The following is a 72089-nucleotide window of genomic DNA, read 5'->3' on the forward strand; positions in this document are numbered from 1 at the left end:
TGGTTTTATTAAAGTTAAACTAAGTACTACTATGTTAAACTATGTTAAGTTGTTTAATTTTAGTTAAACTAAGTTAAGTTGTAAACAATTAATCCTTCTAAAGTTTAGGGACCTTAGTGTATTTTGGGGAACTTTAAAAGATAAAAACAACAAAAAGGGGCAATGCCCAGAATCGAACCCGGGTGTTTTCTGTCACTTAACAGCATATCAACCGCACCACCACTTGATTCATATCTGACTTACATCATTTCCTTTGTATTTATCTAAGCGAAAGTTTCGCTGATTGCTTCAAAGTAACCGCCAAACAGCTCATTGACCACCCTTTCTTTTTTTAAGTTTTTGCTGATTTTTCGTAAATGACAGCAAATGAAAGTTTCCTTTTGACTGTGATCGCTAACCATTTGGAGATTACAGCCTAACTACGCGTGTTTCCATTTCTTTGTCAATCAAGAATCATGATTTGATCTTTTTTTCGCGTTTCCGATTTTACCGTCAATCAAGAACTTACCCTTGATCACGTCTCCATGCATTCACGTCTAAGAAACCTTCCGTAACCCGGCGACCCATGAGCCTATAAAACCGAGACCATTCATCACAATTGAAAACACTTCCTGGTACAACTAATATAACCATCGATTGCTACCATCATCTCATTTCATCAAACCCCTTTCACATACATCCCCATATCTATTACATCACCCTTGTACTGTCAAAGGAACTCTCGTCGGAACTAACCGGAGAAACCCTCTCCACCGGTCACTCTCTCCGCAACACGTTTCGAGCATCCTTGTATCTTCACTGGAGAAAGCCGACATCACTGGAAGTTTACGGCGGAACTCGTAGACGACGCCGAAACCAAGCGGAGTTTACGACGGAACTAGACGCGACTTAGTTCGGTATACATTCCTCCTTTCTTTTGTTTTTCGTTTAATATCCTCATCATATGTGCCAAACTCAAACCTTATATTACATCTGAATATGAAGGTATACATAAACAGTGTTACTACTATATGTTTTCTGTTATGAGGAAGATGAACCGGTTGAACAATTAATTGAATTAAAAACAATTCAATTCTTTTAAGGTATAGTTCTTTACTTTTAATATCTAATCGTTTGTTTTAATTAAATGCTTTTAAATTCAATTTAAATAACTAATAAGTTATTTTGAACTCCTTTTCTTTTCTTTTATTCAATATAGTTAACAGTTTTAAATCTTTCGTTTATCAACAGTTATGGTTATACATTTTTTTTATTAATTCATTTCCTTTTATAAAGAAATAAAAGAAAAACCTTAAACAATTATTAAAAACATGAATAATTAACCATTTATTTAATTTCTTTTATAATTTTAAAAGGTTAGTAGTGTAATAAATTATAATATCAAATTAATTAATTTGCAAGCCTTCAATATTAGAAATCTAATATTAACGACTCGTTATGTGTAAATTCTAAATATTTAGGGTAATCGCTTACGATCTTTCTCTTGGATTCTAAATCCTACTCGTACGTTCTTACAAGAAATCGCAACGCAATCAATGTGAGTATACTTGATCCCATTTTTATTTTATCACTTTTGGGTGCAACATGTATTCTATACAAAAACACGCAACGTTTGAAACTTGTTATATGCACACTCTATCCATTTTTAAACATGGAACAACTTGATGCTTGTTAATCTCGTATGTTATGTAAGCTTTCGTGTCTATATGCTCATTAAACTTCTAAACTTCTGAGACTTATTAAACTTCTGAGACTTATTAAACTTCTGAGACTTATTAAATCTCCTATGCTATAGGAGTACGCACCGCCCTTGAGTGAGTCTTGGGGTGTTTGCGTTGGAAACTTCTGAGACTTATTAAACTTCTGAGACTTATTAAATCTCCTTTGCTATAGGAGTACGCACCGCCCTTGAGTGAGTCTTGGGGTGTTTGCGTTGGAAACTTCTGAGACTTATTAAACTTCTGAGACTTATTAAATCTCCTATGCTATAGGAGTACGCACCGCCCTTGAGTGAGTCTTGGGGCGTGTGCGTTGGAAACTTGGGTTGGACATATAGTGACACTGTTTCAGCATATTAGTAACTTGTATTATGTTGTTCATGTTGGATATGAGTATTTAAACTTTTTATTCTACTTTATGCTATGTATCAAACCTGTATACTCGCCAACTTTTTGTTGATGTTATTTTAATACATGTTGCAGGTTGATTAGTACAAGACCAAGAAACAAGCTAGGAAGGCTTTAGATACCCATTTTAGCAATTAGACAATGTTTGAATCTATGTTTAAAATGATTCTTTAGATACCCATTTTACTATTTGAAACAGTGTATTATTCTTTAGTTTTTATAAAATGATTTAATTCATATTGTCACATTTAGTGTTATGTTGTTTTGAGCTATTTGTTCGTCTCATCCCGATGTTTCCGCCATCGGTTGGGGTGTGACAGATTGGTATCAGAGCCATCACTATAGGGAATTAGGTAGGATTGCCTTACTTTTGCCTAGCCTATAGTAGGAGTACTCTGATACCAGATTGGTATCAGAGCCATAACTATAGGGAATTTGGAATGCCTTGCCTAGTCTATAGTTTAGGAGCTTTTTCACTATGTGTTGCTTAAAACAACTTCCCTTCTATCTTCTTTGCTTCCCCCTATTCTTTTGGACTCTTAATATACATGCCTTTCCTAAGGCTAACACAATACACTTGGAGGCTTTGAAGACACTCTTACAACACAATCGAAAAGACTCATCAAAATAGGGGTGATTCCCACACTTGGTGATGATTTTCACTCAGTTATACTTTGATTTTTGCACGAAATCTACCCCCAAGTTAGGAGTGATATCCAAACCTTGAAGGGAGTTTTCCATTTCATGCTCTAGTTGACCCTTATCTTTTGATAAGTACCAACCACGTTAGAGTACGATGTTATCAAGTTAGAGGTGATACTCGCATCTTGTTAAATAGTCCCACTCCTCGATTTTCGCTCTCGCCAAAGTTTCGATTTCCCAATCAATTAAGGACGTGTAGTAACTGGAATGACAAATATCGTTAGTCGCTCCTCGATGAGAGTATTTCTCTATTAGGCCAAAGCACGTTTCCTTAATTCGAAAAGGACTTCGATTCACTTTGGAAGTGTCATATGTTACGTTCCGTGACAATCCATATTTTACGTTAAATCTCTTTTATGTTATCTCAATTATTATGTGTTTTACATTTTACGATATATCATTTCAATTTAATACATGCATACTAATATGTTATACTGGATTCGTGATTACTGGGTTATTCTTATGTGATGAACTTGTCTTTTAACCCACACCTTAACATGTATAGCACTATGCGTAGTGCTATAGGAGTAGTGCCCGCCCGTATTCTAGTGATCATGTTAATTTAACAACATTACACCCTCTTCGTTGCGACGATGTTGGGTAGTCAACATTGCGGTACACGATGGGTTGACATGTTTATTCACATGCCAGTGATACGTTACTTTGGTTAACAAAGTATGTCATGCGGATTGTTCTAAATTTTATGCTAATACTCATATTCCCAAGTTTATCATCAAGATAGGAGTGATTTCCTTACCTTGACGATTAGCTTCGCTCAATTTTCAACTTCACCAATGAGCTAGGGGTGATTTCCTTACCTCAGAGGTAGTTGCCAACTCTTTTTCGTTATCAATGAAACTTTATATTTGATCGTTACTTTCATTTCAAGTTTAGAGACACGTTACACACTATCTTCGCAATCTAAAACAAATAATAATCTCATGTGCACAAAGTAAATTTACGATGCTTTCATTATCTATGTTACACTACGTGAAATCATGATTATGCTATGTGAAACTAATTAAGCCTTTTATATGCTATGTAAAACTATTTGCTTTGTGACGCATCCACGAAAACAATTTCTCTTAGACAAAATAATATAATCAAATTAGATTTCGAGGACGAATTCTTCTAAAGTAGGGGAGACTGTAACATCCGCCAAAAACGGATATCCAAATTCCGACCCGTTTTGAAATTAGGATCTTAACTTTTAAACCTCATAACTTTTTTTTCGCGAAATAAATAATCGTTAAAAAGTTTATTATTTAATCTAATTAATTAGGTTATTTAATTATTTATTTTTTTAATTAATTTTACAATTAAAAATTCTTATTCTTTTTATTTTAGTTAAGTTATAAAGTTGGTTTTATTAAAGTTAAACTAAGTACTACTATGTTAAACTATGTTAAGTTGTTTAATTTTAGTTAAACTAAGTTAAGTTGTAAACAATTAATCCTTCTAAAGTTTAGGGACCTTAGTGTATTTTGGGGAACTTTAAAAGATAAAAACAACAAAAAGGGGCAATGCCCAGAATCGAACCCGGGTGTTTTCTGTCACTTAACAGCATATCAACCGCACCACCACTTGATTCATATCTGACTTACATCATTTCCTTTGTATTTATCTAAGCGAAAGTTTCGCTGATTGCTTCAAAGTAACCGCCAAACAGCTCATTGACCACCCTTTCTTTTTTTAAGTTTTTGCTGATTTTTCGTAAATGACAGCAAATGAAAGTTTCCTTTTGACTGTGATCGCTAACCATTTGGAGATTACAGCCTAACTACGCGTGTTTCCATTTCTTTGTCAATCAAGAATCATGATTTGATCTTTTTTTCGCGTTTCCGATTTTACCGTCAATCAAGAACTTACCCTTGATCACGTCTCCATGCATTCACGTCTAAGAAACCTTCCGTAACCCGGCGACCCATGAGCCTATAAAACCGAGACCATTCATCACAATTGAAAACACTTCCTGGTACAACTAATATAACCATCGATTGCTACCATCATCTCATTTCATCAAACCCCTTTCACATACATCCCCATATCTATTACATCACCCTTGTACTGTCAAAGGAACTCTCGTCGGAACTAACCGGAGAAACCCTCTCCACCGGTCACTCTCTCCGCAACACGTTTCGAGCATCCTTGTATCTTCACTGGAGAAAGCCGACATCACTGGAAGTTTACGGCGGAACTCGTAGACGACGCCGAAACCAAGCGGAGTTTACGACGGAACTAGACGCGACTTAGTTCGGTATACATTCCTCCTTTCTTTTGTTTTTCGTTTAATATCCTCATCATATGTGCCAAACTCAAACCTTATATTACATCTGAATATGAAGGTATACATAAACAGTGTTACTACTATATGTTTTCTGTTATGAGGAAGATGAACCGGTTGAACAATTAATTGAATTAAAAACAATTCAATTCTTTTAAGGTATAGTTCTTTACTTTTAATATCTAATCGTTTGTTTTAATTAAATGCTTTTAAATTCAATTTAAATAACTAATAAGTTATTTTGAACTCCTTTTCTTTTCTTTTATTCAATATAGTTAACAGTTTTAAATCTTTCGTTTATCAACAGTTATGGTTATACATTTTTTTTATTAATTCATTTCCTTTTATAAAGAAATAAAAGAAAAACCTTAAACAATTATTAAAAACATGAATAATTAACCATTTATTTAATTTCTTTTATAATTTTAAAAGGTTAGTAGTGTAATAAATTATAATATCAAATTAATTAATTTGCAAGCCTTCAATATTAGAAATCTAATATTAACGACTCGTTATGTGTAAATTCTAAATATTTAGGGTAATCGCTTACGATCTTTCTCTTGGATTCTAAATCCTACTCGTACGTTCTTACAAGAAATCGCAACGCAATCAATGTGAGTATACTTGATCCCATTTTTATTTTATCACTTTTGGGTGCAACATGTATTCTATACAAAAACACGCAACGTTTGAAACTTGTTATATGCACACTCTATCCATTTTTAAACATGGAACAACTTGATGCTTGTTAATCTCGTATGTTATGTAAGCTTTCGTGTCTATATGCTCATTAAACTTCTGAGACTTATTAAACTTCTGAGACTTATTAAACTTCTGAGACTTATTAAATCTCCTATGCTATAGGAGTACGCACCGCCCTTGAGTGAGTCTTGGGGTGTTTGCGTTGGAAACTTCTGAGACTTATTAAACTTCTGAGACTTATTAAATCTCCTTTGCTATAGGAGTACGCACCGCCCTTGAGTGAGTCTTGGGGTGTTTGCGTTGCAAACTTCTGAGACTTATTAAACTTCTGAGACTTATTAAATCTCCTATGCTATAGGAGTACGCACCGCCCTTGAGTGAGTCTTGGGGCGTGTGCGTTGGAAACTTGGGTTGGACATATAGTGACACTGTTTCAGCATATTAGTAACTTGTATTATGTTGTTCATGTTGGATATGAGTATTTAAACTTTTTATTCTACTTTATGCTATGTATCAAACCTGTATACTCGCCAACTTTTTGTTGATGTTATTTTAATACATGTTGCAGGTTGATTAGTACAAGACCAAGAAACAAGCTAGGAAGGCTTTAGATACCCATTTTAGCAATTAGACAATGTTTGAATCTATGTTTAAAATGATTCTTTAGATACCCATTTTACTATTTGAAACAGTGTATTATTCTTTAGTTTTTATAAAATGATTTAATTCATATTGTCACATTTAGTGTTATGTTGTTTTGAGCTATTTGTTCGTCTCATCCCGATGTTTCCGCCATCGGTTGTGGTGTGACAGATTGGTATCAGAGCCATCACTATAGGGAATTAGGTAGGATTGCCTTACTTTTGCCTAGCCTATAGTAGGAGTACTCTGATACCAGATTGGTATCAGAGCCATAACTATAGGGAATTTGGAATGCCTTGCCTAGTCTATAGTTTAGGAGCTTTTTCACTATGTGTTGCTTAAAACAACTTCCCTTCTATCTTCTTTGCTTCCCCCTATTCTTTTGGACTCTTAATATACATGCCTTTCCTAAGGCTAACACAATACACTTGGAGGCTTTGAAGACACTCTTACAACACAATCGAAAAGACTCATCAAAATAGGGGTGATTCCCACACTTGGTGATGATTTTCACTCAGTTATACTTTGATTTTTGCACGAAATCTACCCCCAAGTTAGGAGTGATATCCAAACCTTGAAGGGAGTTTTCCATTTCATACTCTAGTTGACCCTTATCTTTTGATAAGTACCAACCACGTTAGAGTACGATGTTATCAAGTTAGAGGTGATACTCGCATCTTGTTAAATAGTCCCACTCCTCGATTTTCGCTCTCGCCAAAGTTTCGATTTCCCAATCAATTAAGGACGTGTAGTAACTGGAATGACAAATATCGTTAGTCGCTCCTCGATGAGAGTATTTCTCTATTAGGCCAAAGCACGTTTCCTTAATTCGAAAAGGACTTCGATTCACTTTGGAAGTGTCATATGTTACGTTCCGTGACAATCCATATTTTACGTTAAATCTCTTTTATGTTATCTCAATTATTATGTGTTTTACATTTTACGATATATCATTTCAATTTAATACATGCATACTAATATGTTATACTGGATTCGTGATTACTGGGTTATTCTTATGTGATGAACTTGTCTTTTAACCCACACCTTAACATGTATAGCACTATGCGTAGTGCTATAGGAGTAGTGCCCGCCCGTATTCTAGTGATCATGTTAATTTAACAACATTACACCCTCTTCGTTGCGACGATGTTGGGTAGTCAACATTGCGGTACACGATGGGTTGACATGTTTATTCACATGCCAGTGATACGTTACTTTGGTTAACAAAGTATGTCATGCGGATTGTTCTAAATTTTATGCTAATACTCATATTCCCAAGTTTATCATCAAGATAGGAGTGATTTCCTTACCTTGACGATTAGCTTCGCTCAATTTTCAACTTCACCAATGAGCTAGGGGTGATTTCCTTACCTCAGAGGTAGTTGCCAACTCTTTTTCGTTATCAATGAAACTTTATATTTGATCGTTACTTTCATTTCAAGTTTAGAGACACGTTACACACTATCTTCGCAATCTAAAACAAATAATAATCTCATGTGCACAAAGTAAATTTACGATGCTTTCATTATCTATGTTACACTACGTGAAATCATGATTATGCTATGTGAAACTAATTAAGCCTTTTATATGCTATGTAAAACTATTTGCTTTGTGACGCATCCACGAAAACAATTTCTCTTAGACAAAATAATATAATCAAATTAGATTTCGAGGACGAATTCTTCTAAAGTAGGGGAGACTGTAACATCCGCCAAAAACGGATATCCAAATTCCGACCCGTTTTGAAATTAGGATCTTAACTTTTAAACCTCATAACTTTTTTTTCGCGAAATAAATAATCGTTAAAAAGTTTATTATTTAATCTAATTAATTAGGTTATTTAATTATTTATTTTTTTAATTAATTTTACAATTAAAAATTCTTATTCTTTTTATTTTAGTTAAGTTATAAAGTTGGTTTTATTAAAGTTAAACTAAGTACTACTATGTTAAACTATGTTAAGTTGTTTAATTTTAGTTAAACTAAGTTAAGTTGTAAACAATTAATCCTTCTAAAGTTTAGGGACCTTAGTGTATTTTGGGGAACTTTAAAAGATAAAAACAACAAAAAGGGGCAATGCCCAGAATCGAACCCGGGTGTTTTCTGTCACTTAACAGCATATCAACCGCACCACCACTTGATTCATATCTGACTTACATCATTTCCTTTGTATTTATCTAAGCGAAAGTTTCGCTGATTGCTTCAAAGTAACCGCCAAACAGCTCATTGACCACCCTTTCTTTTTTTAAGTTTTTGCTGATTTTTCGTAAATGACAGCAAATGAAAGTTTCCTTTTGACTGTGATCGCTAACCATTTGGAGATTACAGCCTAACTACGCGTGTTTCCATTTCTTTGTCAATCAAGAATCATGATTTGATCTTTTTTTCGCGTTTCCGATTTTACCGTCAATCAAGAACTTACCCTTGATCACGTCTCCATGCATTCACGTCTAAGAAACCTTCCGTAACCCGGCGACCCATGAGCCTATAAAACCGAGACCATTCATCACAATTGAAAACACTTCCTGGTACAACTAATATAACCATCGATTGCTACCATCATCTCATTTCATCAAACCCCTTTCACATACATCCCCATATCTATTACATCACCCTTGTACTGTCAAAGGAACTCTCGTCGGAACTAACCGGAGAAACCCTCTCCACCGGTCACTCTCTCCGCAACACGTTTCGAGCATCCTTGTATCTTCACTGGAGAAAGCCGACATCACTGGAAGTTTACGGCGGAACTCGTAGACGACGCCGAAACCAAGCGGAGTTTACGACGGAACTAGACGCGACTTAGTTCGGTATACATTCCTCCTTTCTTTTGTTTTTCGTTTAATATCCTCATCATATGTGCCAAACTCAAACCTTATATTACATCTGAATATGAAGGTATACATAAACAGTGTTACTACTATATGTTTTCTGTTATGAGGAAGATGAACCGGTTGAACAATTAATTGAATTAAAAACAATTCAATTCTTTTAAGGTATAGTTCTTTACTTTTAATATCTAATCGTTTGTTTTAATTAAATGCTTTTAAATTCAATTTAAATAACTAATAAGTTATTTTGAACTCCTTTTCTTTTCTTTTATTCAATATAGTTAACAGTTTTAAATCTTTCGTTTATCAACAGTTATGGTTATACATTTTTTTTATTAATTCATTTCCTTTTATAAAGAAATAAAAGAAAAACCTTAAACAATTATTAAAAACATGAATAATTAACCATTTATTTAATTTCTTTTATAATTTTAAAAGGTTAGTAGTGTAATAAATTATAATATCAAATTAATTAATTTGCAAGCCTTCAATATTAGAAATCTAATATTAACGACTCGTTATGTGTAAATTCTAAATATTTAGGGTAATCGCTTACGATCTTTCTCTTGGATTCTAAATCCTACTCGTACGTTCTTACAAGAAATCGCAACGCAATCAATGTGAGTATACTTGATCCCATTTTTATTTTATCACTTTTGGGTGCAACATGTATTCTATACAAAAACACGCAACGTTTGAAACTTGTTATATGCACACTCTATCCATTTTTAAACATGGAACAACTTGATGCTTGTTAATCTCGTATGTTATGTAAGCTTTCGTGTCTATATGCTCATTAAACTTCTAAACTTCTGAGACTTATTAAACTTCTGAGACTTATTAAACTTCTGAGACTTATTAAATCTCCTATGCTATAGGAGTACGCACCGCCCTTGAGTGAGTCTTGGGGTGTTTGCGTTGGAAACTTCTGAGACTTATTAAACTTCTGAGACTTATTAAATCTCCTATGCTATAGGAGTACGCACCGCCCTTGAGTGAGTCTTGGGGTGTTTGCGTTGGAAACTTCTGAGACTTATTAAACTTCTGAGACTTATTAAATCTCCTATGCTATAGGAGTACGCACCGCCCTTGAGTGAGTCTTGGGGCGTGTGCGTTGGAAACTTGGGTTGGACATATAGTGACACTGTTTCAGCATATTAGTAACTTGTATTATGTTGTTCATGTTGGATATGAGTATTTAAACTTTTTATTCTACTTTATGCTATGTATCAAACCTGTATACTCGCCAACTTTTTGTTGATGTTATTTTAATACATGTTGCAGGTTGATTAGTACAAGACCAAGAAACAAGCTAGGAAGGCTTTAGATACCCATTTTAGCAATTAGACAATGTTTGAATCTATGTTTAAAATGATTCTTTAGATACCCATTTTACTATTTGAAACAGTGTATTATTCTTTAGTTTTTATAAAATGATTTAAGTCATATTGTCACATTTAGTGTTATGTTGTTTTGAGCAATTTGTTCGTCTCATCCCGATGTTTCCGCCATCGGTTGGGGTGTGACACGAATAACCGCCGATCCCTATGTGGAAGTGGGAGAGCATAGCTATGGATTTAATAACCAAGCTTCCACACACGTCATCAGGTCATGACAGCATTTGGGTTGTTGTTGATCGTCTGACCAAATCTGCTCACTTTTTGCCTATACGGGAAGACTACAAGGTAGAACGATTAGCCCGAATCTACACCGACGAGATCATTTGTAATCATGGGACGCCTCGGGACATCATCTCTGACCGTGACCCTCGGTTTACCTCGCGATTGTGGGAAACGTTTCAAGCGGCTCTCGGTACTACGCTTAACTTGAGTACCGCATTTCACCCTCAAACCGACGGTCAAACAGAAAGAACGACCCGTACTCTTGAAGACATGCTCCGTTCGTGTGTCATAGATTTTGGTGGTAATTGGGATAAATACCTGCCGTTAGTTGAATTCTCGTATAACAACACTTATCATACCAGCATACAAATGGCACCATTCGAGGCCTTATACGGAAGAAGATGTCGATCACATATTGTATGACACGAGATCGGTCACTCGCAACTAACCAGTCTCGAGCTATTACAAGAAACGACTGACAAAGTCCTCCAAATTCGAGACAACTTGTTGAAAGCTCGAAGTAGACAGAAAAGTTACGCCGATAGACGACGCAAGCCCCTTGAATTTGACGTTGGCGACTACGTACTCCTAAAGGTATCACCATGGAAGGGTGTGGTCAGATTCGGCAAAAAAGGGAAACTAGCGTCTCGATATGTTGGACCTTTTAAGATTCTGGAAAAGATCGGAAAAGTCGCCTACAGACTCGAACTACCGGAGGAACTCAGTAATGTCCACCCGGCGTTCCATGTGTCAAACCTCCTAAAGTGCCTGGCTGAGCATGATTTAATTGTACCTATCAACGACCTCCAAATAAACGAACACTACACTTCGCGGAGAAGCCTGTCGAAATCATGGATCGCCAAACCAAGCAGCTCAGACGCTCGCGCATTCCTATTGTGAAAGTCCGATGGGAAGGCAAACGAGGCGCAGAGTTCACGTGGGAACTCGAAAGCGACATGAAGGCGAAGTACCCGCAGTTGTTTGTTACGGCTTCAGCCTAATTTCGGGACGAAATTCCCTAAACAAAGGGAGGCTGTAACACCCCAGTGTTTCGAAAGTCAAAGTCAAAGTCAAAGTCAAGATTTAAGTCAAAGGAAGAAAAGATTGCTAATGGCAATCTGTCTCTCCTTGCTCAATTCCTGTTTTGACTTCTTTGACATTTTAGTTAGTTGATGCGTGTGTAGTGCGATATATTTTAGATGTATATTTAAGCCCTTTTTACACTTTTAGCCAAGTTTTAAATTTATAAAAACACGATATTTACTAACACTAAACACACATATGGGCAAGTGCACCCATCGTGGACGTAGTATAGTGTTGGTAAGATACCGAGGTCGTCCAAGGACACAAGAGCTTTTAGTACCGGTTTATCCTCAACGTCTAATCAAATCAAAAAGTTAGAAAAATGTTTTTTAAATTAAGAAAGTAAAAACTAACTAAATGCTGAAAATAAAATAAAATAAAAACAGATAGACAAGATGAATCACTTGGATCCGACACGTGTATTAGTATAACCTTTGATTATTTTCACACTTTTGCACTTGTTTAAGAGATTATCTTAGTTATTGTAGTAGGCCCCTCTTTTGAAGGCGACGTTACCCTCAACCCAGTAGTTTGAGTCAGCAAGGATACAATCCTAAAGGGTCGGATTATTGAAAGATAATGAATTAAGTTATTAATGCAAATTGTGGTAGGCCCCGCTTTCGGCGGTGACGTTACCCTCGGCTAAGTAGTCTGAGTCAGCAGGGATACAGTCCTAAATAGCCGGGTTATAGTATTAATAGTAATTAACTTATGAGGGGGTCAAAGAGTTTAGATCCCCGCCATCCAATACCTATGGGCATTGAAGGAGATCCTACTAAATTTGACCCAGGTCCCAAGCAGGACCTCTAAACGCTGAACAAGGGCAAGACCCTTACCAAACCGTTCCCTTAACCCCCGACCAGGTAGCCAACATACCTCCATATAGACCGTGGAGATATGAATGGTGAAAATCTTTTATTTTATATAGACAGTAAAATAACGCCAAGACACCACGGACAAACGATAAGGAAAGATCACCTTCAACATAAGTAACTAGTTATTAAAGTCATTAATACAAAACCAAATAAAAAGTGCAAAAGATTAAAAATAAAAAGTATTATACTAAACACTTGTCTTCACCAAGTGATGTAAGAGACTTAGGCAAACATGGCCTTGATTGTCAAGAACTCTTACGATCAATCTTGGATCCCGAGACGACTCACACACTCTACGATGGACAATGGATGATGGTGGTGGATGATGGTGTTATTGTGGTGGTGGGTGGTGGATGGAGTGTGAGAGAGGTGGTGTGCCAAGGGATGAGATTGAATGAAACCAAGCACTCCTATTTATAGGCTGAACAGAAGGCTGGGCACGGCCCCGTGTCCGCTGGACAAGCCCCCGTGCCCGTCTGACACTCTCTCTCCTCATTAATTGTAATTCGCAATTACAATTAATGCGCCTGCTGTACTTTCACCACGCCCCCGTGCCCGCTGGACACGGCCCCGTGGTGGGCAATGGAAGCTTCTATAGGTTTGTCTTTTATGCTGCTTCTTGGGCACGGCCCCGTGTCCGCTGGACACGGGGCGTGTTCAGTCTTCTGCTTTCTCTTCTTTGCCTTGGAGGATGCCGTTGAGGGTCCGGGCAGTCTACCTTTATTCCTTTTCTTGTATTTATGCTAGAATTAGTTGTCTTTTTGCTTCTTTTGTGAATTTGAGCTCATTTCATCCTGAAAATACAAAAGAAAGACAAAAACACTCTTTTTCCAACATTAGTACTTAAAAAGGGTTAGTTTTATGCCTTAATTGATGTGATTTATATGTTGCATTTTACACACATCAAATACCCCCACACTTGAACTTTTGCTTGTCCTCAAGCAAAACTCTTTAAATGTGGCTTACACTCCCAAATGGAATGGGTAGAAGAGAAAGTTTTTGGCTTGTCCTAGAGTGTCGGGAATCCAAGATCTTTGTAAGATAAATTATTTATTCGGGCATAGCATGCCTTATTAAAATTCCATTTATATACAAGTTCACATACCTCACGGGAGATCACTCAACTCTCGGCCGAAGGTGTAATTTTTTAGTGAATCACTCGAGAGCGGCATGGAACTTACGCCTTCCATAGGCTTGCCAAGCAATCAATCCTCCTCCTTTTTAACTTTTTACCTTTGTAAATATCAAGAGGACTTTTTTGGGTGAAGGGTTAGGCTTGGGTTAAAGGTGGGTGGTTGGGTTAGTGGTTAGTAAAAGGGCGAAAATCGTAAAAAGCGTCGGTTTTCGTGACACACCTTGTTTATAGTGACTTTTTATTTTGAAGTATTTCTACAAACAAGCTTTTATATGGCTTTTGTTTGTTTTTGACTTCATCAAGTTTTTTTTTTTTTTTTTTTAGAGTCACAAAAAATAGCGAGCTTACGAAAAACCGAGCTTGTTACTAAAATAAAGGGTGAAAAATAAAAAGGTTTTTGGTGGGTGAAAAGGTTTTAGGGTAATGAAATGAAAGGTTTAGGCTCAAAGGGGCTAACTAGGGGGATTTTGGGTAGGTGGTAAAAAAAATGAAAAATAATGGTGTAGAAAGAAAAATATTGTTAGTCCTAATGCCTCCATCACTTACTTACTTGGGTTTACTTACTTACTTGGGTTTAAGTTGGTAAGGACCGGGAATGTATCGTCGTGGCAAGTTCTAGAGTTGTAAGAACCAAGCGGCTATTCACACAAGAAACGAAAAATGAGCATTTAGTCTAAAGATGTATATTTGTATGCTCAATAAATGCTCAAAACTCACTTTTGTGGGAATGGGTTTTTAATGTGATCAAGTATATATAATCGAATTTTTAACTAGACTTATTATGCCGTTTCGTAATTTTCTTATGTTGGTTCTTTGTTATCACGACGCTATCGATTGTAAATTTGTAAAAATATAACCTTTTTAGAACTTGTTACTCCCAAATTAAACCAAGACAAGCAAATAGTAAAAAAAAACGAAAAGTTTTTGAAAAAAAATTTGGGGTGTTTAGCGGTTCCAATAGAGTTTTGTGTAAGGCTTATATTTAGGATTTGCAAAATTCAAGGTTTTAGCATCCCCCCCACACTTAAATTACACATTGTCCTCAATGTGTCCCAAAAATAATATTTTCGGTTGATTAGAATGTGTAAAAGTGGGTTAAAAGGCAAAGATTTATGTTACTGGCTTCCTGGACACGGCCCCGTGGTGACCGGGCACGGCCCCGTGGTCAGGTGCCAGTAACAGAAATTAAAGAGTTAAGACAGAAGCCTGGACACGGGGGCGTGTCCGCTGAACACGGCCCGTGTCCAGTTACCTGAACTGGGTGTTTTTCTGCAGGTGGCTCAGCACGGGGCCGTGTTGGTTGGGCACGGCCCGTGTTGAGCCTTCTGTGACGGAGATTTGTGTCGGGTTGCTCTGTTCTTTGTGCATGGGTCCATTTTTCTTGTTCCCTCTTTCATCCATTACCACCATGAGTGTGTTTTATTCTGCAAATTAAAACTAAAAGATTAAACTAACTAAGGATAGTTCCGCGGAATGCCTCCGTGGTGCGCCACGTTTATAAGGGTCCTTGGCTAGACCCAATGCGAGGTTATATGTTTTCTGAGTGGGATGTCTGGCGTCCCATGTTACACCGTCGGAGAGCAGCATCCAAGCTCGAATCAATAACCTTCATGTAATTGACCGGGTCGTCGTCCTCAATTCTCTTCCCAACCCCGAACTTCACTTCATCATCCCCGTACCTCAAGGTGAGTGTCCCGTCATTCATATCTACCACTGCTTGGGCGGTGGCAAGGAAGGGTCTCCCTAGTATAAGGGGGACCTCGGTGTCTTCCTCCATATCGAGTATGACAAAGTCAGCTGGATAAACGAATCTGCTTACCTTTACCAAGACATTCTCGATGACACCTTGTGGGAATTTGACGGGTCGATCAGTGAGTTGTATGCTCATTTTTGTAGGGCTTGTGGTTCCTAAGCCGAATCTTTTAAACATTGATGAGGGCATGAGGTTAATGCTATCCCCAAGGTCGGCTAAGGCATTACGAACGGGTAGGGCTGCAAACGAACCGAACGAACACGAACACGGTCTTGTTCATGTTCGTTTGTTAAGGATTTCATGTGTTCACGAACACTTACCGAACGAGATTTTTTGTTCGTGTTCGTTTGTTAAGGAAATGAACTTGTTCGTGTTCGTTTGTGTTCGTTTGTTAATTTAGGTACCGAACACAAACGAACGTTCATGAACGCACACAGATGCAAACGAACACAAACAAACGTTAATGAACATAAACAAACACAAACGGACATATATTTACTTTCGAAGATGATCATAACAAAAAAAAAAAAACACTAAGTAGATCCACCCAAAATATACCAAGCTAATTATCCAAACTTGAGTAGCTTAATATATAATTTTTATAAACATAACTAACACAAAGTAGTGTCTCAAAACTTCATCTTACACTTCAAGTCTCCATTTAATCCACCAAAATAACCTTGAGATCGTCTATAACCAAAATAAACTTGAATTCGTCCAACCATCATCAAGTAAGCTCAACACATATGACATAAACAAACGATAGAATATAAGTTGGGTAATAAAATTAAATAATATATATATATATGTATATATTCCTATACACAAACGAACACGAACATACAAACGAACATAAACAAACGAACACAAATGAACACAAACGAACGTAAACGAACACGTTACCGAACGTTCACGAACACAAATGAACGAACATGGCCTTTGTTCATGTTCGTTCATTTAACTAAACGAACGAAATTTTTTGTTCGTGTTCGTTCATTTATTAAACGAACGAACACAAACGAACTTCCCGCCGAATGGTTCATGAACTGTTCGCTGAAAGTTCAGTTCGTTTGCAGCCCTACGAACAGGTGATTCCCCTATTGAGCAAGGAATCGTGAAGCTTCCGGGATCGATTTTCTTTTGGGGAAGTTTATTGAGTACGAGGGCAGAGCATTCTTCGCCTAAATTAACTAATTGCAAGTTCTCAATTTTCTTTTTATGTGTAAGGAAGTCCCTCATGAATTTAGAGTACTTGGGCATTTGGGTTAGGACTTCGATAAAAGGAATATTGACATGCAATTGTTTTAGCAGACTTTCGAACTTTGCGAATTGCTCATTGGTCTTTTGACGAATTAACCTACCGGGGTATGGAACTCGAGGAGCCTTGGTAGGCTCTGGTGACGGAGGGGAGTTCTTTTCCTGCAGAGGTGTGGGTATTGTTTCCTCCGTTGGTGGCAGCACTTCTGCAGGCCCTACGGTGCGGTTCCGTAGTGTGATGAGGTGAACTTGCGCTTTTGGGTTCGTTTCGGTATTGCTAGGTAATGCGCCTTGTGGTCTCTCGGAAAAATTTTGAGCTATTTGATTTAATTGTTTTTCTATGTTTTGAATACTAGCTTGTTGATTTCTAAAATTTGATTCTAATTGTAGAAACCTTTCCGAGTTTTTCTTATCAGTGTCGGAGACGAGGCGAGATACAGTATCTTCGAACCTTTCTCGTCCACTTAGTTGTTGAGTGAAATTTTGTGACTCATTTCCTGGTTGCTGAAAGTTTGTTCGTTGGGTTTGTTGGTTACTACTCTTGCCGGGTTCCCTCCAACCAAGGTTTGGGTGGTTTCGCCATCCTTGGTTGTAAGTTCCCGCTGGGGGACCCGACGGCCTAGGTCTATTATCAATGTAGTTTACCATTTCTTGTTGATCGTCTGTTTCTTTCATGCAACTCCAATTTTCATGTGACCCACCACACCCTTCACAAGCCATAACCGAGACTGTTTTTGTCATTTCCAATTTTTTTATTTTTGAAGAAAGGGCCTCGATTTGGGCTTGTAAAGAAGTGCTTTCATCGACCTTATGGGCGCCCGGGGCGATAGACTCATTTCCCCGGGGGGTGTGCCATTGAAAATTGGTTTGAGCAATTTCCTCAATTTGATTATATATTTCGTGTGGGCGTCGATTACCTAAAAGTCCCCCGGAGCTAGAATCAAGTGTCTGCCTAGTGTGTGGCAACAATCCATTATAGAAAGTGGATACTTGTTGCCATATTGCGAGGCCGTGATGGGGACACTTGCGTAATAGCTCCTTGAACCTTTCCCAAGTTTCATATAAGGATTCCCCGTCCTCTTGTGAATATGTATTAATTTCAGTCATTAACTTAGCAGTTTTAGCGGGAGGGAAATACTTATATAGAAATTTTTGGGCTAGTTCATCCCAGGTGTTTACCGATCCAGCTGGGAGGGCGTTGAGCCAAGCTTTCGCTCGGTCTTTTAGTGAGAAGGGAAACATACGGAGGCGGATGGCGTCGTTTGATGCTCCATTGATCCGAAAGGTATCACATATTTCCAAGAAATTAGTTATATGTAGATGGGGATCCTCGTCCGCAAGCCCATGGAAGGTTGCGGAGTTTTGGAGCATTTGTATCAAATGCAGCCGGAGTTCGAAGTTATTAGCTTCGACATTCGGAGCATTGATAGCGGCGCCTAGATTACCTACGGTGGGTCGTAGATAATCCATAAGGGTACGTTGGTCCGCCATTGGAGGTGGATCACCCGAAACCTTCTCTTGGTTTTTGGCTTTCAACCTTTTTCTGAGAAAGCGTTCGGGTTCTTCTAGTGGTTCTTTTATGTCTTTATTGGAACTGGAGCTCATACACTACGTAAGGTTGGCGTCGGGTTCCAAGTCCTGCAATAAAAACAGAAAAGAATGTTGGTCAGAAGGTTCACCACGGCCCCGTGTTGAGCGAACACGGCCCGTGGTCGGAGTTTCAGTGATTGTTTCCCAAATCCCCAGTTACTGGAAGTTGGGCACGGCCCCGTGTTGCACCGGCACGGCCCCGTGGTCAGCCTTCTGTAACTTGGAAAACAAAAACTGCCAGTAACAATGCTGGGCACAGCCCGTGTCCGACCAGGCACGGCCCCGTGCTGAGCTCTGCAGAAGCTGAAAAATTAAGAAAAATCCTAAAAATTAAAAAGAAAAGTAAAAATATGATTAGGCCGTTGATTCCTAACTTTCTTAAAATCCTTGTGTCCCCGGCAGCGGCGCCAAAAACTTGATGCGTGTGTAGTGCGATATATTTTAGATGTATATTTAAGCCCTTTTTACACTTTTAGCCAAGTTTTAAATTTATAAAAACACGATATTTACTAACACTAAACACACATATGGGCAAGTGCACCCATCGTGGACGTAGTATAGTGTTGGTAAGATACCGAGGTCGTCCAAGGACACAAGAGCTTTTAGTACCGGTTTATCCTCAACGTCTAATCAAATCAAAAAGTTAGAAAAATGTTTTTTAAATTAAGAAAGTAAAAACTAACTAAATGCTGAAAATAAAATAAAATAAAAACAGATAGACAAGATGAATCACTTGGATCCGACACGTGTATCAGTATAACCTTTGATTATTTTCGCACTTTTGCACTTGTTTAAGAAATTATCTTAGTTATTGTAGTAGGCCCCTCTTTTGAAGGCAACGTTACCCTCAACCCAGTAGTTTGAGTCAGCAAGGATACAATCCTAAAGGGTCGGATTATTGAAAGATAATGAATTAAGTTATTAATGCAAATTGTGGTAGGCCCCGCTTTCGGCGGTGACGTTACCCTCGGCTAAGTAGTCTGATTCAGCAGGGATACAGTCCTAAATAGCCGGGTTATAGTATTAATAGTAGTTAACTTATGAGGGGGTCAAAGAGTTTGGATCCCCGCCATCCAATACCTATGAGCATTGAAGGAGATCCTACTAAATTTGACCCAGGTCCCAAGCAGGACCTCTAAACGCTGAACAAGGGCAAGACCCTTACCAAACCGTTCCCTTAACCCCCGACCAGGTAGCCAACATACCTCCATATAGACCGTGGAGATATGAATGGTGAAAATCTTTTATTTTATATAGACAGTAAAATAACGCCAAGAACCACGGACAAACGATAAGGAAAGATCACCTTCAACATAAGTAACTAGTTATTAAAGTCATTAATACAAAACCAAATAAAAAGTGCAAAAGATTAAAAATGAAAAGTATTATACTAAACACTTGTCTTCACCAAGTGATGTAAGAGACTTAGGCAAACATGGCCTTGATTGTCAAGAACTCTTACGATCAATCTTGGATCCCGAGACGACTCACACACTCTATGATGGACAATGGATGATGGTGGTGGATGATGGTGTTATGGTGGTGGTGGGTGGTGGATGGAGTGTGAGAGAGGTGGTGTGCCAAGGGATGAGATTGAATGAAACCAAGCACTCCTATTTATAGGCAGAACAGAAGGCTGGGCACGGCCCCGTGTCCGCTGGACACGCCCCCGTGCCCGTCTGACACTCTCTCTCCTCATTAATTGTAATTCGCAATTACAATTAATGCGCCTGCTGTACTTTCACCACGCCCCCGTGCCCGCTGGACACGGCCCCGTGGTGGGCAATGGAAGCTTCTATAGGTTTGTCTTTTATGCTGCTTCTTGGGCACGGCCCCGTGTCCGCTGGACACGGGGCGTGTTCAGTCTTCTGCTTTCTCTTCTTTGCCTTGGAGGATGCCGTTGAGGGTCCGGGCAGTCTACTTTTATTCCTTTTCTTGTATTTATGCTAGAATTAGTTGTCTTTTTGCTTCTTTTGTGAATTTGAGCTCATTTCATCCTGAAAATACAAAAGAAAGACAAAAACACTCTTTTTCCAACATTAGTACTTAAAAAGGGGTTAGTTTTATGCCTTAATTGATGTGATTTATATGTTGCATTTTACACACATCATTAGTCTATGTTGTGTTTTGCGTCAGTTGTATTATGTGGAGTAATTAATTATAATCGTAGTAGTCGGTGCATATTTATCGCTACAAATTGCTTTACAATAGGAAGTAACAATGCGATAAAGTTACCTAAACGCTAGACGAACTAATCTAATCAACATCGCCCTCGCAAACTCGAATTTCACATTTTGGTTATTGTTATATGTGTGTGTGTGCCTTATGTGTTACTTGTGCATGTTTATTTCTATTATGTGTGTGATAATCAATTGAATCGCAATCGAACTCAATCGCAATCGCAGAACGAATACGAAATAAGGATGATTGTATGTTGATTTAGTATGATAATTACTGGAGAAGAGATAGTACGAGATATGAGTGGTTGGGATTAAAAGTAATTTGAATAGGAAACTCTATTGTATTCGCATCACTCGTAATCGAAATCGAAATATCAAAAATCGTCGCACCGGATACTCGAACCAGATGCCTGCCAACCGGACCGCCATCCGACCGTGCTGCCATCCGGTCGAGATGCCATCCGACCGGGCTGTCACCTGGGTGAGATGTCGTCTGACCGACCCACCTTTCCTCTTTTTGAATCCTATAAATACCCATGTCACTTTCATTCTTTCTACTTTTGGCAACTCTCTGACCGAACAGCCCGTGCTCCCCACCTTTTCTTCGATTTCTCTCAAATCAAGTAAGATCTCGTCCTAAATCTTGTACTTCCTTAATCTACACGCACTCCTACACCTTTCTATCTTTTGAATCTTGACTTTTAACCGTGAAATCACTAGATTTGAGGTGTTCTAGGATGATGTCATCATGGTGTTCTTGGGAACTTCATGTTTTGGCTTCAATCCACCAAGAACAACTTAGATCTAACCGATTTCCACACCAATAAACAAAGATCTTGCATAGATCTAAACATATTCATGGTGAAAAAGGATTGGGAGATCGTCTCTAACCTTCTTTCAACTTTTACACTCAAGGCACTCAACACCGATAGAATCGGACCTTGTTCTAGCCTTCTACTCATTCTTGGTGTCGTGCTAGTTCAAGATCTGGATTCTACACACGAGACCACTGATTTCGGGTTAACCAAGAACAACCGCCTTGCACCGGTTGACTGGTCGAACTAGGGTGATTCGTGTATGACCGGACCACTGGGTCAAGATGAGATTCTGTTGGTTAACACGTTGACAAAATGTCTTGATAAAACTACAAACAATCAAGACAGCCAAGTGAAAGACGAACGAAACGACCAGGACGGAAAGCTATCCAACCGGACTACTATCCGAACGGACCGCCATCCGAGCGACTGGCCATCCGAACGGCTTACACCTTGGGTCCCACACTTAACCAAATTTATCTGAAGTTGAGTATTGAACGAATTGCTATCCAACCGGACTACCATCCGACCGGATTCTCTTCAGATCATGAGATACTTGACTTTAACACTTAAACGATTTTCAAACATGTTCAATGCACTAAGGGTGCCACCCGACCGGACTGCTGTCCGATCGAGTGACAACCTGCTGTGAACTTGTTCTCACTGAAGTGTCAACCTGTCGGATTGCCGTCCGATCGGACGACCGTCCGATCGACCGACCTGAAGGGCAGAGATACTTCAATGTTTTCAAATGCTACAACAAAAGCCTCAAAAGTCAAACCATCATACACAAACACATCCTTCTCAAAGGAAGAAACAATTCACTCGAATAGTCATCCGACCGGACTACTATCCGACCGGATCACTGTCCGAATGAATGGTCACTGCACGACCGACTGTCCGATCAGATTACCATCCGACTGAACAGCTATCCGACCCAGAAAACACTTGCATCGTTTTACGCGTCTCTTATCATTATGCTATCAATCTGTTCAGGCTAACCTTACTCTCTAAGCGCTCCCTTCAATCCATCAACCGCTGTGAATATACTCGAACCCTTTTTGCCTTCGCATTTTTGGGTGTTACATACGTTACTTATTCTAAATCACAATCGGACACACTAGTCAATACTTTTAACGCTAACCGATACCGCATGTTATACGTGACTTAATGAATGCTTGTTTGTTATGTTTACACATGGAATGCTGTCTACCTGCCTTAACGACGATAGTACTATAGTTTGGACTCAGCACCCGTTCACACGGGGGTTGTTAAGGACAATTATTTGCATGGATTACAGTGGTGATCATGTATTACGAACTGCCTTAGGCAGTCAACACGCAGTCATTGGTATCGATAGGTTCATGTCGATAACTAACATGCTTCGTTTTCCTCTGTGTACGTGCTGGTTATGCGTAAACTACTTCGAACTCTATATGCTATTATCAAACTTGTATACTCGCCTTTACACTATGTGTATTAACTTTATTTTAACGTATGTGACAGGTGTTTAGGATACTTATCTGCTAGGAAAACGAGGCTAGAATAAGGTGCTAGAGGCCAACAAATAGTTGTCTGTACAATTTGAATCTGAGTTGTCGGAACAGAACTAATTGCCTAGATTTTGTCTGTAATAATTTATTTTCCTTTTGAGACATGGTATGGGACATGTTATTTTAAATTGATTGGTAATGATAATTGTCATGGAAACTTCTGGACAATCTGTTTCGCTCATTGCCATGCCTTGATGTTTCCGCCATCGGTTGGGGTGTGACAGTTATGAAGGATCTTGTGAAGGTAGTGCAAGTGAAGGTGAAAAGGTAGAAGGTGTACAGACCACCCCTAGCAAACGTGTAAAGTCTACATCTAGAAAAAGTGTAAAGGCTAAGAGTAGGAAAGATAGAACTGATAAGGTAGGTTAGTGATCGGAGTGTCGCGCTCCGGTCAAAGATAATATTTATAAGCCCTATTTACCCTTAACAAATAGCTAGTGGTAGCAAGGGGTCGAACCACGAAGAGCATGTGGTTTGTGAATGGATTCGATTGAATTATCAAAAAGTGTCACAAATTATGAAGCTTGCTATGATATTTTGTATTTTTGTTTTGTTGAAAGATGTGAATTTAAACTAATGGAATTGATTTAATTGATTAACGACAAATGATTAACGATTGCGAGAAAAATTGATTACTAAACAATAATAAGAAAAAGGGTTCACACCCGGTTTCGGTAATTGCCAACCTAGGGTTTCTACAAGTTTTTAGATTCAACTCAATTGTATACGATTAGCGGATTTAGTGTACCGTGACTTAGGTGCCAATGACTATCAACGTTTCAAAGAACGGACAAGAATGCACTTTGTAATCAACACACGTAAAACCTAACCAAGACAATGCATAACTACACATAACCATTTCGTAAAGTCATAACTTTTAACATCGTTCGACAATTTACGAATACGAAACAAATGTAAACTATTGTCAAAAGTTTCAAAAATCAATACAAGTTGTCACAAAGTTGAATCAAGAACAATTCAAAACCCTAAATTTAACAACTACCTACACCGGGGTGAAACCAAGGTGATTAGCCGCTCATGGTTGAAGAAACTCGATCACCGGATGATTGGGACCTGACTTGGAACATCTTGAAGCTTGAATGATGGGGAAGTGACAGATGTTGAGGGTTTTGGTGAATGATGATGATAGAGATGATGTATAGTTGATTAGGATTAGTGATGGATTGATGATTGTGAAAGATGGTGATGATTCGGATTATGATTCGGGTGATAGTGATGATGGATGGTGAATTGGTGATGAAAAATTGTTGGTCTTGGCTCCAAGATCACTTTAAAAAACTCCAAGGATGTATAACTCCCGTATAATGATGGCCCCCCATGTTTTGATTCGTCCAAAACCCAAAAAGTCAACAATTTCGTGTTTGCAAGATAGGGGAGCCGTCGCCGACGGCCTGAAGCCCCGTCGGCAACGGTGCATGCTTTTGTTGATATGGCTGACGGCCAAAGTTGCTGTCTACGTACAAAACGGACGACGGAGCTTTACACATACCGTCGGCGACGGCCCATGTGGGCGTCGGCGACGGTGCCTGGAATCCCATCTTTCTGTTTTTTTTTTCATTTCTTGAGTCCGGTTGACCCGTTTCGCGTTCCGATAATTCGTTTTTTGTCCCGGTGACCCGTAAAGCTCCCGAAAAGCTCCTTAAACTCTGCTAGACCTGCAAAACAAGTATCTAATCAAAAGTAGGCTATTCGAAATTAAAACTTGTGTAAAAACATCAAATTAAACAATTACAAGCACCGGTTTTCGACCACGTATCACATCCCCACACTTGTCTTTTGCTTGTCCTCCAGCAAATATGTTTTTCACTTTCACGTGGGTCGAACAAAGAACACACTCCCCATCCCCGAGACTAAGCTTAAGGTCTATTGTCATACAAAAATTCAAATTCTTTACAATTTTCAACATATTTAACGGTAAAGTGAATTCACATATAAAATTGTTATCCAAGATGAACCCGCCCGTGAAACCAACAAGTCATGCACATCCCTCACAATGTTCTCTCCACTCGGCTTGTAAATTGGCTAATATTTATAATGTATTAGCACTTAAACAATTAATCGCTCGAAACCGATTAGAACACGTACCCGGAGAGGCTTGCAACTCAATCATTCTCCACCACTAAACACAAATACTAAGCACAAGTCAAAAGGTCTTTATAAGGGTTGTAACGGGGCTAGGCTAAGGGTAGGAAATAGGAGAATTTAAAGTGGCTAAGGTGATGAAAATTTGATTTTTATTACAAACCACTAAACTAGACAAAACTAAATGTAAACATCAGCTATGAGGCAACAACTTTCGCCCTTTTATTCAACAACTACTAACACATCTTTTTGTTCTTTTCTAAATGGTTTTCACTTCTTTTTCATAACATTTTCTGATTTTTTTTATATGCAAACAATCAAATATAACTATACAAAAACGACTCCTATAATCGAATTTCCATCACACGGGTTTAACAGAAAAAGGTTTAAAGTTATGGGCTATCGGGTGATCAAACGAAAGGATTAGGCTCAAAATTGGCTACTAGGGGATAATTTTTGGTTAAGGATATGAAAATGGTGTAAAAGGAAAAAGGTTTACCTAATGCCTTAATCATTCTCGTGCTTGTATTCGGTCTATGGTCTCAAACGTATCAAAAGTTGCAAGTTCTACAATACATGACTAATGGTCCACTCAAACAAAGAAACATAGGTATGTAATCTATGATATAAAAGTGGCTCAAAACCTCACCTATCTAAAAGGGTATGGTATGTGACATGCATGAAATACTAGTTTCTTAGGCGGATTATTCCCAAATAACCACCCGCTAAATACCCGCCGTGCTATTAATTTGAACTTGACCCTGACAAAAGACCAAATGGGTTGTGGCATCCCTCTTTGACTTAGTTACTTGTGCTTTAAGACCGCTTTTGAAACAAGACATTTTTGAAAATTTTTTGAAATTTTCCCCCATCCCCACACTTGAGGTAAACATTGTCCTCAATGTGTAGTGTTTAAATGAACGGGTCAAAATCGAAAACTTTTACTACTCCCCCATCCCCACACTTGAGGTAAACATTGTCCTCAATGTGTAAGAAGTAGAGTTTTTTTAAGGCATACAAGGGATGTGACACGACTAACTTCCCCAAAATTTCACCCCGGAAAAATAATATACAATTTACAATCCACTTATTTGCTAACTAAAAATAAAAAGTAAAAAGAAACGTATGCACCTGATTTTTTAGCTCATTCCTCATGTGCTCTTCTTCTCTTCAAGAAAACGGTTGTCCCACGAACACAATGCACCTACAAATCTTAACCCTTGTGTAGAAGCATGCTTCTCACAACCATCAAAATTTGTTAGTTACCTAGTTCTACCACTTTTATGAAAATATTACCAAGCCATACGTTATTTCACTTTGATTTATGTGGAAAATAATTTATAACAATAACAAACCTAACTCACTTTCGTAGGAATCACGGTTGCATTAAGCTTATGCAACAAGCCCTTTTAAACCCCCAATAGCTTGGGAGGACGAGTAGGTCTCGTGAGGGTTATATAGGGAACACACCCACAACGTTCATTTAACCAGGCAGAAATAAATAAATAAATAAATAAATAGAACTAAAGTAAACAAAATATACAACAACAACAAGAACACAAAACATACCTTGCCTTTACCGCTGATATCGCTCGTTGGGGTTAACTGGCGGGTTTGGCTGGTATTGATAACCAGTGAGGGCCTCAAACATCTCCCTATAGTTATCGAGTGGACTCTGCTCTCCTTGAGGTGTTGGTTGGTAAGGAATCGGAATGAAGCTGGAGCCTACTGCCTCAAGCCAGTGAGGGGTTGGATCGGATGGGCCTCGTGGATGGGGGAGATTGGGGTAATCGGTCCACCCCGAGTGTTCGGAATAAGGGAGACTGGCTTCATTGTCTTTTTGATGTCGCTCCTGATCATGGAGCACCTTGGCATTATTAATAGCCATTTGGTTAGAAACACATAAAGCTCTCCATCGGCGTTGTTCCAATTCTCTTTGTTCGTTTTGACGCCTTGCCTCATCTTCCTCCCATGCCCGTCTTCGGGCCCTATCTTCCTCTTGCAACTGTAACAAGTGTTCCATTTGTGACTTTGTAGTGCTTGTTGCAATTGTTGTTCCTCCATTTGTTTCTCCATCCTCTCGCGAAAGGATGCTTGGAAAGCCCACTGTTCTTGCGTGTACGCCCCGTACGTCTCTTCCCATCCTTTCCTTCTTACCTCATATTCTCTTCCCTCACCTATACATGCCGAGACGTTATCATAAACCGCTTATTGCCCGTGGTTCCAATTCTGGTACGTCGGCCCCTGTCTTTGATTCACAAAGTCTGCTACATCGGCAGAAATTTCCCGATGTTTCCACCTGTATCTCTGCCTTGGTCCCCGTGGACCGGGAGGCTCCGTCTCATCCTCCATATCAACCATCTCCTCATCTTCATCACCTTCTTCATCATCACCCCGATCAGTGAACCTGTAACTGTTTCCTTGTTCATCCTCAACTGTGTGAAGATGACCAAACACCTTAACCGTTATCCTCCAATGCCGCTTCATGGAGGCGAAGTTAAACTGATCGATGGGTTTAGACACCCACAACGATTCTTAGGGCAATGCGTTTTGCTGCAAAATCATCGCACTGATCAACCTCACGTAAGGGATCATCTTCCGTTTGAACGACTCCCTTGTATCCCACATGTTTATCATCACAATTTGATGCCATGATAGCCTTGGCGTCGCATACAACAACGAATGTAAGACCCGACAGTCGGGTGCCTTCACTGTCTCGCGGTCCCCAAACCGCACCATAACATTCTCCAATGAAATGCCTTGTAATATTTTACCTTCCAAAGACAAATCATTTCTGGATTCCCCTGCACCCCCAGAACCTAGCAATACCGATGCTAGCATTTGATCCAGATCAGCCGTGTTTGCCTTGTTATCCAGAAAATGGTCGTAGTCATAGTAATCATATGCTTCAACCCCAAGCGAATCAAATCTTGCGATGGCATTCGTGTGCTCAAATGACATAATCATTTGATTCTTGCCAATATTGCCGATCAACTGCCACGTAGGAGCCGGCCCATCAGAATGTTCAAACCGTAGAGTAGACAACCATTCACAAACCGCGCCCAAATACACCCGGGTGGTGATATCCTCGCACCAATCGAGTACTCGTTCCCACCCAATCTTTTCAAACCTTTGAACTATGCCGATTTTGCGGAATTCTTCGACATTCAACGTACGCTCACATACTACTCTATCGGGTACGGGCTTTGAAACACCCGTGACCATCTTCATCTTCCACATCTTCGCCTCTAATTTCTTGTTTTGGTACCGGGAAAGAGCCTTTTGTTTTTCGTCTTTCCAAACTGAGGCCGACCGACTATTCTTGGCCTCCTCCCAATCCCAATCTTGTCTATAGAGTTGCCCATCACCTTCTTCTACATTACTTAACTGTTCCCAACGTATTTGAGATTGCCCTGAGCCTGAACCGGCTCCAGAAGATGAACCTTGCCCGGAAGTTTTTGCTTTCTTTCTTCCTCCGAACATAGCTACAATCACAAGACAAGACAACAATTAGCATACCCAAATCTTTAGATAATCTCAAACTTTAAACATAATATGCAATGTTGAATTTCAATCAATAACTAGATGTAAAATCGCCTTTTTAAACTTCCAAAGTCACACATCTTATCATCTATATATCAATTAAACATGTTTATTCACAAAATTTCTCAAAGTTTCATGGTTTCAACAATATTCAACATCACAACTATGCTTAATCATGCAACTAACTAGTGTAATCACATCACTAATACTAGAGCATGTTCAAATCCCACCCAAATCAAGTAATCATTCTTAAATTCATGCTAAAACATCATACATTATGATAAACAATCTACTCTTAAACACTAAGCTTAAAATTTCGAAAGAAATCAACAATTCATATAATAATCATACATAAATTAAATGAAATTCATATCTTTGATGTAGATTGATCAAGAAAAACTAAGAAAAAGTGCAAAGCAAGAAATTTGATGAACACTCTTCAAAAACCCTAGAAATCACGCCCAGAAATCTTGCAAACAAGCAAGAATAAATGAAAACCGTGATGGGGTTTTGTTCCTCTCGAAAAAATACGCAAGATAGGCTCAAGAATCACTGGATTTGGTGGAGATTTGATGAAGTTATGAGAAGAAGAATTTAGGGTTCTAGAGTAAGTTTTTGGGGAAGATGAAGTATAAGAGAGAGAGTAGCAAGCGATTCAGGAAATTATCAAAGTTAAGATGATGTTGGGCTGATTTCGGGTCACTTGTGTGGTTAAAAATTGATTTGAGTCAAGTTTGGATACCCAATAGAGTGTTTAGGTTCGAGTCCTAAGTTCAAACTCAATTCAGCGTCGGCTGAATATAGACGCACCGTCAGCGACGGTTAGGTGGTCCGTCGGCGACGGACTCGGGAAAGTGTGGGTGTAGCCGACCGCTAATCTCGCTGCCTATGGCAAAATTGGGGCGACAGACACTTTTAAGTGACCGTAGGCGACGGTCAGTCTCACAGTCGGTGACGGTTTTCATAAAATCAATTTTTTTTTATTTTTGAATTTTATTTATTTATTTATTTTTATGAAAAATAGGATAAATTTTATGAACTTTTTATAAAGCAACTATATACATTAAAAATTCCTAAAAATTATTAAAACTCTTTTTGTGATTTTGTATAAGTTAAATTTTTAAAATGCGAAAACCGTTAACGGCCCTACCACCCCCCTCCCCCCCAAAAAAAGTCGTGTATTGTCCCTAATACACACAAATAAGTCTAAAAACATACCTTTTGTCTTCAAGATCCATTTGGAATGTCCGGACTTCACACAATCACAAGGGGTTAGTATGAAACGAAAACAATTATATCCAAAGCACTCAAACAATTAAATAATTATACATAACTTTACACAAAATGTTACCGGTCCTTTTCATTCAACCTCATAAACCGGGATGCTTACCACGAAGCTCACCGGCCGATTCCTTGTTTTCATCCACCTTTTCGTTACCATCGAGAAACTGTTTTAGCCGATGAACATTTACCGTTTGCCGTGACCCATCCTTCGGGTCCTCGATTGTAACATCACCCAATTGTCCGACCCGGGTGATCACATAGGGTCCCATCCATTTGCTTCGGAGCTTTCCGGGAAAGAATTTGAGCTTCGAATTGTAGAGCCACACCTTTTTTCCAATCTCGAACTCTTTCTTCCTCAACTTGGCATCATGCGCCTTCTTCATCCCATCTTTGTATTGGACGCGCATTCATATGCAATTTCTCTTAGATCCTCCAACTCGCATAGCTTGAGTTTCTGTTCCTTACCTGCATCATCATATTGAACATTAACCTCTTTAATAGCCCATAATGATTTATGCACAAGTTCGACCGGTAAATGACAATTTTTACCATAAACCAACAGGTAAGGTGTAGTGCCAATGGGTGTCTTATGTGCCGTACGGTAGGCCCATAAAGCATCGTTCAACTTAATTGACCAATCCTTACGGTCCGCCCGCACGGTCTTTTGCAAAATCTCTTTGATTTGCCTATTTGACACCTCAACTTGCCCGCATGTTTGCGGGTGATAGGGGGTAGCAATTCTATGGTCAACACCAAACCGTTTTAAGAGTTTTCCAAACCGAAAGTTTTTAAAATGAGATCCTCCGTCACTTATGATGACACGAGGAATCCCAAACCTTGAAAAAATATTGGTTTGAACGAAATTACAAACTACGGAATGGTCGTTCGTCTTAGTGGCTATTGCTTCGACCCACTTTGATACGTAGTCAACGGCCACCAAGATATACAAATTGCCATAAGAATTGGGGAATGGGCCCATGAAATCAATACCTCACACATTGAAAATGTCGACTACGAGGATTGGTTGCATGGGCATCTCATCCCTTTTTGAAATACCCCCTAATTTCTGGCACTCTACACAATTTTTGGAAAACTCATTTGCATCTTTAAAAATAGTTGGCCAATAAAGACCACTATTCAACACTTTATGACCCGTTTTGTGGCCACTAAAATGGCCACAACACCGAATGTAGATGCTGCAACACGCTTGGAATTTACTCATCGTCTATGCATCTTCTAATCACTTGATCCGCACACTCTTTCCACAAGTGCGGTTCTTCCAACCGGTAATACTTGATTTGAGACATGAAATGTTGCCTCCTCCGTCTATCCCAATGTTCCGGTAAGTCACCTGTAACAAGGTAATTCACAATGTTAGCATACCGTGGTAACTTATCTAATTTCATAATATGTTCATTGGGAAACGACTCATTGATCTCTAAAGCTTTAGGATCCTCTTCAACCATCAACCGGGACAAGTGGTCCGCTACCACATTCTCGGTACCCTTTTTGTCCCGTATCTCCAAATCAAACTCTTGGAGCAACAATACCCATCGAATCAATCTCGGCTTAGCATCCTTTTTCTCCATGAGGTACCTGACAGCAGTGTGATTAGAATAAATAATCACTTTACTACCCCATATATATGACCGAAATTTATCCAATGCATATACCACCGCGAGTAGCTCTTTTTCGGTGGTGGTCACTACAAAAAAATGCCATATAGTGACATACAAAAAGTGCCACAACAAAACAAAAAAGTGCCACTAAATACCTATCTAGGAATGCGCGGCACACAAAAAAAGTGCCACTAGAAGCACTGACGCTAAAGCCTTTTAGTGGCACTTTTTGGATCTGCCACACAAAAGTTTTGTGCTTTTAGCGTCACTTTTTTTTTGCCACGATATAAATAAAGGACTTTAGTGGCACATTTTTATGCCTCTAAAGAGTAATCATATATATCCATATACTAGTTTTAGTGACACAAATTTTGTGTCGTAAAATTGGTTTCAGTTAATTTAATATATTATTTCAGTGGCAAATAATTTTGTCACAAATCACATTTTCGATATAAAATACTAAATAAAAATTCCATAAATGTAAATGTAGAAATCATAATATTATAACTTCAATAATAAGTTCGATCCATAGCATATTCCAAATGTTAACAAAACATTGTGTAACAAGTAACATATCCCAAATTCTTAATGTTTACACGAGAGGCCTAAACCTTCTTTTGGGTAAGGAATTGACTATCATAAAACTTAACTCAAAAGCTTCCCTTCATATATTGATATCTACCATGCCATCATCAACCATATAGACAATCATTAGTATTAGTTCATAAAAAAATCTAAAAGTTCTTTAATTTATAAACACATTATTCTTGATTCAAAACAAAACGTTTATAAGAAAAGATCTGAACATCTAACAATTAGACAAAAACCAACACATTACCTTAACTGCAATGTCAACAAAAAATTTGAAAATAAATTATCCAAACATCTTTCTTGCCCTATAAAATGAAAAGTTTATCAATTTCATACTAAATTTACAACATAAGCATATCCATTTAATATTGCAAAATAGTTAAAGGTAATTACCATCATTATCTCTTCTTGAAAATGCTAAGGTAAATATTTGTTAGAGACCAAAGTACCAATACCAGGGACCCACAACATATAAATATAAGAAATGCTAGTACAAAAATACGTAATCGTAAAAGAAAAGAATGGTTCATTCGTGTAGTTAAATATATGTAAAAATATTAACAAGATATATGAACATACACATTTTGAGGTTGCTAACATCCTTGCTTAGAAAAAGACTAAAAATCTTGCATCACCAAGCAAATACTTCAAGGTAGTCTTAATTTGATGGGTACAAATTCAAAAGACATTTGTAGAAAAAACAATTGTATGCAAATCTTGCACCCTACATATTAGGTTCTCAAAAACAGTACATTTTCGTGAAAGAAGTTAAGGGTGAGAGGGGCACTCCTCTATTAGGGGAGTGACCTCTCTTACACACATCCAATCAGCACGCGCCACGTCAACTCCCCTCTTAAGTCCCCATTTTGCACTCAAATGTTGGCATCACTCCACTCACACAAATTATTTTTTATAAAAAAAGAAGAAAAAAATATGATTGGTGGAAAAAGAGTGGACCCACATTAACAACCAATCACCCCATCACTCTCTCCTCTCTCTCTCATGCGGTAACCTCTCACTGCAAATCCATCCCCTCCATGCGGTGAACCTTGATGGCGGCACCTCTCCCCGCGCGGTAACCACTCCCCGCTTAGACTCCCCGCAAAGCGCCCCCCACACCCTAAGGGTTTTAAGTGATTCTAGAAAATCATTACCATCTAAAGATAACAAGTTCTTAGGCTATCTCCATCCACAACCTGGTGTAATTCAATTGTGCATCCGAAAGAGTCTTACTCGCGTAGTATATGGCAACGGGTTTCTTGTCAACCCGTTTTCCCAACACGGCCCCCACCGCATAATCACTTGCATCGCACATAATTTCAAAGGGTAAAGACCAATTTGACGATTGCAAGATTGGGGCCTCAACTAACTTTTCTTTTAACTTTTTAAATGCGTTTTGACAATTTTCATTAAAATCAAACGGTTGATCTTTTAACAACAAGTTACACAAAGGCTTGGTTATGTCACTAAAACCCTTAATAAACCGTCGATAAAAACCCACATGACCTAAAAATGACCTAACACCTTTAACACTCATGGGATACGGCAAAGTAGATATAACTTGTACCTTTGCACGATCGATCTTTATCCCACGACTTGACACCACGTGTCCCAACACGATTCCCTCTTGAACCATAAAATGGCTCTTTTCCCAACTTAGGACCAAACTAGTTTCGACACATCTTTTTAGTACTTTGTCTAGTTGGTCCAAACAAGCCTCAAATGATGACCCAAAAATTGAGAAATCATTCATAAAGATTTCTAAAGACTTCCCCACCATATCTGAAAAGATACTCATCATACACCTTTGGAAGGTGGCGGGGGCGTTACATTGTCCAAACAGCATTCGCCTAAATGCGAAGGTGCCGTAGGGACAAGTAAACGTTGTCTTTGCTTGATCTTCTGGATGGATGGCAATTTGATTATAACTAGAATAGCCATCTAAGAAGCAATAAAATTGTTGCCCCGATAATTTCTCAACAATTTGATCAATGAACGGTAAAGGAAAATGATCTTTGGAAGTTGCGGTATTCAACTTCCTATAATCAATACAAATTCGCCACCCGGTTACTGGTCGAGTGGCTACCTCGGTTATTCGGATAAATGATACCCGCATCAAGCCATTTCAGCACTTCTTTCTTCACCACCTCCCGCATATTCGGATTCAATCTCCGTTGTGCATCTCGAACGGGAGTCACATTTTCTTCCGTGATGATTTTGTGCATCACCACCGAGGGACTAATACCCTTCAAATCAACAATGGTCCATCCAATCGCCGCCCGATTGGTGACCAAAACACCCATCAATTTTTCTTCTTGCTCCTCGGTTAAGTTTGATGCGATGATAACTGGGAGTGTATTGCCTTCACCCACATAAGCATACTTGAGATGCTTTGGCAATGGCTTCAATTCAACCTCCGGAGGCTCTACTAATGACGGCTTCAATTTAGTGTCAATGCTCAGTGGTAAACTCTCAACTTGGTGCGTCCATGTCGGTTTTCCCTCTCTAACCGCAAGCACCTCCAAACTTTTTACCTCCTCGTCTATGCTCTTATCCATCTCCACCCGTGACCTGTCAAACATATAACAATCCTCCATTGTGTTTTCCCCATCCACGACTGTGTCGCAAATAGGTATACACTTGTCAACAATGTTCGCCATATAGCATTTATCATCAACTGGAGGGTTCATAAGTCCGGAAAAAACATGCAACCTTAACCTTCGGTTTCCAAATGTCATGTCAACCGTTCTTGTTTTGCAATCAATTTGAGAATTTACGGTTGCTAAAAATGGTCGACCCAAAATCACCGTAGGTTGCTTGGGTGGGTCCTTGGCCACATAATCAAGTACCAGAAAGTCCAGCGGATAGTAAAAATCCTCGATTTTCACTATCACATCCGAGACAATTCCACGGGGTAATTTGGGTCAAATCGGCTAACACCACGGTGGTATTTGACGACTGAAGTGGACGAAACTCGTATTGGTCATACAAACTACCCGGTAGAATGCTCACGCTAGCACCAAGATCTAGAAGTGCCCGATTGATTTTAAAACCGCCTACTTGAATTGAAATGATAGGCGGACCCGGATCTTGAAGCTTAGGTGGAAGTGCACCCGAAAGAATCGAACTCACATTTTCGGTTAAATCTAATTTTTTAGGAAATTTATGAGTTCGTTTCTGGGTACACAATTCTTTCAAGTACTTAGCATAAGACGGTACTTGTTTGATTGCATCCAAAAGAGGTAAATTAATTTTTACTTGTTTGAAAATTTCCAACAACTCTTCTTGTTATGGACCTATTTTGTTTACAACCTTCTTCACGGGTCCCTTCAATGCTTCGGGATAAGGGGCGGTATTAGCGTCCACACCCTTTTCCTTAGCCTTAGGGATGGGTATGGTCACAACGGGGGTGTCATTATTCTTTTTCAAATCATTTTTATTTTGACCCATTTGACCATCCTCATTTTCATCCTCACTAGCATCTTCCACCACCCCTTCAACAAACTGGGGTGATGATGTTTTGACACCATTATCTATTACTCGACCACTACGTAAAGTAATTTTATTAATTGGTACCTCACGTGTGTTCCTTGAGCTTGACCCTTGATACTTAGGGTTCACTGCGGTGTCACTTGGAAGCTTTCCCGTGCTTCCTCTCATTTGAGCCATCTCCTCCGCGAGTTGGCCCACTTGCTACTCCAATGCCTTATGGGATTTATCTCGTACCTCAAACTATTTCTTCATCTCTTGATTTGAATGATTGATAGCATTCATGATAACTTAAATTTCGAATTTATCGAGTCATCACCTTGAGAGTTTGAAGCACCACCCCCATTTCCACTTTGGTTGTAACCACGTTGATAATTACCTTCACGATTTTGATACCCTTGGTTACCCCCTTGATTGTAATTCCTTTGGTAGCCCCCTTGGTTACCACCTTGACGGTTGTTATAATAATAACCACCTTGACCACCTTGATTACCCGACTGAAAATTGGGGTTCATTTGATTCGAGGCGTTACCATACCGGAAGTTAGGGTGATTTCTCAAACCTGGATGGTAAGTGTTGGAATTCATGTCGTATTGCTTTTGCTCCCCATACACTTGGTTTACCTCCTCGGTGTAATCACCCGGTCCCGTTGGACATTGATCGGTCCTATGGCCGATATCCCCACAATCCTCACACACTGCGAATTGAACCGCATTCACCTCCTTCTTTTTCATACGAGCCATTTCCCGTTCTAAAGTAAAAATCCGATCCTTAGAATCAAGATCGGGAAGTGACCAGGAAACGAGATGTTTCTTGGCTCTATCGGCCGATTCCTTTTCCTTCGACCGCTTGCTCATTCGCTCGAGAAATTCCCAATCGTCATCTTCATGATTACTCAAGAGAGTCCCGTTGCTCGTTGACTCGAGGCGATTCCATGTCGCATCATCCAACCCACTTACAAAACACTTCACCAATTCCCACTTTTCTATTTGGTGATGTGGGCATTTCCGAATCAATTCTTTGTATCGAGTGAACGCTTCATGCAACGGTTCACTCGATAATTGTCAAAACTACCTTATTTCATCCTGTGCATCATCAGTCTTCGCCATTGAATAGTATTCATCAAGAAATACTGCTTCGCTTTATCCTTTAGCGAAAACTGGAATATTCGAAGTTTGACCTCCTCCAATGCAAAGTTATGCCCCCCGATAGTGTTACAAATGGAGGAAAACTCCGCCAAATGCGTGTACGGTTCATCATTAGACCTCCCATTGAAATGGGGAAGTATATTGATGTAGCGGGGCTTGCAGTCGAGCATTCTCCTTTTACACACTATTGGAGAGTCATTATCGGTAACTACCGGTCGAAAACGGTCATTCACTCCCCGTGGAGGTTGTTGACGACGATGCGGACCATTAATGTCCCTTCTATCACCTCCCCTATCACCTCTTCGATTTCCACCTTGGTTACCCCTTTGGTTACCCCCTCCCACGAAACGAGGAATCCGGTTAGGGTTATCATTGTTGTTGTTGTTGTAAAACCCATCATTCCGGTTCCTTTGGTTATTGTTTCGTGGTTGGCGGTTATTTTCGTAACCGTCATTTCTTCTATCCCCGTACCCACAGTCATCGTTCCCCACAAAGTTGGCGTTTTGATAGCCAAACTCATCATCTTAAAACCCTCTTGCATTGTAGATGTTGCCTTGATTCACATACCCCCAATCTTCGTCATCATTAGCCCGGTCATCATAATATCCCTCATCGTCCGAATTTTCCGTATGAACACTCACATGTTCTGGCGATTGATAACCGGGAACACCATACGGTTCGTCATCGGGGATGGCGTTCCTCAAATCGTCTATGTTAAAGAACGGGTCTTCATTCGCGGGATTGCCACGATCTCGATTGCCTTGACGGTCAGAATTGACATTCTGGTCATCAAGGTTGATGGGTAAGGAATTGTGTCGATGAAGGTTTTGTTGTTGGGGTGTTCTTTGGGTGTTGTTGGGATTTTGGTTTTGGAAAGGTGGTGTGGGTGGTCCGGTGTTGTTATTACCACCCGGTCGCTCTTGAGGTATAGGTAGAACATTTTGGGCTGGATTGAAGTTGCTTCGGTACTAGAATTGGTTCGGGTTTTGGTTTTGGTTTCAGTTGAGGTTTTGGTTTGAGTTTTGGTTTGCCATTGAATCGATTTCAATGGTCGGTGTGAACTGTGGTGTTTGATTAGTTTGATTAGAAGCAAGTGTTGCTTCCAATCGGCTTGCTAAATTCCTTCTTGCAACTCTTTTGATTTCCGGTTCATAGACTAACGGTGAAGTCCTCCCGGAGTTCCGCGTATGCATGCACTACCTGTAACCTGCACAAGTAACACACTCCGCGTAACAAGGAAAAAGACAAAGTACAAGAAAAGAACTATGCAAATTAAACAGTTAATCACAAAAATTCAAACAATAATCCAAACACAAAGCGCACGCACTCCCCGACAACGGCGCCAAAATTTGATCGGAGTGTCGCGCTCCGGTCAAAGATAATATTTATAAGCCCTATTTACCCTTAACAAATAGCTAGTGGTAGCAAGGGGTCGAACCACGAAGAGTATGTGGTTTGTGAATGGATTCGATTGAATTATCAAAAAGTGTCACAAATTATGAAGCTTGCTATGATATTTTGTATTTTTGTTTCGTTGAATGATGTGAATTTAAACTAATGGAATTGATTTAATTGATTAACGACTAATGATTAACGATTGCGAGAAAAATTGATTACTAAACAATAATAAGAAAAAGGGTTCACACCCAGTTTCGGTAATTGCCAACCTAGGGTTTCTACAAGTTTTTAGAATCAACTCAATTGTATCCGATTAGCGGATTTAGTGTACCTTGACTTAGGTGCCAATAACTATCAACGTTTCAAAGAACGGACAAGAATGCACTTTGTAATCAACACAAGTAAAACCTAACCAAGACAATACATAACTACACATAACCATTTCGTAAGGTCATAACTTTTAACATCGTTCGACAATTTACGAATACGAAACAAATGTAAACTATTGTCAAAGGTTTCAAAAATCAATACAAGTTGTCACAAAGTTGAATCAAGAACAATTCAAAACCCTAAATTTAACAACTACCTACACCGGGTGAAGAAACTCGATCACCGGATGATTGGGACATGACTTGGAAAATCTTGAAGCTTGAATGATGGGGAAGTGATGGATGTTGAGGGTTTTGGTGAATGATGATGATAGAGATCATGTATAGGTGATTAGGGTTAGTGATGGATTGATGATTGTGAAAGATGGTGATGATTCGGATTATGATTCGGGTGATAGTGATGATGGATGGTGAATTGGTGATGTTAAATTGTTGGTCTTGGCTCCAAGATCACTTTCAAAAACTCCAAGGATGTGTAACTCCATAATGATGACCCCCATGTTTTGATTCGTCCAAAACCCAAAAAGTCAACAATTTCGCGTTTGCAAGATAGGGGAGCCGTCGCCGACGGCCTGAAGCCCCGTCGGCGACGGTGCATGCTTTTGTTGATATGGCCGACGGCCAAACTTGCTGTCTACGGACAAAACGGACTACGGAGCTTTACACATACCGTCGGCGACGGTCCATGTGGGCGTCGGTGACGGTGTCTGGAATCCCATCTTTCTGTTTTTTTTTTCATTTCTTGAGTCCGGTTGACTCGTTTCGCGGCCCGTTAGTTCGTTTTTCGTCCCGGTGACCCGTAAAGGTCCCGAAAAGCTCCTTAAACTCTGCTAGACCTGCAAAACAAGTATCTAATCAAAAGTAGGCTATTTGAAATTAAAACTTGTGTAAAAACATCAAATTAAACAATTACAAGCACCGCTTTTCGACCACGTATCAGTTAGAAAGAGGATGATGGAGATCCAGACTACATGTTTGATAAAGATAATGTAGTTGAAGATTATAGCGTTGATATAAATGAATATAAGGCTGCAGTAGATGTTGACATTAGTGGACAACATGAACAAGATATTGATATAGATGAAAACAATGACCAGGTTGATTTAGATGGTTTCGAAAGTTTAGCTAGCTCAGATATTGACACAGCTCTTGAAAGAGCTTGTAGGGGTGTTAGGAAAGACAAGAGAAGGTGTAAAACATCAGGTGAATGTCCCTTATACGGTAAAGGGGATATTTAATTTAATTAATTTAATTAATAATATGTTATAATAAATCCATATTGACCATTTTGCCCCTAAGGAAAAGACAAAATAACAAGATTTTATTAGCCAAATATCAGGTGATTTGATTTTTGGACTAAAATGACAATAAAAGTAAAACCACAGGGACCTAGATTTAAAAAGGTTTAAGTTTTGGACTAAAATAGCAAAAGTGACCAAACCTCAGAGACCAAAATTTCAGTTTACTCTTTCTTCTATAAAGTAAATGTTTTCGGCTTTCATATTAGTGGCCCAGATATTCATAGACATTGGCGGACCCATGAAATTTTTCTTGGGTGTGCGAAATATTTTTAACGATTTTAGGCCTCTAGCTATATAAAAAAACTGGTTCATAGCGGGTCGGATCGGGTTGGATCATGTAAAATAAAAGAACATCAAACTAAAATTTATATGGGTCATGTAAAATACAAAAAAACATCAAACTAAAATTTATATAATTATCAAATACACATCAAACGTCATTACAAATATATTTAGAATTGTGTCCTACAGATTTTCATTTTTTGAAATCGATCCAATACATCGTCTAAAGATACTTTCTTAAGCAAGTCTTTCTCTATATAAATCGCCAGAGCCGGCCCTGAAGGAGGGCGGGGAGGACAACCGAACAGGGCCCGTGATTTCCTAGGGCACGTAATTTAAAAAAAAATCCGATATTATATATGTAATTTTTTTAATAGGGTATAACCAAAAGAATATTAACATAGGCCCACTTAAAAAAAAATCATATTATTTAAACTATTTAGCCCATTAGGTTAGTGAGCCCAATACCCAAATATTTTCTAAAAACTAATAAAAAAAGAATTATGGGCGGCAACTCTTTCATCCGGTTCAAAGTTGTATGAAAAACTAGTTTAAATTTTTTATTTAGTTAAGACCTAAGGGCAACCATCACTAGTGCTCTAGTGGTGGTCACGGGTATTTAAAAACCACTTATGGTGGGCCCGGGTGAGTTTTCCCCTCAAGGTCTCAAGTTCGAGTCTTGGTGACAGGGGTTTCTCATTGAGGGGTTTAAATTAGGGATCTATTGTGCGAGGGGACTCTCTAGCGCGGACCCGGTTAAGACAACGTATGCTAGACCTCCCGTCATTCGCGAATAATTCACACCTTTCAAAAAAAAAAAGTTAAGACCTAAGGGCACGTTTTTTCGAGCTCGAACAGGGTACATGAATTCTCAGGGCCGGCCCTGTAAATCGCCCATGGTTCCTATCACATATAAATCGCTCATGATTCCTATCACATATAAATTCACCCTCATGGTTTTTATCACTTATAAATCGCCCCATAAGTTCATAAGACAACAAGAAACACTTAAACAAATTCAAAAATCATGTTCAACCATACTCCATAATTTTCAACCATACTCCATAAAATTGGTGGTGGCGGTGGCAGCGGAGTGGTGGTGGTGGTGGTGGTGGCAGCGGAGTGGTGGTGGTGGCGGTGGCAGCGGAGTGGTGGTGGTGGCGGTGGTGGTGGTGGTGGTGGTGGTGGCAGCGGAGTGGTAGTGGCGGTGGTGGCAGCGGAGTGGTGGTGGTGGCGGTGGTGGTGGCAGCGGAGTGGTGGTGGTGGCAGGGCTAGTGGTGGTGGTGTTACAAATTTACACAATCAGTCCTTTATGTTACAAATTTACACAATCAGTCCTTATTTACTAACCGACTTAACTGGGTTATGATTTTTGGACTGAAATGGCACCTTTCCAGAACGTCGGGGAGGAAAATGGCGCATTTTTAAAAAATGGACTGAAATGGCCAAAATGACCAAACCACAGGGACGAAAATAGCAGTTAACTCTTTTAAATATTGAAAATAAACAACAAAATCATTAAATTCAAGTCTAGAACAAGTGAATAAAAAAAAAGCCATCAAAAAATTTAGAAAGATCAAACCCTTATAATCTCTAGTTCCTTAAGCTTCCTAAAGCTTAAATATTCAGAACTTAGATTAAGAATACGAAATGGTAAGATGAAGTAATTATGTGAACTTACTCTCTAGGTGATATGAAAGTGCGCCTAAACTCTAAACTAATAAACAAAAATCTTTTTTACACGTGTCACTCTCTGGTGCCTCATTCTTTTAATAATAATATTACATCGTGTCACTCTCTGGTGCCTCCTTCTTTTAATAATAATAATACATATTAATTTTTATACACAAAATATAATATAATATTAATTAATATAGTTAGAGATAAACGTATAAATTCAAATTTAATTAATAATTATTTATAACAAATATAAATATATCAAATAATATAATAAGTATATTAATATAGCTAAAGATCAAACGTATAATTTCAAATTTAATTAATAGTAAATTACTTTTTGAGTCCCTATGTTTAGTGGTTTTAACCATTTGAATCCAAAATCAAAAAGTTTAACGCTCCGAGTCTCTAACCGCTCATTCACACCCCCTGTAAAAAATTCAAAAAACTTTTTGTAAGGCCGAGTTCTCTAAGTTTTCACAACTTGTAGAAATTTTCATTTTACCTTAACCATATATATTTGTTAAGATAAAATATATTATTTAGATATAAACAATAATAATTACTAATAAAGTATCAAATCACATGTATAAGTACTTATAGTATATAACTTAGAAGACTAAAATTACAAGCGGGTTATCTAAATAAAGTACCAAATTATCTTTAAAGCGAACACTAAATGGTTTTTAAAAGACATATTTTTTTTTGCTATTAAGTATATAACATTATATTTACTTAAGTCATGTAATACACGTGTTCAATATTTTCTTCCAATTTTAAATTTATGTTAATATCAATATGTTTTCATCTTAAAAAATGGTCCAACTTTCTAATTACATTGAGTTTTAAATATTAAACTTAGTTTCAATCATATTACGCAACTAAAAACATTATCATCATGCTAAATAAAGACATTATATAATATTATAAAATTTTTAATTTGAATATTTAAATGTCGACTACTAATTAAAAAAGTTATTGTAGACGCTCAAATTTATAGTTTAAAAAACTTTAGTCCTATTTTTTAAATGTGTACTTTATTTTTAGTATTATTTTTTTTTAAATGTAATATTTTCTATACAATGATGATATTCGTATCTTGTCTCATGATCCATATATCTAAATATAGTATTTGTATCAAAGACTTTTTTATATCATTAATATACATAGTAGAATTTAATTACAATTCATTTACCATAACCTCATAACTTATAATTATTTTTAAAAATACATACAATTTTATGATCATTATTTTTTTAGCGTTACTTCTTTTTAAGACATATAATAAAATGGATTGTAGTATCTCAAAAGAGAAGTGAAAACTTAGAAAATTATTTTAAATAGCGAAAATATAACTGTTCTTTTGTTTTACTTTTTTATCTAAATAAGTCATTTCATTAACCAGGATTATATACAAGTTTATAATTTACATTTTTTTGTGATTTAACCCGTGTAATACACGGAATTGTAAGCTAGTATATCATTATTATGGAATTAATATATAATTACATATATACTAAATATATCAGTATTTAAGAAAAAAATATAGCTCAATTGGATTTTCCTTTCCTTAGACCGTGGGGTATGGTGGGGCTTGGGATGGGGCATGAGTTGACACGTGGAATGGGAGCCCCCCCACCGCCTAGTGACGTGTCCGCGGGGTATGGCGGGGCTTGGGTTGGGGTAGCCAAACGGTTTGAATTTAAAATTCAAACTTTCAAATGGTCAAAATAGCTCGCTATGACATGGCAGGGTCAGCGAATAGGAGCCAACCAGCTAGCATGTCACCCCCGCCTCACGCCCGACTTGAAATCCAAACCCCAAGGGCCACGCCCCAACCCAAGCTCACCCGGGGTGATGGCTTGGGCGTTTTCCCCCAACCCACGCCCCAACCCTAGCCCCATACCCGATAGTGTTAATTTGGGGTCAATCAGAAAAACAAAACAAATTAGTCATCTACAAAAGTAGTTGTATCAATGGTTCTACTTCTTTTATGTTATGCGCCACATAAAAAAACTTATTTCTATTAGGCATCCTATTAATTTCCATTTAGCCTATTCTTAACTAAATAGACACGAGACCACCTAACTCTTCATAACGTTTTTTAAGATACTGTGAGATTCTCCGAGTGTACTATAAGCATTTTCTTCAAGTGTTATCACTATAGGCATTTGACTAATCGAAGAATTAATTAAAAGACATACTTGACTCACATGTAAGACTTCACTAAGAAAAACCTCTATTTATCTATGTTGACATCGTATAATGTGTAGCCCAAGCAAGACAACAACAATCTCTATTATATAACTGTAAAGCATTAAAAACTTACATAAATAAAACCAAACACGCTCTTACAGTCATAGTCTTATAAAGATGAAGATATTCACCAGGAACAAAATCTCCCAAAAATAAACAATATATAACTGTAAAGCATTTAAACTTTCAATTTCAAGAACAAAAACCGTACCTCACCAACTTTCACGACTATTTCATCAACATTTTGCCCTAATTCCGCTACAAGCGTTTGTTTTGTTTCGCTTCGGACCTCCAAAACAGGTGTTTCCATTGTTTCCATAGAACTTTTGAGTTTTGGTCGACTGTACGGAGACGGTTATGCAGAGACGATTGGATCGGTGGATTTTCTGGCGGACGAAGCTCCGGTGAGTACGTTGTGGTGTGTCGTCGTTGGTTCTGGTGGCTTAGAGAGAGAGAGAGAGAGAGAGAGAGAGAGAGTAAGGGTTCGGAACTGCATGTGACATTGGATTCTCGTCGGAGATGTGGATCTCGTCGGAAAAAAAAGGCAGAGGACGATGATGATGAGATTGTGAAGGAACGGAACTTACCGGACGATGAAATTGACCGTTGAAAGATGCTCCAGATGATTGACGATCCACTAGATTTTTTTTCCGCGACACGATCGGAATTTGGAAGAATTTGGGTATTTAGTTCAGAAGTGGTGCAAATTTGAGGATTTACACTCTGTTCACAAGTCTCATTTAACAGGGGAGGGGAGGGAAAAGGAAAGAAAATATGACCAAATATGACCATATATTCATCCTCCCAAATTGGAGAGATTAGGAGAGAATTTTCTTTCACCTTCCCCTGTTAAATGAGACTCGCGAACATAGTGTTAGGGTTTTAAATGTTTAAATGGAGAAGGTATAGTTTATATATAATATAATATAGTGGGGTATGAAAGTTTAAAAGGTGATGGTAGTGAGGTAGTTAGTTGGGTTATATGTAGGTGTTTATTTTATGGGTTAGGTATATGGTTTATTTATAAATATAAATAGTTCGGTCGCAAATGGGTAGCAAATTCGCAACGCATTTGTAACAAAATTTGTGTTTGTTTTGTTTGTGTGGCTATTGTGTTGCAAATTTGTTTCAAAAGTTAGGATTTTTCGTCAAAAATGCATCGCAAAGGTGTTGAAATTCGCAACGCATTTTTTTGCCAATTTTTTTCTTTTTTTACAATAACTTTGTTTAAGGTCCCTTTTTATTGTTTTGAGAGTGCCATATTTTCTAAAGAACCAAGGCCAATCTTGGAAATTTCTGTAGCTAATTGACCATTTTCTAATAGTGTTGAGATACCAAGTTCTCCCTCTAGAATCATTTTAAAAGATATTGGTGGTGGCAATGAAGTTTAGAACTGGGCCACTCTGGAGGTCACCAGTTCAAAACCAAGCCGAACCGGGTTTTACCGTAGTGGGCGTTCGGGCGAGCGGGTTTTCCCCGGAACTTGGTGGCTTGGGTATGCATCCAACTCTGACCGTTATGGAGGAGAGGATGCATTTGCTCGATTGAGGGTATCCTAGAATACTTATCCGATGATTTATTTAACCGTTAAAAAAACTATAATGCTGAATATTTACGCATGCAAAAACAAATAATTGCACTCCTAAAGAATGTTACAAAATGACGCATGTTGTATGCGTTTAGGCCACTCGGTGTGGGGGGTCGTCCACCCCCCCCCCCAAACACCATTTCTGGGGATCCGGCGTCGTCGTGAGCGGCAAATGGTAAACAGTGAAGATGAGGCACATGTGGACAAATCCAGCCGTTACCTAACAACTAGTGCTGTAAACGAACCAAACGTTCAGCGAACAGTTCGTGAATCGTTCGGCGGGAAGTTCGTTTATGTTCGTTCGTTTAATAAATGAACGAACATGAACAAGAAATTTCGTTCGATTAGTTAAATGAACGAACATGAACAGAGGCCTCGTTCGTTCGATTGTGTTCGTGAACGCTCAGTAAGGTGTTCGTGAGCGTGTTCGTGAACATTCGTTGATTTGCGTTCGTTTATGTTCGTATGTTTGTGTTTCAATTGAAGATCTTTGTACTTTCTTATATTTTATTTGTACTTTTTATATTATTAAACTTTTATTTATTTTATTTCCCTTACAATTAAACTAGTAAATCCATTTTCACATTGTTTATGCATCATTTCCCTTTCATGTCTCATTATTTACATCCACGAATACAATCGACCTCCGTTCCACAATAAGGGATTCAAGTTCGAGTGCTACTCACTGGGACATCTATCTTTATCCTTCGTCGCGTTCGCCAAATTTATTTGTGTTCGTTTGTGTTCGTGAACTGTTCACGAACACGCTCATTTCCTTAATGAACGAACACGAACATAAAATCTCGTTCTGTAACTGTTCATGAACCGTTCGTGAACACATTTATTTCCTTAACGAACGAACACGAACAAGGCCTTGTTCGTGTTCGTTCGGTTCGTTTACAGCCCTACTAACAACTATATTTAATAAAAAAATAAAAAAATTCAAATACCCTCCTCTCTCCTCTCTCAAACGGCTATATTTAAAAAAACAAAAAAAATTTTTTTTACCTATAAATACAGCAAAATCACCGCATTTTTTACACACTTCAATCAATTCTCTCTCTCAACTTTATAAAATTCTTCTACTTTTGCCATGGATCCATACAACCCGAACAATCTGAACCCAAACTCTAACCCAAACCCAAACACGAACCCAAACCAAAATGTTTTCTCGGTACCCGGCTACTATCCTACGATGGAATCGAGTTGGTCATCCTTGCAATTTTCTCTCAACGCTTTCTCGGGTTTCCAACAAACCCCCTAACGCTTTCTCTCAAATGAGCCAACCAATCAATGCAACAAATGCAATCGTTACAACAAATGATGATGCGAAACCCGTTCAACTCGCAATTTCAATCTCAACGAAAACTTTCGCCAACACCGGTAGAATCGTCTCCCCAACCACAACCCGTAGAAGATGACATTGAAGAATGTGTTCCGGAGACGCAACCGCAACCCTCGAAACGGAAAAAAAGGGAAGCAAGTGGCGAAAAAGTGGAGTTCTTAGGATTTTTATTTTTTCAGGTTATTTTTTTTTAAATTATGTAATGTTTGTTTTTAATATTAATGATTTTATTTTATATCTTATTAAATGTTAAAAAAAACTAGATGAATTTAAAAAAAAAATATACGTATAATTTAACTAGGTGGGGTAGGGCTTCAACTATTTCCTTGATTCCATCTTTGAAGGAGCATCCCACAAAGACTATGACGTGCCGCTAATGTGAAGAATTATCATCCAAGTACTACCCTCCTCCCATACCGAGTATAGCCTTCCAATACGAAAAATGTTAGTCATTATCGCGCAACAATAAAAACATAATAGCATACTTACGAGTAAAATGAACAATTAAAATGGTAACACGTGTCATCCTACTACTAGCCTGTCACTTCATATATTTCACAATATTTTGTATTTAATCCGTCCACTATATGAGATTTAAGAGCAACAAGCCCATCTCAATAGGAAAACAATGGAAAATTTTCTTTCCTCGCTCACTTTTCTCCTTACCTTCTTGATGATTTTTATTTCTTTCAAATGGATTTCATCACATTCCAAAATGAAAAAAAAGTTACTTCCTTCTCCATGGAAATTTCCTGTTATTGGAAATCTCCACCAACTAGGCTCAGACCCTCATCGCTCCCTCCAAGGCTTGTCCCGAAAATATGGTCCAATCATGCACCTTCATTTGGGCAGTGTACCTACGCTTGTAGTCTCCTCTGCTGAAGCAGCCCATGAAATCATGAAAACCCATGATTCTTCGTTTGCTAATCGTCCCAATTTAACCATACCAAACATATTATTGTATGGTTGCAAGGACATTGCATTTTCTCCTAGTGGGAAATACTGGAGACAATTGAAAAGCATGGTAGTAAAACATCTTCTTGGTAATGCCCAAGTGACGTCATTCCAGAAGGTAAGAGAAAAGGAGCTAGGTCGTATGCTAGATGCCCTTGGAGAAAGCTGTGGTTCATCTGTTGATATTGGTGCAATGTTTGTGTCACTTACAGAAAACATAATATGTTCCGTGGCACTTGGGAAGACAAGTGATGGGTCAGATCTCAAAAAAATAATACAAACTTTCTTAGACATGTTCACTTTTTTTAGTGTTGGCACTTATGTTCCATGGTTGTCATGGGTTGATCATGTTACTGGTTTAGTGGGACGGGCTAAAGCAGTTGCTAGACAATTTGATGAGTTTCTTGAAGGTGTTATCGAAGAACATGTAATGAAGAAAGGAGCGGCTGAAGCAGTCCCAAACAAAGGAAAAGACTTCGTTGATATTTTACTAAACGTCCAGAAAGATGGAACAACGGACTTTACCTTTCAAAGAGATACTGTTAAAGCTGTAATCTTGGTATGAGTTAATCTTCTTAACCAAGTTTCATCTCATCATATTGTTTTAGTTACTTATGTACCATTCCCTTTTTCTTTTTCTATTTGTATGATGTATACTTTCGTAGGACTGTGTAGCAGATTACTTGAAATCAAATGCATCTAGTTTTTAGATAATAAATAACTTTAAGAGATTAAATTATTTCACATAAGCAAGCTGGATATTTTGGAAACTGTAATGTATTATTTGTTTTGTTATTTTAGTAAGGTTAAGTGAACTTTAAACAATTAATATTGTGTTTGTTACAGGATGTATTTGTTGGCGGAATAGACACTGCAGCATCAAGTCTAGAGTGGGTAATGAGCGAGCTAGTAAGACACCCAGGAGCAATGAAAAAGCTACAACACGAAGTAACCGAAGTAGCTCAAGGAAGACACATAATTGCTGAGGAGGATTTGGAGAAAATGCATTATCTAAAAGCCGTCATACAAGAGAGCTTGCGACTGCATATGCCAGCCCCACTTCTACTTCCACGGATATCCACACAAGATGTGAAACTAATGGGGTATGATATTCCAGCACGTACACAAGTTATTGTCAATGCTTGGGCGATAGGAAGAGATCCTATGTTGTGGGAAGAAGCAGAAGAGTTTAGACCTGAAAGGTTCTTGAAAAATAAAATTGACTACAAAGGCCTTAATTTTGAGTGGCTTCCATTTGGTGCTGGTCGAAGAACATGCCCTGGCATTCAATTTGGAGTAGCTATCATGGAGCTTGCAGTAGCAAATATCGTATACAAGTTTGACGTTGGATTGCCAAATGGAGTCAAACACGAGGACTTGGACATGAGTGAGAAATATGGCGTTATACTCCGTAAGAAGTCCCCCTTAGTACTTACTACAACCGCTCGGTTCTAGTGATTGGTCCTAGTATATATGTATGCTTCCGTGGTACTAAATATATGATTCTAGTGACCGATCAAAGTATGTAAACTTTTATGGTCGTAAATAAATGATTCTCGTGTACTCAGTAACTAGCAGATATATTCATATTGTTAATTATTGTTTCGGCCTATGTAAGGGTAAGATTCTCACTTAAGATTTTTAATTGGTTTTGGTGAGACTTTTCTGCAACGGTAGTCTCAATAATCCTTCGGTAATAACATATATTGGAATGGTGGAAAATTATGCCGTCTAAATTTAAATAATTTTTTGACTAGTCAAACTTTTTAGAGATGATATGTCATCTCTATAAGTTAAACTTTATTTTTTAGTTTTATTATTATTAATCATTAGTAAAATTAAATTAAAAGAAAAATATTTAAAGTTATAGAGATAATATGTCATCTCTATAAATTAAAATGTTTTTTAAAGTTTCCAGTTCAACAAAAAAAAAAAAAGCAAAAAAAAAAAAATATTTTCACCTTATAGAGAGGATATGTCGTCTCTATAAGGTGGCATATCTTAAAATGCACGAAAACCCAATAGAGACGACATGTCATCTCTATAGGGTGATTTATAGAGAGAACCTTTGTTATCTCTATAGGTGTCGTCCCTATAGGGGTTTTTTCTTGTAGTGACCTGGGTGAAGGACTTTATTGGAATTACACAACCATTGTTCAAAATCAAACACACTAAGTCTTTCAGGTGTGAGCATAATTTTGGGTTAGACCGAAACCCCATTAAACCAATATTCACCTCATATATAACTAGTGTTTAACCCCTGCATTGCGAGTGGGGGAGTGGGGGGTCGTAGAATCATACTAAGTGGGTAAGCAAATAACGTCCAAAACAGAGAAAAGCACATAAAACAAAAAGACGAATTCATACCGCCACATGACATAAAACGCAAGCAAAAACAAACACGAACTAATGCCGTGAACCAACATAAAATGTAAATAAACTCAAATTTATAAAGAAAACTTTGATTTAAAGATCCAAAAGGAAGAAAAAAGACAAAACTTTTAGATCTAAAAATGAAATATACAAACCAGAGAGATCTAGACTAAAAATATATACCATACTAAAAGATTAAAAAAAAGAAGAGTTAATTACTGTTTTCGTCCATATGGTTTGTCAAAAATCACTATTTCAGTCCATTACTTTAAAAATTGTGATTTCAGTCTCTGTGGTTTCACTTTCGTAACCATTTCAGTCCCTGCGGTTTCACTTTCGTAACCATTTCAATCCATTATTATGTTAAGTACAGGGACTGAAATAGTTATGAGTGGACTGAAATAGTTACGGAAGTGAAATCACAGGGACTGAAATCGCAAATTTTAAACTAATGAACTGAAATAGTGATTTTTGACAAAGCAGGGACGAAAACAATGATTAACTCAAAAAAGAAAAAAGCCATACGATCGTCCTTGTTGTGTGATAAAAACCAAGATGAAAATTAAAGAAAAGAAACGGCTCTATTGTAAATATGTTAAAAGTGAACGACTTTCGTCTACGCTAGGTAAGAACCTAGATAATTGTTGCTATGTATAATGTATTCTTTGGTTATCCACACATCCTTTTTGAACATATATGGAATCCTATAGAAATTGTATAGGGCAATATGATTTCTCTGGGTCCAGACGTATTGAGTTATACGCTTCTTATAGTATACTTGAAGTACAAACTTTTGAGACCAATGATTAAGGGACTAGAGGAATCATATACAATAATACGGTTTCTCTGGTCCAGGTTTACTGAGCTATACGCTTCCTATAGTCTACTCGAAATAAAACTTTTCAGACCAATGATTAGGGGACCAGTGAAATCATATAAAGCAATACGTTCCCTCAAGGATTTTTTTTTTCCGAGAACAACATATAGTTGTTAGTATCTTTTTAGACTATATTTAAAAAAAATTAATTAGATTGGTTTTTTTTTGTTATAAAATTATATTGGTTTTTTTGTTATAAATTTTATAATAAACATAGTGAAATTAAGCAATCCAAACAAACTAAACATATTCATACATTATAACTTATCAAAACAAACATATCCAAATTAAACAAATATCACAAATACTGAAAATTAAATTGTTCATACATCAAAACATAAAAATTAAATTGTCCGTACAGTACTGCATCATATAAAAATCACATAAACCACTATCATCTTCAACTCTCGTCAGACTCCACGAGCTCCTCCTCCGTAATGTTCGGGCCACGCCTAGTAGAGGGTGACTGGCTGTGTAGCGTATAGAACGTGTCTAGAGCCTATAAAAAATTTAAACAAAATACTCATTACATAACATTAAAAATGTTCATAGAAAATGAAATAAAAACAAAATAACATACTTGCATGGAAAGGTCGGACAAAGGAAAGAGCGACATGGTCTGGCCGGACTGAGGAAAATGAGGCATGGAAAGTTCGTGCTGAGTATAGAACGGGCCAGAAGCCTATAAGAATTTAAACAAAATACCCATTACATAACATTAAATTTCTCGTAGATAAATGAAATAAAAATAAAATAACATACCTGCATGGACGGGATGGGCTGAGTAAAGATCGGCATGGATGTGATGGGTTGGGTAAAGAATGGCATGGACGGGTCGGGCTCTTGCGTATAGAACGTCTCCCGGTCCTCATAAACTCGTTGTGGTGGACGAGGTGGAACCAATATACCCATATACGTATACATTTCACCCTTGTCAGTCATCAGCCAGCCCATGTCATCATGCATCCGGTAGTGCCAGAAGCCGCATATGCTCATCCTGGTTACGCAAAATCCTATCGAGAAGACGGTTGGTTGACCAAGGCAACCTAACCACACGATAAACTCACTGTGGATACTAATGATCCCCTTGTTCATGCTAAGGCATGACCTCAACATTATCATGCCCGCACTCTTACTCAACCTATAATTAAATGGGCTCATAATTAAATGGGCTCTGGTTGGATCTTGGAAACAAACGTTATTAATGTGCGCCTCAAGTTATGTTAGTAATATATATATATATATATATATATATATATATATATATATATATATATATATATATATATATATATAGGAGAAGGATCCGTTAGGAACCACCCTTTATTGCGAGAACCGCGAGAACCAGTGTGAACACAAACAGTAATACCTAAAAAAATCTAAAAAACACCCAATTTTTTTTTTTATTTTTTTACTATTTTTTTTGTAAAATTCGCTATATTTTGTTTACAATAAAAAATAAAAAAATTATCAAAAAAAAAAAAAAAAATCCGAGTCACAACTATCCATGCACATGTGCATTGGTATCATTTCTTTGACAAATTCCGGAATTTATTACAAATATTAGACTATTGCACTTTCATTTACACTACCACGTGTAATACACTACTTTTTACATTAACAATATTAGAAATGCACATGTGCATCTATATGTATCAACATGAAATTAGGTGTTTTGGTACACTAATTTCTTTTTCATCTATCATTCCATCCATAATACACAAACATGCACATGTGCGTTTTTGTCATTTCTTTGACAAATCCGTAATTCATTACAACTATTAGACAATTGCACTTTCATTTATACTACCATGTGTAATACTATACTTTTTACATTACCAATATTAGAAATGCACATGTGCATCTATATGTATCAACATGAAATAAGGTGTTTTGTTACACTACTTTGAATACACTTTCCCTTTCATCTATCATACCATCCATAATACACTACCATTACCTCCTACCATCCATAATACAATACCATTACCTCCTACCATCCATAATACAATACCATTACCAATATTCTCACTTTATTACATATATGTAAACACCATTTATACCATCCAATCAACATATTACATCATAAATTGACAACTATAACCAAACCATCAACCACTAGATATAACTAACCAAAAAACATGTATATGGGCCTACTTCTCCATTCAAAATCACAAAATTTTTGTACCAAAACACGTTATATCATGGTTATACCTAATGATGCACATGTGCATTTTTGAATATTGGTAATGTAAAACGTAATGTATTACGAATGGTATTGAAATTAAAGTGCAATTGTCTATTACTGATAACGTATTACCGAATTTGTCGAAGTAATGATACATATGCACACGTGCATAGATAATTGTTACTCGAAAAAAAAACTTTTTTTTAATGGTAACGAAATATAGCGATTTTTTAAGAAAAATATTAAAAAAAATAAAAAAAAAATTTGAGTGCTTTTTTTGATTTTTTTTAGATTTTATTTTGTGTTCACATTGGTTCTCGCAATAAGGGTGGTTCTCGCATGAACTTTACCCTATATATATAGGAAGGTTCAAATGAAAACCACTTTTATTGTGAAAACTCGAAAACTAACTAAAAAAAGCCTAAAAAACACACCAATTTTTTTTTACAATTTTTTTATTAAAAATCGCTATTTTTTATATATAAAAAAAAAACCGTTTTTCAAAAAAAAAGATTGTAGTACACATGTGTAATAATATACACATGTGCACTACAAATTTTTTTTTTTTTGAAATTTTTTTTATATATAAAATGTTGCGAAAATTGGTATGCAAAACAAAAAAAAAAATTGGGTATGTTTTTTTTTGGCTTTTTTAATTAGTTTTCTGGTTTTCATTTGAACCTTCCCATATATATATATATATATATATATATAGGACAAAGATCCATTAGGAACCACCTTTTATTGCGAGAACCGCGAGAACCAATGTGAACACAACCAAAAATGCCTAAAAATAGCTAAAAAACACACAATTTTTTTTAATATTTTTTATAAGAAAATCGCTACTTTTAGTAGCCAAAAATTTTTTTTTAATTTTTTTTTTGTTTTGGCTACTAAAAGTAGCGATTTTAACATAAAAAATATTAAAAAAAACTTTTTGTTAGTTTTTTTTTATTTTTTTAGATTTTTTTAGGTTTTTTGAGGGTTTAGTTTTTAGCATTTTAGCTTGGGGGGGGGGTGAGGGTTTAGGTTTTTCGGGGGTGGGGGAGGGGGGTTTAGGTTTTTGGAGGGGGGTGAGGGGGGGGGGGGGTAGGTTTTTTTAGGTTTTTTGGGGTTTTAGTTTTTAGTATTTAGCTCGGGGGGGGGGGGTGTTAGGTTTTTTTTTTTTTTTTTGGGGGGGGGGGGGGTATAGTTTTTTTTTTTTTGGGGGGGGGGGAGGTGGGGGTTAGGTTTTTTTTAGGGTTTTTTAGCTATTTTAGGTTGTGTTCACATTGGTTCTCGCGGTTCTCGCAATAAAGGTGGTTCTCGCATGAACCTTACCCTATATATATATATATATATAGGGTAGGGTTCTAGAGTGAACATTAGGTTGAAAGTGAACTGTGTGAACTAATCTGGGCCATTGGATTAGATCATCTAAGGATTTTTAAACAATGACAAGATTGTAATTATAATATTGTAACATCCCTTTAAATTAATTGGCATAAGTGTATTTGCGTATTTTGTAAATTGCATTTATTAAACAATATAATCAAAATCCATAAAATCTCGCTAGTTTCCGTATATACAAGATACACAACAGTTAGTGTATACACATGTGTACAGCCTCGCTAGTATTAGTTTATACAAGATATATAGATTTTAGTTTATACACATGTGTACAGTCTCACTAACTATCAGTTTATACAAGATACACAACTGTTAGTTTATACACATGTGTACAATCTCGCTAACTATCATGTTATATAAGATACACAGCTGTTAGTTTATACACATGTGTACAGTCTTTTATACATCTGTGTATTATATTAAAAAATGGTTATATATGTGTATATTAAAAACATATAGTATATTATGCATGCGTACGAGTAGATTCATATAAAAACTATGAAATTAATGAAAATGAAAAATATTAAATGTATGCAAAAATAAATAACTTCATCACATATTCAAAAAAAAAGTTAATTCCAAAAATAATTACAATTTCAATCTCAGAGAAAATTTTCAATATTTATTGAAAATTATAAAAAGCTAAAAACAATATATTATGATATATATATATATATATATATATATATATAATAAAAGAAAAACAATATTAAAGCTAAAATTAAAACAAAATGTATGGATAAAGAAATGATAGAGAAATAACTAGAAATGAGAGATAAAGAGAGAGTTAAGAGAGGAGAAAATTAAGGTATTTTAATTAAACATACTTGGTTAATGTCAATCTTACACTTTTAATCTAAAAAATGATCAAGGGTTAAGGTTAGTTCACACAGTTTACTCTTAAGAAGTTGTTCACTCTTGAACTTAATCCTATATATATATATATACATATATATATATATATATATATATATATATATATATATATATATATATATATATATATATATATATATATATAGGAGGAATTGGGTAGAAAGTGGGTTTTTCCTAGAAAGTCTAGGAAGCAATAAGAATGTGACACGTGGCATGGAGGGATTTTAACTAAAAGGGCACTTGTGTAATTTGACATTTTATTTTATTTTTGGATTTTATCTCTCATTAACTAACAATGCCTATAATTATGGAAACTGTTTCTCCAAGATTTTTTGTATTTTGCAACCTTCTCCTTCTTCTTCTTCGTCATCATCAAACACTTCTCCATCTCCACCATCTCCGAGTTCATCATCACCATTCAAATATTGTTCGTATCATCTTCGTTTTCTTGACGATGTGTTTTAACAGCAAACAAATTAATACATGCGTGTTTTAGCAGCAAGTAGATTCATACAGTTGTATTTTAGCATTCAGATTCATACAGTTGCGTTTTAACAGTAAGCAGATTCATACAATCGTGTCTTAGCATTTAGATTCATACAGCTGTGTTTTAACAGCAAACAGATTCATACAGTTGTGTTTTAACAGCAAGCAGATTCATACAGTTGTGTTTTAACAACAAGTAGATTCATACAGTTGTGTTTTAGCATTCAGATTCATACAGTTGTGTTTTAACAGCAAGCAGATTCATACAGTTGTGTTTTAGCATTTAGATTCATACAGCTGTGTTTTAACAGCAAACAGATTCATACAGTTGTGTTTTAACAGCAAGCAGATTCATACAGTTGTGTTTTAACAACAAGTAGATTCATACAGTTGTGTTTTAGCATTCAGATTCATACAGTTGTGTTTTAACAGCAAGCAGATTCATACAGTTGTGTTTTAGCATTCAGATTCATACAGTTGTGTTTTAACATCAAGCAGATTCATACAGTTGTGTTTTAGCATTTAGATTCATACAGCTGTGTTTTAACAGCAAACAGATTCATACAGTTGTGTTTTAACAGCAAGCAGATTCATACAGTTGTGGTTTAACAGCAAGTAGATTCATACAGTTGTGTTTTAGCATTCAGATTCATACAGTTGTGTTTTAACAGCAAGCGGATTCATACAGTTGTGTTTTAGCATTCAGATTCATACAGTTGTGTTTTAACAGCAAGCAGATTCATACAGTTGTTTTTCAACAGCAAGCAGATTCATACAGTTGTGTTTTAGCATTCAGATTCATACAATTGTGTTTTAGCATTCAGATTCATACAATTGTGTTTTAACAGCAAGCAGATTCATACGCTGTGTTTTACCATCCATGCTGGTAATGCTGGAGGATTTCTTGACGCTGTGTTTTAACAGCAAGCAGATTAGCAAGCAGATTAATACGATGTGTTTTCTTGATGTGTTTCTTCATGAAGGATAGAAGGAAGAGAGAGAGAGAGAGAGAAAAAAAATCGCATGAAATGTGGGGTGGTTATGGAATGACAATTATTTCCATATTTAAAACAAGCTAAATGACATATCTACCCCTGACTAATTAAATAATCTTATTTTTAAGAAACACATATTACCAAAATGCCACCAAGATGATCTCAACCATTAAACACACCCATTGGATGGCCCAGATCGCTTCCTAGACTTTCTAGGAAAAACACACTTTCCGTAGGATCCCCACTCTATATATAGGAGTAATTGGGTAGAAAGTGGGTTTTTCCTAGAAAGTCTAGGAAGCAATAAGAATGTGACACGTGGCATGGAGGGATTTTAACTAAAAGGGCACTTGTGTAATTTGACATTTTATTTTATTTTTGGATTTTATCTCTCATTAACTAACAATGCCTATAATTATGGAAACTATTTCTCCAAGATTTTTTGTATTTTGCAACCTTCTCCTTCTTCTTCTTCGTCATCATCAAACACTTCTCCATCTCCACCATCTCCGAGTTCATCATCACCATTCAAATACTGTTCGTATCATCTTCGTTTTCTTGACGATGTGTATATATATATATATAGTGTAAAGTTCATTGGGGAACACTAAAAAAGTGGGGAACCGACTCAAACGAACTCCCAATGGACTCATTCCAGCGGTGTTGGAACCGTCTCGTTGAACCCTAACTAGGATCTCTTAAACCTAAACCCTAAATCATAACCCCTAAACCCTAAATATATTAGGGTTTGGCTTTTAGGGTTTAGCTTTAGGGTTTAGCCTTAGGGTTTAGCTTTAGGGTTTAGCCTTAGGGTTTAGCTTTAGGGTTTAGAATTTAGCTTTAGGGTTTAGGGTTTAGCTTTAGGGTTTAGTTATAGGGTTTAGCTTTAGGGTTTAGCTTTTAGGGTTTATAGTTTAGATTTTACGGTTTATCTTAGGTTTTAGCCTTATTTTTTTAGCTTTAGGGTTTAGAGTTTAGGAGTTAGGATTTAGAGTTTAGGGTTAAAAAATCTTAGTTAGGGTTCGACGAGCCGGTTCCAACGCCGATGGAATGAGTCCAATCGGAGTTCGTTTTAGCCGGTTCCCCGCTGTTCCCCACTTTTTTAGTGTTCCCCAATGAACCTTCCCCTATATATATATATATATATATATATATATATATATACACGGGAAGGATGTATAGAAAACCCACTTTAATTTAGAAAACCCGGGAAACTCAAAGCTCGGCATATTTGTAACATGTGTTACACCAAAACTTGTTTATTTTTTTTTAAAATATCTACTCGGCGCTTTTTTGATTTTTTTTTGCCCAAAACCCTTAAAAACATGTATATAACATGTGTAAATTTTTTCAAGAAAAAAAACATCGGGAGCTTTGAGTTTCCCGGGTTTTCTAAATTAAAGTGGGTTTTCTATAGATACTTACATATATATATATATATATATATATATATATAGGATAGGAGTTGGCCAGAAAGTCCAAATTTCCTAAAAAGTGTAAAAAGTCATAAAACACTATAATGTCAACCATAAAACACACCAAAAGCCCACAAATAATATGATGAAGATTACTAAAACATCATGTATATGGGTTTTGTGTTGTGTTTTAGATGTTAAGGCTCTGATTGTGGAATGAAAATATTATTGTGTTTTATGTTGTTTAGCATTGTGTGTTTTATATTCATAGTTCTACGATGGTGTGTTTGAAGTTTTTATGGACTATTAGAGTTTGAATATGGCGTTTTAGTAATATTCATTCTATTATTTGTGAGTTTTAGGTGTGTTTTATGCCTGAAATTATTGTGTTTTATGACTTTTTACACTTTTTAGGAAAACACACTTTCCGTAGGATCTCCACTCTATATGTATATAAGATTAGGTTCAAGAGTGAACTAAGTGAACTAATCTTGGTCCTTGATCATTTTTTAGATTAAAAGAGTAAGTTTGAGATTAGCCAAGTATTTTTAATTAAAATCCCTTAATTTTCTCATTTCTCTCTCTCTCTCTCTCTCATTTATGAATCTATCTATTATACTAAAAGAATACATCTTAACCACATGGCCTATTCTTAGCCAATCATTTTGTTGATTTGGACACCCTCTTAGGCCAGATAATTGTTGATGAGAGCCAAACTCTTTTCCTCTATTTTCCATTCACGCAGCTTCTTAGACACGCTTTTCATCCATATCATTCAACAACCCTAATTTTTCTTTAATCCTCCTGAACATCTCTCCCTAAATCTCTTTCGTTTTCTTTCATGGAGATATCATTTGTGGGTTCTAATCGTGTAATCCGATTTACAGAGCATGGCGATGAAGTTTAAACCAAGGGCTTCATCAGATTGGCTTGACAAATCATACGACGGAGAGACGGTGTGTTGGGGCGATTCCTGCTGCTGAAGAAGACGACGACAGGAGGCACTCCGGCGGCACATTTAGGGTTTTACCGGGAACCCTAACGACGCCATTCTGTGCTCCGACGATGTGGAACTACGGCGGCAGTGATGTTTCGGCAGGGGCTAGGGTTCAATTTCTACGATGGTAAGTCTTCAGTTCCGATATTGGTTACATGTTACTGATTTTGTATACACAGGCAGCACGATTTGTATATGGGTTTGTATCTCATGTGGCCCTCAATTCATTCATGTACTTCTACAGTATTGTGTTTACAATGGTTATGTTTCTACTCTGACATCAGTTGTATCTCAGGTTTGTATCCCTGTAAATGCATGGCATTTTTAATAGAAGGAGGTTTGATTGATAGATGATCTTGAACTATTTGATTTGTCTCCTTCAGCTTCCTGTAAATGATGAGCTGGTTTGGGACAATGGAACTCCGTTTTCTTAACCGTGTATTAATTGTAGAGCCGAAACTGTTGGAAAGGTAATATTTTGGGCGTGCTTTTCAATATATTTTAGTTATCCCTTTGTGTTGACCTCATTGAAGTTATGTTTGATTTCAGTATGAAGCACTTGGTTCGTTATGTGGTAGATTGGGATTTTTGCAATCCTTGGATTGATGGCTACTCTGAATGATAAAGCTTCTAAGATACCATTTGTAAGTACACAACTTTTATACCAAATTTAGAATGATGGAGCTTAAAATGGTTCTTTGCTGTTTCTAACCAACCAATGTAATGTGAGTTTCTTAAGGCTCATAAAGGTTTATCATATTATGACTTTTATCCAGATTGCATCTGTTCTATTGTGTTATGTTCTGACATTGCATCTGAATCATTCAGGCCTTGAAAGAACTAGAGAAAGCGATTGTCTTATCACCGTTGAGTTTGAATTCTAAGGTGGTTAATTACGGCTATTCGTACTTAACACACTAATCTGATTTTCAAATTTAACATGTGGGATGAAGCTTTTTTTGTTTGTAGTTTGGTTGCTAATGTTTTTGTATATTTTTTTTAAAAATAAGCAACATAACCACAAATAGCATATGAAGGTGAGATAGTTTTCAATAGTGATTCTAATTTCCGAACTAATTTTAGCAATTTGCATATCTTGAAAGTTTAAGGCGCGTACTTAGGGCCGCATGCAAAGTGGGTTAAGTAATAAAGGAATGTATAAATCTTTGTGAAGGTACTGGGGAAACTGGGTTGGTCATGCAATTTGGGTAGCAGGTCAGATGGGATAATTATAAACACGGCTTGCCAAAACTTTTCTCTTTTGTTTATTGTAATTGAGGGGGATTATGTTGGAATATACAAGTTTGACTGAACATACCAAACTATTACTCGATCGCAACTTGACTAAACATACAAGCTATAGTTAGCATTCTAAAACGCATAAAGTTGATTTTTAGATTATAAAACAATGTTTGTTTAATATTTTATTTGTTTTATAGGATGCACCTGCAGATTTAGAGTTTGATTTTGACAATGACACCCAAGTCAAAACAAAGATTGAATTGATAAAGGTCGTGGAGAAAGCTTTTGCTAGGGGTTTACCGGTACTTCTAACCCTTATCTATATTAAGTTTTATGCAAAACTCATATGATTTATAAGTAGTTTGATTTAGATTCTTCACCAAATTATTAGAAATGACGATCTTGAGGAAGTACAAGAGTTAGGATCTGGTACATATGGAACTTTTTATAACAGGAAATGGAAAGGTTCATATGTCGCGATCAAAAGAATTAAAGGCAGTTGTTTTGCTGGCAAACCATCTGAGAGAGAGCGTTTTGTATCACCTCATTAATGCACTTTTTCTGGTAATATTTAACTTATTTTTTTGTCACATTTGTAGTAATTAGATGCTAATTTTCCACAATGAGATATCACCCTCGAAAGTTATGTTAAAATTAGCATAATTAAAATACTGGTTCAGTAATATGTTTAAGCTTCAGCTTTTGTGATATCACATACGCTTTCCGTCATGATAGTGTATCACAAGGTGCAAACAATGGTTATTTATAGTTAAGTTTGGTTTTAAAAGGCACACCCGAAAAATGAAGTGACCTAGGCATGCGTGTGGCATGGGGCGACCTGTGCAGTGATATTTTCATATTACATATATTTGATAATTAAGCTATGATACGTAATTATTTGTTTGTAAATAGTGTCTGTTTGATTGTGGATATAGATAGAAATCTAACAAATAGGTTTTTGACACTTTTTTATAGATATAAATCTAACTAATAGCATTTAAAGGTTTATAGGTTTATATGGGTTTCGTAATATATAAAATCTTCTAAATATATAGTAAGAACATAATGATTGTAATAAACTTTAAAACTTGAAAATTTGACAAAAAAAGTGTTTGTGGGTTGGGCTAAGCCTTTTTGTCAGCGGTTTGATTGTGTTATCCCTTAAGAGTAGACTAATCATTTCGACCTGTTAGTTAACATAAATGACGTGTATGCAAATTTATTTTACCAAAGTCAACCTATTACTTAAATTGTCATCATTTTCGCTTGCAGTATAGTTTCATATAGCCCAAATGAACACGCATACAAATATTTCTTACCCATGTCAACTCATTTATTAAAGAGTGATAGTTTTGACCCATTAGTATTTCTTTGTAGAGCTTTTCTACCTCTATCTCTCTGTTAGCATATTCAAATTCTAAACAAACATATCCTAAATTAGTTAACTACTTGCAGCAAGTAGCTTTTAGCAAATTAAACTATTAATGTAGAATTTTTGGACATTGGTTCGTATATATGTTACTACAAATAAATTGGCTTTACATGATAAGAATTTATTTTTTTTCCTATTTTAACTAAAAAGGTTGTCCGAATTATTTATGTTTTTTTAACTATTGTTGTTTGCTTATGTATTTGTGTGTATGTACCTCTTTAAGCTTTTTAGATATGTTTCTTTAGTTAAAGAAGTCATCCTCAGAGGTTAGGAGGTAGTATGCATTTTTGTTACTCAATGGTTGGCTGTTGACCCATCTTTTCTTTATCTTCTTTGTGATCTTTTTTTATTTTCACATTACTCTATGACAAGAGTATCATCAAAGGGACTCAACTTGGAAAGAAAGGTAAAAAATTTTTATACTTGAAAATTTTGTTTAATATCATAGGTTTTGGTTTAGAATCATGGTAAGTGTTGAGTTAATGATTTTTTTCAAAGGTAGCAAAATAGGCAAGTCACGTGTTGAGTGATTTTGAAAATTGGTAATATTTTTGTGCATATTAGGTCAAATTGATCCGAAAACACTTTTCTCAAGTCTTAAATATGGTCATAAAGTTAAGCCATTCTATTATTTTTAAATAAATGAACCAGTGGTTATCTGAGATTGCTTTTATTAATGCTAAACAACTTATGTTTGTGAAGGCAACTCATACATTGGCTAATTAGGAAGAAATTACTTTGGACTTTTAATATTTTTTGGGTTATTGGATTTAATCATCACAACTATTGGCTGTTGGCCGCTGCCACCCTCAACTATCACTTTGACGCCTGTCACCCCCTAACTTAACACTTAGTGTGTTATGTCACCACGTCGTTAACTGATCACTAACTTTTGATGTTATTTTTATACTTTTGGAGGTGTCATAGGGATTTTAGGAAAGTTTTAAGGATCTTTGGACACCCCCAAAAGTATAGTAACAAGCTCAAAATTTAGTGATCAGTTAACGACGTGGTGACAGAACAAAGTAAGTGTTAAGTTGGGGGTGGCGGGCGTTAAAGTGATAGTTGGGGGTGGCAGTGGCTAATAGCCAATAGTTAGGGTGATAAAATCCAATAACCCTATTTTTTTGCTATACTTTTTTGTATTTACATTTATATTTGGTGATTACGGATAGTTATCGCATATGTATAAACGAAGTTACAATACTTATGATTAATGCTTTTTTCCAATGTTTTAAAAATCGATTCAAACCTGCTGGTTGTACTGGGAGAACCGGTTAAATCGTCTGGTTCACCCGCTTGAACCGTCAAATACACCCAGTTAAACCGTTTCTGAGTCAAATCTAGTCCTATAATATATTCTTTTATGTTTTAACGTGTATAAAATCATAATATTTATGTCAACGGTAATAATGAATATATTTTCTTTGACAAACCCGTGAAATTCACAGGTTCTTAAACTATTTATTTATATACAATTAACGGTGATTAGGTTGTTTTAGGGTAGTTGAGGGTATAAATGACATGGTAGTGTGGGTTTTGTGGGAATTTCTTATCCATATTCATATATTTACACTAAAAACAACTATGTTTTCACTCTTATTTTTATATTAAATAATATTTTTTATACCTTTATCATTACTTTTTCTCTTTCTTCCACTCATACCATTTCTAAAAATATTAAAAAATTATAAGGTTTTCTCTCACAGAGATAACAGTAATTTTCTAAAGAGTGATTATAACTTTAATGCATATAGTTGCTTTGTTTTTATTCAGAAAGTTAAATTGTTATTGTATTATTATAATAGTTTTAATAACCTTAATGCATATAGCTGCTTTTTTCTTTCTTGACCCTAACATATAGTATTTATTTTAACATAAATCGTCCCCCACCCCGTCGAGCTCCGGCGACGCCGGCACCCCATCCTGCCCCCCCCCCCAGTCCCGTCCTCGGCGTCGAGTTGTTGCCGTTGGCGACGGTCCGTTTTTGGTGGCCCCCCCTTCATTTTTAATGGTTAAAAAAAATTAATTTACCATTTTCTTCTTCATTTTTTGACCGCCATTGATGCTAATGAAGGTTGCTGACACATTTTTTATTTTTGAATTTTGAAATCAACCTCTGTTTTTTTTTCTTCTTCATTTTTGACCGCCATTAATGAAGCTTTAGGAGATGATGAATCTGGAGAAGATGAGTGAGAGGGAGAGAGAAGATGCTTTGAAATATGTTTTGCTTTTTTGAGGGGAAAAGGCTTGAGGGGAAAAGGCCAAAATGGGTGGTGGAATTAATTAATATTTTATTTTTTTATTTTACTTTTTTGGTTTAGGTTTAGGTTTTTTTTAAATTAAAAATAAAAAATAATACAATTGTTGTTTTTAATGAAAATATTTTGTTAGTTTAATTGTTAAATGTTGAAAAAAAAGTAGAAGATTAAAAAAATAAGAAACATAAAAGTGGAGGGGTAGGATCATCTAGGACCATCCTCCATACCCTCTAGTTTTGTGGGATGTACCATCCTTGGGAGGACTATGACGTGGCGCCTACGCGGCGGATCATCCTCCCTTGGAGGACCATCACCATACCCTCTAGCCTCATATAATATATTATCTTGCCAACGACTTTGAATTTAATAAGTGTTAATGGAGCCTTCATAAAAAAATTAAACATTTACTATTTATTTTAACAATCAATCATATAATATACAATACTTTCTAGAGTTGGTTTGTACTTGAAACAATCCATCTTCTCTCATGGTTAATTGTATGTTACTTTATCAAGTGTGAAAACACGAGATGAAATCAAACTACTAACACTTGACAATAATGGCAAACCTACAGATAAACAACCAATGTGGTTTATAAAGAGATTTTCAACGAATTATGATCGTTGCATATTCATGTATTTCAATTTGTTGTCGTAATCTATTCTATTCGGTTGTTTTTTACCGTGTATAATATGATAATATTTAATGTCAGCAATATTAATGAAGAAATTTTCTTTACCAACACGCGAAATTCGCGGGTTCTTAAACTAGTATCAACTAATTAAATATTAAGTTATCAAAATAAAGTGTAAGTTAAATAGTAATAGTAATTTGTTTATTTTTCTTGTTCGTATAAAATGAAATAAAAATAAATAATTGCCAAGAACCAATTCCACTAACTCACTTATATATAGATCATGAAATTCCATTTTTTTGCAACATTATTGGAGATGATAAAAAAATATATATTTGTTTTAAAAAAATATCCTCTTAGTAAATAAAATGAGAATGATAAAATGTTATACGGAAGGATAATCGGATTCTAGTACTATGGGAAATAAACGTAAATGCAAAAATACCGAATGTTACATGTATACACATATGCATATTACGAATTTACATACATGTGACTTGTTTCGTTTTCATTAATTTCATAATTTTTATACGAATATACTCGTGTGCATGCAATATACTATATGTTGTTACTATACACATATGTAATCATTTCTGAATATAATACATAGATGTATAAAAGTCACTACACATGTATATAAACTAACAGTTTTGTATCTTCTACAAACTGATAGTTAGTGAGACTGTACACATGTGTATAAACTAACAGCTATGCATCTTGTATAAACTAATAGTTAGCGAGACTGTACACATGTGCATAAACTAACATCTGTATATCTTGTATAAACTGATACTAAGTAGACTGTACATATGCCTATACACTAACAACTGTGTATATTGTATAAAAGGAAACCAATGAAATTTTAGGGATTTTGATTATATTATTTAATAAATGCATTTTACAAATGACGAAAATATCATTATGTCAATTATTTAAAGGAAATTTATAACATTAAAATTACAATCTTGCCATTGTTTAATAATCTTTAGATGACGTAATCCAATGGCCCAGATTAGTTCACACAGTTCACTCTCAACCTACTGTTCACTCTAGAACCCTACACTATACACACACACACTAGCCGTTTACCCGCGCGATGCAGCGGGAAACATATCACTTAGGTTGGTTAGTTTAGGGCTATGTACGAGGCGGTTCGGTTTAGAGCCATAACCAAAACCAAATTCGCGATGCAACGTCAGTGATGTGAAGGCTTCTCATTGGGTGGTGGGGTTTTTATTGACTTATCCATGTTAATGTGTACAAAGTGATGAATGTGAAGGCAGAGTTAAAAGAATTGCTCTGACTTCCTTAGTATCTACAAATGTCTCAAAGTTGCAGGCTATCATATCCATATAATCTTCTCAAATCTTAAGAACACCGTACCTACAAAAACCAAAAGTTATTTTAAACTTTAAAGAATTAATCAAATAAGCACATAGTAATGGTAACATACGTGGCTGACAATATCATCCTGTGCCATAACTAAGGGACCATTTGTAGATAAGGTAGTAACTACCACATGTTTATGAGGATATAATAAGTATCTTGAAGCAGCATCAAACATTTCTTTGTCCTGCTCAATATAATATCAGCATATGACCATTTCTAAAAGTTAAAAATTACCTTTTTAACCGTTTAAGTTTATATAAATATATAAAGATGTAAGTAGAATACATGTTCAGGATCTATATCTTTTAAACCGTCGTACATGTGGAGAATCAATGATTTTCCAGCTTTTGTCTAAATCTCCAATGAGTAATAGCTTGAAAAGATAGTCGATACAAGAGTAAGGAAACTATGAATTTTGAAAAACCCCAAAACTAATAAAAAAAACCTGTACACAACAAGAAAAATCGTCCCAAAAACTTGAAACATAAATTACATACAAAATCTGTCACATTACATGACGCTTGAGCATTTGAACATAATTAGAAAGACATATACATGAAAAGAACAATGATGGAAACAAAGGCAACTATTGGCCAAACATGAGGCTTAAAGTCTAGTATTCATAGAAGAAGACAATGTCCCACTCTTCCATGGATGATGATGAAACACTCATCAATGCAACCACAACATATCTCATGCTTGGTCTTAGTCGAGGAAACTTATGTGTGCAAGCTTTTGCTAGATGAGCCATCGACAAAAGTACAAACCATAAGAGTAATTTCTGAAAGTTAAAGACATGAAGTGAAAACTTATGAGGGTCAACTAAAAAAAACATCTTAATTATTTGTTCATGAAAAAAGATTTACCTTATACACTGAATCCAGAGGGTACATATGTAACCATTTCTGAATATAATACACAAATGTATAAAAGTCACTACACATGTATATAAACTAACAGTTTTGTATCTTCTATAAACTGATAGTTAGCGAGACTGTACACATGTGTATAAACTAACAGCTACGCATCTTGTATAAACTAATAGTTAGCGAGACTGTACACATGTGCATAAACTAACATGTGTGTATCTTGTATAAACTGATACTAAGTAGATTGTACATATGCCTATACATTAACAACTGTGAATCTTGTATAAAAGGAAACCAATGAAATTTCAGGGATTTTGATTATAATATTTAATAAATGCATTTTACAAATGACGAAAATATCATTATGTCAATTATTTAAAGGAAATTTATAACATTAAAATTACAATCTTGCCATTGTTTAAAAGTCTTTAGATGATGTAATCCAATGGCCCATATTAGTTCACACAGTTCACTCTCAACCTACTGTTCACTCTAGAACCCTACCTTACACACACACACACACACACACACACACACACACACACACACACACACACACACACACTAGCCGTTTACCCGCGCGATGCGGCGGGAAACATGTGACACCTGTGCCTCTGCGACCATCATACAAATACCAAACCAATGAAATATTGTATTTCATACTTGGGATTTGTATAAGTATGTGTATCTTTTGCACATATCAATTCTTGTTCGATTTCAAGCTTTAAATCGCTTTCTGGAAGGTTATACGCGCACTGATGCGCAAATATAACCAGTTTAATGCAACAAACACTCCGGAATAGTGAAATAGGCTTAACATACCTTAAATAATCTTTACATAACTTAGAAATAAGTTTTGGAAGGTTTGGTGTGGCGAAATCAAGTTTATTCGCTTACAGGGACTAATTTCGACAAACTGCGAAAGTATTCCGATTTGTAATGTAACGAACATTCCGGAACATGACCAAAAGTTAAACATACCCTAAATATCATTTACATAGCTTAGAAATAGGCTTTGAGGGTTTCAGTGTGCTAAAATAAACATTTTGGTCATTCAGGGATTAAAAGCGTCAAAAAGTGCATAAGTTTGCATTTTCGCGCATCTTACGTTCTGAATAAATCCGGACATCCAAAACTTTATGTAATCATTAAAATATTTTATTTTAGTGATTGGAATGATGAAATTCCATTTGTCGCGTAATTTGGATCGTTTTTCGCATTCGTTCGTGTTTCGTCGTAATTAACCGAACAACGCAACCGTACGACCAAACGAACCGACATCCAAGATATTTTTGAGCATGTTTCATGTTCCCTATATTTTAATTCCTTTTAGAGCCTTGAAATGGGATTAACGGGGCTTAAATGTGTCAAAAATGCATCAAAACCATGTTTTGCACATTCAGGGACCAAAATTGACATTCTGCCATAATTATCTTAGGAAGGGACCAAAATGAAAAATCTAAATTCCAGCTTGTTCCAGCTGATCCCCTCATTTACACATGGTTTTAATGAAACTAGGGGCTCCCAAGGTTTCACAAAACCATGGGCACATGTGTACGGTTGAGATCGAAGCTCGTTTTACGATGAACGATCCTAACGGTTTACCGAATCCTATATAAACCCATTCCATCACTTCATTTCAACTCACACTTTGGCTCAATCAGCTCTAAGTTGAAGTTATTACTTCATACCTGAGTTGTTTGAATCAAAACTTCCTAGCTTGGACCCTTTGTAAGTCTCTTTCGTGCTTTTTTATGCGTGTTTAGCACGAAAGTCAAACATCGTTTGACTTTCTGCTTTGAGCACGAGTTGGTCAACACGAAGTTTGTTGAACTTCGCAACGTGAGCATAATCACGATGGTTTTAGTCCCGTGTGACTAAACCTACTGATTACCACGTTGATTAGGCGTAGTGACGAGTCGTAGTTTTGGCCAAAATGCGTATTCATGCGTATTTTATAACCAAACTACTCTTGGGTATCAAAACCCTTTGTTTTGATATCAAAACCTGTTTTCTAACTTAACTAAACTTGTTTTAACATGTTTAGCTCGTCACTTTTAGTATAGTGTTTGTATAGAGTCGTAAGTCAAGCGGTCTTATCAACCGCTTAGACTTTCGAACTAGACCCGTTTGGTCGATTACTAGGATCCAACCAAGCATGTTTAGTGACCATAGTTGTATAGGGAATAACCTTCCGAGGTTATACCTTATGATCACTTCGTTTAGTTAGTGGTATGATAGGTAATTTATATGCCCTAGGAAAATCACCAAAATGCCCTTTTTACGCATAAATTCATTTTAAGCATATGTGACCTAAATTTTTATATCTAAACTGACTAGGTAACATTATTATACATGTTAAGCCATATAATACTTGTCATAGGTCTAGTTAGGCGGTCCGAACGCGTTTTACGCAAACGACGCGTTAAAGTAGCGTAAGCTACCTAAACGGGTCGTAATGAGTCGTAAGCACTTAGGTTAGGTTTCAATTTAGTATATAGGCTTTGTTAAACCATATCATATGAGTTCCAATACTCATTTGGTTTACGAAACCTCATCCTATCCTATCTTCTGATTTAGGCCCGGTTTATTTACGTAGTTACTTATATTAGGTGTCCATTGATTTCCGTGATCCCTCTGGCTTTGCTTGGTAGTTATTCAAGACTTCTAAGCATTCTCAAGTGAGTACATAGTCCCCTATTTTACTGTTTTTCAAACGTTTTGGGGTGAAACACATGTGCCTACTTGCTACTTTTATGCTTTCCATGTTTTCATATCATATACTTGCTATGTTCATTAGTACACGTACTATTAGTACATGATTTCATTATGTTTTGCTATGCGATGTATGTTTACTTAACATGCTAGCCCATTGTTTTACATTTTAAACTGTTCGAACCATTTGTAACCATTTGATATATGTGAACCATTGGTAATCATTTGATATATGCGAACCATTTGTAACCATTTGATTGATGTGAACCATTTGTAACCATTTGATATATGTGAACCATTTGTAACTGTTTGAACCGTTGGGTTAGGGAAGTGATTAGGTAACGGGGCGAGTGTAATGTGTTAAAAGCATGGTGGATACGCCGCTAGTACTTCATATATATAAGTGCTTTTAACACATTATATATCGTTGCGTTATCTAGATCACTTGGGTAAACGATTTTGAAACGATGTCACACAATGATGTTTTCTGAATATTATAAACCATACGAGTTTGTTAACGAGTTTCTACGATATGTTTTACAATTTGATTTCAAAAAACAAATGTTTTGGAGTTAAGAATCATGGCTACGTTTTATAAATCATATCCAACTTGATTTAAGTTGGTTAATTATGTCGCAATACTATACTTTTCAAAATAAGGTTTTTAAATAAGTATTGCAACATGTAAAACGAGCCATGAATCTGACACTCACATAAAACCTATGTACTCGCCGACATTTTTATGCTGACGTATTTTCACATGTGTTTCAGGTACCATAGTTGATGATGTTTGATGATGATATTTGTGTACGCTCACATAGGAATGGATGAGGCCTTAGTGACTTAATAACAATGGAAGTCTATTTGTTCATGTTTTGTTTCTAATTCCAATGTAATGCAATACATTTAATTCAATAAAATGAAATTGTTTAATCCGTGGTTGTGAAACAATGATTCTGTTACAACACTCCCCGACGTTTCCGCCACGTTTTGTTGTTTTACGTGGTCGGGGTGTGACAGAAAAGTTGGTATCAGAGCCAATGGTTATAGGGAATTAGGTTATTAGTAATGCTTTGACCTAGACTATAACCTTACTAGGACCCTAACACAAGTTATCTTGTGTTTAGTTTTAAAACGATACTGTCACTTATCCTTAAGTGACAACCACAATAAGAACATAAATTTTGAATCTGCTTTGAAAACTAATCATCTGTTCTGGGGTGATTTATTATATGGTTTTGAACCTTCAAAGTTTTCAAGATCCCGTCAAAGTTTGGGTCTTATAATGTGAACACGTGCAATCCGAAAGGGTGGACGCCTGTACTCTGAGTTTTCTGTCTAAGGCTAGAGTGTTCGTACAAATCCACATAATCAGACCAGTCATTCTTATCTGGGAACTCTTGGAGTGAGTGTCCACTTATAGGCTAAAGCATGTCTTCGCGATACATTAATGGGACCTGCTTACTTTGATTAGTCACTGTCTCATTTGTTTGCCTTTGGTAACAAACAAATGGTCACAATCTTCATGCGTTGTCATTTTCTTTTGACTATCTTTCGCTTGTTTCCTCCTATGCCTTCCATTATCTTCAAGATGCCTCTTCATCGCAACAACACTCAAATGTCCGAACCAGGTGCCGCAATTACCCAGCAAATAGGCGTCGTACTTCAAAGGACCGTTGATTTAGCTATTACCATGACTCGCCTCAGGGATGAAGCCATATAAGGGAACTGCTCCTTGTGCAATCAATGCCACCGTCATCATCCGAATCAAATACCCTGTTTCAAATGTACCCACGGTGGACGATGGGGACATTTGGTTAACATGTGCCGCTTT

The 72089-nt window shown here is 36.8% G+C and overlaps 1 protein-coding gene, 1 long non-coding RNA gene and 1 other non-coding gene across 3 annotated transcripts; 2 read left to right on the forward strand and 1 right to left on the reverse strand.

Annotated features, from left to right (window-relative positions):
* Positions 1 to 18018: 18018 nt before the first annotated feature.
* LOC118489916 lies at positions 18019 to 18125 on the forward strand. Its single transcript, XR_004887928.1, has one exon. It is a non-coding gene; the product is annotated as a small nucleolar RNA R71 (small nucleolar RNA).
* A 20685-nt stretch (positions 18126 to 38810) lies between these two features.
* Positions 38811 to 45140, reverse strand: LOC118484034. The gene is made up of 2 exons (XR_004872594.1): positions 44442 to 45140; positions 38811 to 39550 (listed from the first exon to the last, which is right to left on the reverse strand). It is a non-coding gene; the product is annotated as an uncharacterized LOC118484034 (long non-coding RNA).
* A 2601-nt stretch (positions 45141 to 47741) lies between these two features.
* On the forward strand, positions 47742 to 49729 carry LOC110912666 (cytochrome P450 Tp4149). Its single transcript, XM_022157445.2, has 2 exons — positions 47742 to 48676; positions 48964 to 49729. Exons 1-2 carry the CDS (start codon positions 47792 to 47794, stop codon positions 49570 to 49572), a joined length of 1494 nt encoding a protein of 497 aa, XP_022013137.1. The 5' UTR covers positions 47742 to 47791; the 3' UTR covers positions 49573 to 49729.
* The last annotated feature ends 22360 nt before the right edge of the window (positions 49730 to 72089 follow it).

The sequence above is a fragment of the Helianthus annuus genome, chromosome 2, assembly GCF_002127325.2.
Source record: "Helianthus annuus cultivar XRQ/B chromosome 2, HanXRQr2.0-SUNRISE, whole genome shotgun sequence".
NCBI classification, from domain to species: domain Eukaryota; kingdom Viridiplantae; phylum Streptophyta; class Magnoliopsida; order Asterales; family Asteraceae; genus Helianthus; species Helianthus annuus.

Bases quoted from the DNA above. Each gene is read 5' to 3' on its own strand.
- LOC110912666 (XM_022157445.2), top strand. From the start codon at position 47,792: ATGGAAAATTTTCTTTCCTCGCTCACTTTTCTCCTTACCTTCTTGATG. The intron at 48,677-48,963 runs GTATGAGTTAAT...TGTTTGTTACAG, and splicing joins CTGTTAAAGCTGTAATCTTG to GATGTATTTGTTGGCGGAAT.